The sequence below is a fragment of the Triticum urartu genome, chromosome 6A (assembly GCF_056163025.1).
Source record: "Triticum urartu cultivar PI428250 chromosome 6A, HENAU_Tu73, whole genome shotgun sequence".
Taxonomy (NCBI): Eukaryota; Viridiplantae; Streptophyta; class Magnoliopsida; order Poales; family Poaceae; genus Triticum; species Triticum urartu.
In genome coordinates this window covers 552,448,224-552,520,312 of record NC_141878.1, presented here as the reverse complement: position 1 = coordinate 552,520,312, position 72,089 = coordinate 552,448,224, and the positions used below count along the sequence as shown (strand labels likewise).

The 72,089-nt window shown below is 44.6% G+C and overlaps 2 protein-coding genes across 2 annotated transcripts; one reads left to right on the top strand and one right to left on the bottom strand.

Annotated features, from left to right (window-relative positions):
- The first annotated feature begins 32,970 nt into the window (after positions 1-32,970).
- On the top strand, positions 32,971-36,237 carry LOC125514926 (uncharacterized). Its single transcript, XM_048680300.2, has 2 exons — positions 32,971-33,420; positions 35,394-36,237. Exons 1-2 carry the CDS (start codon positions 33,149-33,151, stop codon positions 35,872-35,874), a joined length of 753 nt encoding a protein of 250 aa, XP_048536257.2. The 5' UTR covers positions 32,971-33,148; the 3' UTR covers positions 35,875-36,237.
- Positions 36,238-40,229: 3,992 nt separating this feature from the next.
- On the bottom strand, positions 40,230-41,752 carry LOC125512702 (xyloglucan endotransglucosylase/hydrolase protein 24-like). The gene is made up of 2 exons (XM_048677800.2): positions 41,059-41,752; positions 40,230-40,937 (listed from the first exon to the last, which is right to left on the bottom strand). Exons 1-2 carry the CDS (start codon positions 41,359-41,361, stop codon positions 40,353-40,355), a joined length of 888 nt encoding a protein of 295 aa, XP_048533757.2. The 5' UTR covers positions 41,362-41,752; the 3' UTR covers positions 40,230-40,352.
- Between the last annotated feature and the right edge of the window lie 30,337 nt (positions 41,753-72,089).

Sequence of the window (72,089 nt, the reverse complement as noted above, 5' to 3'; positions counted from 1 at the left end):
GAAAAAATACCCATCACAAACATATATTCAAAAATATTTAAAAACATTTATGTAGAATAAGGAGCTATATCTTCTCACGATATAATCATGTAGAATAGGAGGAAAAAATGTCGCTCATATATTTAAAAACAGCACCAGAGTATTTTTTTACATAGCGATAAAAAATATAGCTCCATATTCTACATTTTTTATACACCCTCCTATTCTACATAGAATAGTGATTTCTTTGGAAAGGAATGCCTCGTGGCTCTTTATTGCAGAAAGTTGATGGTTACATCGTTCATTACAAGTGGCATAATAAACATCGGTGGATCACCATCCCTCCCAAAAAACAGTAGAAGTTGAAGCATAAGTATGCCTATCAAGACTATGGGCCACCTTATTTGATCCCAAAGAACTGTTAACAGATCATCGATAGCCAGAGTCGATCGATTGTCAGAACTTTGTATAAAACTTCATCATGCCATCAATGAACTAAATGAAAGCAATACTCGAGGGAAGCATAATAAGAACATCATTTTGTATTGGAGGGGCACCAAAAGGGGACGAAAGGTTTCTCCCCTTGGACGACCAAGAGGAGGAGAACTCCCCCTCCAATTCGGCCTTCTGATACGTCCATTTTGCATCATGCTTTTATATCAATATTTATTGCATTATGGGTTGTTACTTCACATTATGTCACAATACTTATGGCTATTCTCTCTTATTTTATGAGGTTTACATAAGGAGGGAGAATGCCGGCAGCTGGAATTCTGGGCTGGAAAAGGAGCAAATATTAGGGACATATTCTGCACAACTCCAAAAGTCCTGAAACTCCACAGAATACCTTATAATAAATAATGAAAAATCCTCGCCAAAGATGAAGACCAGGGGGGCCACACCCTGTCCACGAGGGTGGGGGCACGCCCCCTACCTCGTGGGCTCCCTGGTGGCTCTTCGATGACCATCTTCTGCTATATGAAGACTTTCGTCGAGAAAAAAACCAGAAGCAACCTTTCGGGATGAAACTCCGCCGCCACGAGGCGGAACCAATCTAGGGCTCCGGCAGAGCTGTTCTACCGGGGAAACTTCTCTCCCGGAGGGGAAAATCATCGCCATCGTCATCACCAACACTCCTCTCATCGGGAGAGGGCAATCTCCATCAACATCTTCATCAGCACCATCTCATCTCAAAACCCTAGTTCATCTCTTGTATCCAATTCTTGTCTCCAAGTCCAGGATTGGTGCTAGTAGGTTGCTAGTAGTGTTAATTACTCCTTGTAATTGATGCTAGTTGGTCTAATTGGTGGAAGATCATATGTTCAGATCCTTTATGCATATTATTACTCCTCTGATTATGAACATGAATATGCTTTGTGAGTAGTTACGTTTGTTCCTGAGGACAAGGGAGAAGTCTTGCTATTAGTAGTCATGTGAATTTGGTATTCGTTCGATATTTTGATGAGATGTATGTTGTCTAGCCTCTAGTGGTGTTATGTGAACGTCGACTACATAACACTTCACCATTATTTGGGCCTAGAGGAAGGCATTGGGAAGTAATAAGTAGATGATGGGTTGCTAGAGTGACAGAAGCTTAAACCCTAGTTTATGCGTTGCTTCGTAAGGGGCTGATTTGGATCCATATGTTTCATGCTATGGTTAGGTTTACCTTAATATTTTTGTTGTAGTTGCGGATGCTTGCAATAGAGGTTAATCATAAGTGGGATGCTTGTTCAAGTAAGAACAACACCCAAGCACCGGTCCACCCACATGTCAAATTATTAAAGTACCAAACGCGAAACATATGAACGTGATGAAAACTAGCTTGACGATATTCGCATGTGTCCTCGGAAGCGCTTTTCCTTATATAAGAGTTTGTCCAGGCTTGTCCTTTGCTACAAAAAGGATTGGGCCACCTTGCTGCACTTTATTTACTTTTGTTACTTGTTGCTCGTTACAAATTATCTTATCACAAAACTATCTGTTACCACTTATTTCAATATTTGCAGAGAATACCTTGCTGAAAATCGCTTATCATTTTCTTCTGCTCCTCATTGGGTTCGACACTCTTACTTATCGAAAGGACTACGATAGATCCCCTATACTTGTGGGTCATCAAGACTCTTTTCTGGCGCCATTGCTGGGGAGTGAAGTGCCTTTGGTAGGTGGAATTTGGTAAGGAAAAATTATATAGTGTGCTGAAATTTACTGTCACTTGTTACTATGAAAAGTAATCCTCTGAGGGGCTTGTTCGGGGTATCTTCACCCCGACAAGTAGAGCAAAGAGTTGCTCCTCAACCTACTGAACCTATTGAAAATGAAATTCCTTATGAGTATCCTTAGGGTATGATAGAAAAACTGCTAGCTAATCCTTTTACAGGAGATGGAACAAAGCATCCTGATGAACACCTAATATATGTGGATGAAGTTTGCGGATTATTTAAGCTTGCAGGTATACCCGATGATGTTGCTAAGAAGAAGGTCTTCCCTTTTATCTTTGAAGGGAGACGCATTGACATGGTATAGGCTATGTGATGATACGAGATCATGGAACTATAGAAGATTGAAATTGGAATTTCATCAAAAGTATTACCCTATGCATATTGTTCATCGTGACCGCAATTATATATATAATTTTTCGCCTCGCGAAGGATAAAGCATCGCTCAAGCTTGGGGGAGGCTTAAATCAATGTTATATTCATGCCCCAATCATGAGCTCCCAAGAGAAACAATTCTTCAAAAAAATTATGCTCGGCTTTTTGAAAAAAAATCGCACCATGCTCGATACTTCTTGTGCTGGCTCTTTTATGATGAAGACTATTGGATTTAGATGGGATCTGTTGGATAGAATTAAACGCAACTCTGAAGATTGGGATCTCGACGAAGATAAGGAGTCAGGTATGACACCTAAGTTTGATTGTGTTAAATCTTTTATGGATACCGATATTTTCCATAAGTTTAGCACTAAATATGGACTTGATTCTAAGATAGTAGCTTCTTTCTGTGAATCTTTTGCTACTTATGTTGATCTCCCTAAGAAGAAGTGGTTTAAATATCATCCTCCCATAGAAGTAAAAATAGCTGCACCTATTAAAGTTTAAGAAAAGACGGTCACTTATAATGACCCTATTGTTCCTACTTGTTATGTTGAGAAACCACCTTTCCCTGTTAGGATAAAGGATCATGCTAAAGCTTCAACTGTGGTTCATAAAAGCAATATTAAAACATATACACCTCCTGAGCAAGTTAAAGTTGAACCTAATATTGCTATTGTTAAAGATCTCTTGTCTGATAATATAGATGGGCATGTTATTTACTTCTGTAATGAAACTGCTAGAATTGCTAAACCCCATGATACAGATAAACCTAGACCTGTGGTAGGCATGCCTGTTATTTCTGTTAAAATAGGAGATCATTGTTATCATGGCTTATGTGATATGGGTGCTAGTTCTAGTGCAATACCTATTGACTTATACAAAGAAATTATGCATGACATTGCACCTGTTGAGTTAGAAGAAATTGATGTCACTATTAAACTTGCTAATAGAGATACTATTTCACCAATGGGAATTTGTTACGGCATATCTCTCTCAAGGTAGTTTTGGTGATTGATGACAACATGTTTGCGGACTAATCTTGTGCTTTGAATAATTCACAGATTCTCCCCTGGCACGAGACGCTTTCTTCCCCTCGGAGTGTATTTCAAGATGGTGTCGCTCTTTCGTTTCTTTCTCGGTGGACTAGTTGCGTAGAGGGCACCGTACTATCAAGAGGGGGTCCGCTGGGGTATTGCATGGGTGGAATCATCACGTACACATCAGCTTCTCATCCTCCGAGCATCTCCATTCCATTGAAGAGATCTCTCCTCTCTTCCTTGTCCTGTCTGGATCCAAGCGGTAGTACCGCACAACCCAGCGGTAGTACCGCTGAGGAGCCAAGCGGTAGTACCGCCCGTGGCTCCACAGCAGTTGTACCGCTGGGGGCCTGGCACCTCCGCCTTGTCCTCAGCATCTTTGAGAGATTCTCTCTCTCTCTCGCCCCAGCGGTAGTACCGCACTGCCAGCGGTAGTACGGCCGAAGGGTCACAAGCGGCAGTACCGCTCCACAGCGGTAGTACCGCCCATGACCCCGCTGTCGTAGTACCGCTGGGCAGTCTGGCTCCTACCGCCTCGATTCGAGAGGTCTTTTTCCCGTGTCGGGTTTTGCGGCACTAGTTGCGGTTGTAGAGGCGGTAGTACCGTACCAGGAGCGGTAGTACCGCCCCTACCACCGCGGTAGTACCGCGTTTGGGGCCTTTCCCTACTAGTCTCCTCAGCGCGGCAGTACCGCTAGCTGGCGTGGCAGTACCGCTGTCCTGGCGGTAGTACCGCCCTCTCTCAGCGGTAGTACCACCCTGTGCTGGGCTGGTTGGTGGGGGGCAACGGTTGGATTGTTGCCCCCACTATAAAAGGGAGTCCCCTTCTTCTCTTTCACCTACCTCTTCCACCCCCAAGCTCCATTTATTGCTCAAGCTCCATTAAATGCTCCAAGCTCCATTTTCGCCCGATCTATCTCTCTAGCCAATCAAACTTGTTGATTTTCTCGGGAGTGGTTGAGAAGGCATCGATCTACACTTCCACCAAGGGATTTTCGATTCCCCCACTCATCCCTAGCGGATCTTGTTACTCTTGGGTGTTTGAGCACCCTAGACGGTTGAGGTCACCATGGAGCCATAGTCCATTGTGGTGAAGCTTTGTGGTCTTGTTGGGAGCCTCCGATTAAGTTGTGGAGATTGCCCCAACCTTGTTTGTAAAGGTTCGGTCGCCGCCTTCAAGGGCACCAATAATGGAATCACGGCATCTCGCATTGTGTGAGGGCGTGAGGAGGATACGGTGGCCCTAGTGGCTTCTTGAGGAGCATTGTGCTTCCGCACCGCTCTAACGGAGACGTACTTCCCCTCAAAAGGAAGGAACTTTGGTAACACATCCTCGTCTTCACCGGATCCACTCTTGGTTATCTCTTACCTTTACTTATGCAAGCTCTTTAGTGTTTCTTCCTTGCTTGCTTGTATGCTTGTTGTTATTGCATCATATAGGTTGATCACCTAGTTGCACATCTAGACAACCTACTTTGATGCAAAGTTTAATTTGGTAAAGAAAAGTAAAAATTGGTAGTTGCCTATTCACCCCCCCCCCCCTCTAGTCAACCATATCGATCCTTTCAATTGGTATCAGAGCCTCGTCTCTTTATTAAGGACTTTACCGTCCAAAGAGTATGGTTGATACCGTAGACGGTGTGGAGGAACACTCCGGTGTGAATCCGATCTCGTCTACGGGAGATGGGGGAACCTCGGTCTCTCGTGACGAGTTCAATGTGGCCTTGGAGACATTGAAAACCTCCATGACGACCGAAGTTGAAAGCATGTTTACTAAATTTCTTGAGGGGCTTAAACTATCCACCGCACCATTGAAAGTGGGTGACCCCGCCAACAAGGTGACGGATGCTATCCCCGACAAGGGGGAAGCTAGTAGTGAAAAGGCTCCTTCTTCTAGTGGTAAGAATGGCACCGACATCTTTGCCCATGTGGAACCACCACTTGTTTATGGTGGACCGGTTCCTTCCACTCATTTGAATCATGTCGGTCCTCCCCCTAAGATTGTGAAAAATGAGGATTTTGATTCTTGGGTTTACCGCTTTAAATGTCATTTAAATCATGTGAACACTAACCTTTGGAGAATCATTGAAGAAGGTTTCTATCCACATGATCCAAGCAACTTCACTCCTCGAGAAGCCATGGACAATCAATTGAATGAGAATGCTCTCTTCATTATTCAAGATGCAATTCCACCCGAAGACCTACCTCATCTTCGTCCCTTCGCCTTGGCCAAAGATGCATGGCATTGTGTTGTCTCTCTCTACTAGGGAAGCGCAAGTATTCAACGCTCCAACTATGAAGTGGTACAAGATGAGGCCGATGAGTTTGCAATGAAAGAAGATGAAGAACCTCGTGAGCTTTATCGGAGAGTAACCAAACTCGCGGTCTCACTACGAGATCACGGGAGCAAGGACACGGATGACAATTGGATCAAGCGCAAATTCCTCAAGGCAATGATGCCCTATCACAAGGCCATGTCCTCGGTCATTCGTCAAAGACCAGACTTCCATACTTTAACCTCAAGCGAAGTGTTGGATGAGTTCGTGGCCATGAACATTTTGGACAAGACCGCCAACAATGCGGTGCTCCGGTCTCAACGGGCAAAGAAGCCTAACCTTGCATTGAAGGCCAAGCTCACCATTGAAGATGAAGAAGAGGAAGAAGAGGAGAGCAACCCCGAAGATACGAAGTATGCATATCATGAACACATGGCACTTGCTTCAAGGCAATTTTGGAGCAAGAAAAACTCGAGGCCAAACTTTAGCAAAAACAACTCGAGTGGCACGAGGGGCAAGCAATGTGTAAGGACGTGCTACAATTGCGGCAACGTGAGTCATTTTGTTGCGGAATGCCCGTATGAGAAGAGGGAAGACAATGGTGGCAAGCTCATCCAAAAGGACAAGGCCAAGTCGTTCCCCAACAAGAACAACTTCACCAAGAAGACTCCTCCCAAGGCATTGGTTGTACAAGAAGAGTACAATGAGGATGATGAAGATGATGAGTCAGTTGCCATGGCCTCCGTTGCCATTGCGACGACTTCACGGGTGTCTCTCTTCGACTCACCCAATGAGAGCATCACCGCCAAGTGCCTCATGGCTAAATCCACCAACAAGGTAACCCCCAGTATCAAAACTACCATCATTAATCATCCTTCTCCAACGGATAGCATTAATGAACTTGAGGGAGCTAATGTGGAGGCTAACGAGTTTGAGGCCTTTATGGGCAAACTCAAGGGAAAATCCAAGAAGCACTTTGTTGCTCTCTTGGAACAACTTGGTGAAGCCAATGACATGATCGAGGCTCACGAAGACACCATCTCTAAGATGGAAGGGCATAGTCGTGACTATGCCGATGAGATTTCGGATCTTTCCAATGCTCTTGAGGAAGAGCGTGGTCTTCGTTTGGCTCTTGAGGAGTCACACAACGTTGATCATGCTAAGTTAAAGAAAGATTATGATCATGTCCTCATTGTTTCTTGTGTGCTAAATTCCGAGAAGGCCAAACTCGGGGTTGATCTTGCTAGACTCAAAGAGGAGTTTGATATACTTGACAAGGCCCACAAGGCCTTGAAGGGTATTCATGCTAGTCTCAAGGAGTCTCATGATCAACTCCAAGTGAAGCTAACTAAGGAGAAAGCAACTTTTCCTCATATGGTTTTAATTGATAATGCAAATGCTACTAACCCGTGTTGTGAGCATATACATCTTGTTGAGGAAAATGCTAAGTTGAAGGAGCAACTTGAGAGAGGTCTTGCGACTTGCATACAAGGCAAGAAGAACCTCAATGATCTCTTGATCAACCAAAAGGGAGGTGTGGCCAAGGAAGGGGTTGGGTACGTGCCCGACTCCAAGAACAAGAAGAAGAATGACAAGACCAAACGACCTCCTCCCCTCATGCAAACCTTTGTGAGGGAGGGAGAGAGTGCCCCCGAGGAGAAGAAGAAGAACAATGTCAAGAAGGTCAATGTCACCCCTCTCAACAAAGCCGGCGATTTTAACCCTTCTTATGTGTTATGTCATGCTAGTGATGGGCATGTTTATGCCAAATTTGTTGGTTCTCTTCATGAGTACATTGAATGTTCTATTTGGGTTCCTAAGACCCTTGTTACTAACATCAAAGGACCCATTACAAAATGGGTACCTAAAACCAAGCATTGATCTCTTGTAGGTGTTTGCTTCCGGTGGTGGATCATGGTTGCTCGATAGCGGAGATACATATCATATGACCGGAAGCAAGGACTTGGTGGTGGACGTGCACAAAGTTCCATCTATGCCCACCAATGTCGAGTGGGGTGACGCCTCATCTTCTAAGGTATTGGGCCTTGGCAAGGTGGTCATCTCTCATGATCTCACGATCGAGAAGGTCATGCTTGTTGAGTCCCTTGCATACAATTTACTTTCCATTCGTCAACTTGCAATCATGGGCTTTGCCACGTTCTTTGATATTGATACCGTGGCCCTCTTGTGGAGCAAGACTCTTAAAGTAGCTTTTGTTGGGCATGTCGAGAACGGTCTATATGTGATTAACTTTTCGGAGCGACCCACTAAGACCGCGACATGCCTAATGGCTAAAGTTGATGTGGGATGGCTTTGGCATCGCCGTTTAGCCCATGTCAATATGAGATCTTTGCAAAGTCTCCTCAAGGGGGACCATGTCCATGGACTAACGAATGTTAGTTTTGCTAAAGATCGTTCTTGCAGTGCATGTATCGAAGGAAAGCTACATGAGAAGGCTCACCCTCCCACGACTATCATTTATTCAAAGAGGCCCTTGGAGCTCCTTCACATGGATCTCTTTGGGCCCCCATCCTTCGATAGTCTTGGAGGTAGGAAGTATTGCTTGGTGATTGTGGATGACTACTCAAGGTACACGTGGGTGTATTTCTTCAAGAGGAAGAGCGAGACCCAACAAACCGTCATTGACTTTGCAAATGAAGCACAACGTCAACACAATGCAAAGATCTTGACAATAAGAAGTGACAACGGCACCGAGTTCAAGAACTACACCTTGGATGAATTTCTTAGTGATGAGGGAATCAAGCATCAATATTCCGCACCATACACCCCTCAACAAAACGGTGTTGCGGAGAGGAAGAATCGGACGTTGATGGATGCGGCAAGGACCATGATGGCGGAGTTCAAGTCTCCGTACAACTTTTGGGCCGAAGCCATCAACACCGCGTGTCATGCATCCAATAGGCTCTACCTCAGCAAGGGCTTGAACAAGACTCCATACGAGATACTCACCGGTAACAAGCCCAACCTCAAGTACTTCCGGGTATTCGGGTGTAAGTGTTTCATTCTCAAGAAAGGTGTTCGGTTGTCTAAATTTGAGGCTAGAGCTTATGAGGGCATATTTGTTGGCTATGCTACAAACTCTGATGCTTACCGTGTCCTCAATAAATCCATGGGACTTATTGAGCAGACGTGTAACGTGGAGTTTGATGAGAATAACGGCTCCCAAGTGGAGCAAAGTGGCACTTGTAGGTGATGAAATTCCTCCCCAAGCCATAAGAAGAATGGGTGTTGGCTTTATCCTACCCATTGAGGAACCCCTTGTGGCCGAAGGAGAAGGACAAAGCTCCACTCAAGTGGAACCATCACCAACCCAAGGCCCACACGCTTCCGAAGAACAACATGAAGGCCCTCATCCTCAAGAACATGACCAAGGGCAAGATCACGCTCAAGACGGTGTTGACACATCAAGTGATGCCCAAGGTCAAGTTCTCTCCTCCGAGCAAGTTCAAGAACAAGAACAAGTCCAAGACGACGCTCAAGATGATCAAGTGACCACTCCTCGTCTCACCCCCGAGGAGGAATTAGAGTGTCGTGCCGCCAAGGTTGCTTCCAAGCTCTCCACCAAGGATCATCTCATGACGAATGTGCTTGGAAGCTTAAGAAAGGGGGTAAGCACTCGTAGACAATTAGCAAATTATTGTGAGCATCACGCGTTTGTCTCTTGTGTGGAACCCCACAAGGTCTATGAAGAGCTAGAAGATCCGGGTTGGCTCAATGCCATGCATGAAGAACTCAACAACTTCGAGCGCAACAAAGTGTGGAGATTGGTGCCAAGACCAACCGGGAATCACAATGTCATAGGAACCAAGTGGATATTTAAGAACAAGCAAGATGCCCATGGGATTATCATTCGCAACAAGGCTCGTTTGGTAGCACAAGGCTACTCCCAAGTCGAGGGTATCGACTACGGTGAAACCTTTGCTCCCGTTGCTTGTCTTGAATCCATTCTCATGTTGATTGCATATGCTTCTCATCATAACTTTAAGTTACAACAAATGGATGTGAAGAGTACTTTTCTTAATGGTCCTATTAATGAATTGGTTTACGTCAAGCAACCCCTCGGGTTCGAGGATCCCTACTTTCCCGATCATGTGTATCAACTCGATAAGGCGCTCTATGGCCTTAAACAAGCCCACGTGTGTGGTATGACCACCTTACCGAGTTGTTACAAGACCGTGGTTTTGAAGTTGGGCTAATCGACCCCACTCTTTTTACTAAGAAGGTCAAAGGGGAGTTATTTGTGTGCCAATTATATGTTGATGATATTATCTTTGGTTCTCCTAACAAAGCTTTCAATGAAGAATTTGCCGCTCTCATGACCTCAAAGTTCGAGATGTCCTCCATGGGAGAGTTGAAGTTCTTTCTAGGGTTCGAAGTGAAGCAAAGAAGAGAAGGAACCTTCATCAATCAATCCAAATACACTCAAGACATGCTCAAGAGATTCAAGCTAAGTGACGTCAAGCCGGCTTCCACTCCAATGCCCACTAAGTGCCAACTTGACTTAGATCCCAATGGTAAAGTGGTGGATCAAAAGGTATATCGTTCCATGATTGGATCCTTGCTTTACCTTTGTGCATCTAGACCGGACATCATGTTGAGTGTGGGAATTTGTGCACGGTTTCAAGCCGCACCCAAGGAAAGTCACTATGTGGCGGTCAAACGAATCTTTTGATATTTGGCTCATACCCCAAACTTTGGCTTATGGTACCCAAGAGGATCAAACTTCAAGCTTGTAGGGTACTCGGATTCCGATTGGGCGGGAGACAAAGTGGATAGGAAGTCCACTTCCGGAGGGTGCCAATTCCTTGGTTTCTCTTTGGTAAGTTGGTCTTCCAAAAAGCAAAGTTGTGTGTCTCTGTCGTCCACTGAGGCGGAGTATGTTGCCGCCGGTAGTTGTTGTGCACAACTCCTATGGATGAGGAAAACTTTAAAGGATTACGGTGTCACTTGTGACAAAGTGCCTCTTTGGTGTGACAATGAAAGTGCCATCAAGATCTCTCTCAACCCGGTGCAACACTTCAAGATGAAGCATATTGAGATTCGGTATCACTTCATCCGAGATCACATTAGGCGAGGAGAGATCGAGCTCAACTATGTCAACACTCATGACAACCTTGCAGATATTTTCATGAAGCCCTTGGATGAAGCAAGATTTCGCGAGTTAAGGCATGAGCTAAATATCATTGATTCGAGCAATGTGGCATGAACCCTTGCACACCCCACCATGCTCATTTTGTTGTCTAGTTTAGGTGTAGGCATGGACATAGGGGGAGTGTTGTTCTCTCAATGAACTCTCCCTCCCCCCATTATGCATAAATTGATCAAGTCTTTCACTTTAGCCATTGTTGATGGTACTTGTGCTTCAAAGACGAGTTTTGTTCATGGGCCCAAGGTTAAAATCTTCGTGGCGCCATACCTTTTGACTCAAACATAGGTGGCCTCGGCCACCGCCCTCTTTTGAAGAGGTGTGCCTTGGTCGTTTGCTGGTGTGCTCTTTCTCTTGCCGTTTTTGTCGTTTCGCCAAGCAAAAGCCGTGTTTGTTTAGTTGCCGTGGTGTGCTGGGCGGTACTACCGCTGGTGGTGCGTGGTACTACCGCTCGTAAGCGGTACTACCGCCCCCCAGCACGGTACTACCGCTGAGGGACGAGACCAGGGGGTTAAGTTGGGGCAGGGGGAGGTTTCTTCTCCCCCATACCCATTCACTTCGCCCCCTCTTTTCTCTTCCTCTCTCCAGCCTCCACTCGCCGCGGGAGGGCTCCAGCGGATCTCCGTGTCCGGGGCGTCCCTCTCCATTTCCTTTGGTGGAGTCGATCCCCACCTCGTTCTCTTGCCATGGATGCCGGTATTGCCCCCGTTCCTTCTTTCCTTTTGTCTCGTTTTCAGATCTTGTTTCTTAGGGGCAATGGTGGTTGCATCTCTAGATTTTTGGCTAAATCTAGGCTTGAGTTGGTTGGAGAAGGCAACTAGACTATCTCGATTAGAGTTTGGTAGGAATATTTTTGAATTTGGTAGGCCGGTAGTGCCGGATCTGACCACGGTAGTAGGAAACCGTTGTTTCACCGCCTCGTGCTATAGGAAACTGCTGTTTCTCTGCCTCGAGCAGTACTACCGCTCTCATTGGAGCGGTACTACTGCTTGACCTCGAGCGGTACTACCGCTCCCTTTGGGGCGATACTACCGCTTGGGGCGGTACTACCGCGGGCATGTCATGGTACTACCGCTGCATGCTAAATTCCATCATTTTCCTGCCTTTCCTTGATCTTTTTTTGTTGTGTTTGTTGGCTTATGCTCGTTCTTTCTAGTTATTTTGCGTGTTCTTGTGTTTGGCTCCAGGTGATGACCATTCCGAGCAGCAAGGTCGCCGTATCAACCCCGGGCGTGCTACATCAAAACGCTACCGCACCTCAGAGCCAGCCGGTGGTTCCTCGAGCACCCAACCGCCTCCAGCAAGTGCATCTGCAAGTGTTCCTCCACCTCCTCAGCAATCAAAGCGATCCGCCAACAAGCCCAAAGGGAAGACTGTGACTGAGATGACCAACAAGGAGTTTTGGGAGAAGCATCGCCGCAACCCCTATTCGGTGGACCAAGAACCCACTTTGGCCAACCGCCCGTTCTGGAAACGTTTTCAGTTTGCCATCTACTTTGATGTGATCAAGGCCAAGAAGAATATTTTTGTTGACGTTCGCTCTATTGACACTGATGCTATGGAGAAGGACCCGGAGTACTTTGGTGAAGCCCTTCAGATGTGCACTCAGCTGAACATTCTTAGGATCATGCAATTCAACAAGGATTTCAATGCGGATTTAGTGGCTCAATTCTATGCCACTGTCCATCTTGGGACGGATGTCGAGAGGACTCTGACATGGATGACCAATGGCAAGCTGCTTTCTGTCAAGTGGAAGGCTTTCATGGAGTTACTTGATGTGGTGGATCACGGGCTTGAGACTCCTGTCGGTTTCTGCCCTCACCGCAATGCTATGTCCACCCACAAGCAAGCCCTTTGGCCCTACTGCACTGTGAAAGTTCACCCAGTAATTGAGAAGAAGACCTATGAGCTGTCTCCGTATCTGGACATTCTTCATCGCATCTTCCGTGAGACTCTCTTCCCTCGGATCGGGAATCTAGATATGGTCCACTCTTACCTCGTGGACATGCTCCTTTTCTGTCAGCATGAGAAGGAAGCAAGCACTGGAGAGAGCCTGGATATCTCTCATGTCATGTGGTCTGAACTTCCCTCTGCCGTGTCTGAGCGCAAGTGCCCTATATATGGTCCATTCATCATGAGGCTCATTGAGAGGGCCTGGGCACAGACTTATCCCAGAGTGTTGCTAGAAACTGGAGACTTGGTTTCTCATGAGATCAAGCGTCTAAGGAAGAAGGACAATTGGACAGCGCCTCACATAGGGGTCCATCTGCTACTGCTGCCACAGGGGGTCCGTCTGTTGCTGCTGCCATGGGGGATCCGTCTGCTGTTGCTACTGCCATGGGGACCGAGGGTGGGGCTGCTACTGATGATCGTGAGGAGGATTTTGGCCCCTCTAGTACAGAACCGTCGTGGGCACAAAAGCTTAAGCGCAAGATGAAGAAGCTTTTCTGCATGGAGTCTCATGGTCAGTACATGACTCATGTGGCGGAGAAGCATGCCAGGACGCGCCACAAGGAGCTCATGCGTCAGTTGGGAGCAATAGTTGCCAATGGGTCTGAGGGTCAGATCACTGAAGAGGAGGACTGGATTCATCAGAATTGCCATTGGACCGACTCCGATGCCGAGCAGTTTTCGACCCACGATGAAGATGCAGAGATGTGATGTTCGAGATCTTCTTCTTCCCATCACCTGGAGTCGTAGCGTCACTCTTTCCCCTTTTTGGTGTCTCGCTGCCAAAGGGGGAGAGAGTGTAGGGATTTGTGTTTGTTTGCCGAGTTTTGAGTCGTCTTGTGGTTTCTTGTGTGTTCTCTCGGTGTTTTTATTTGGTTTGGTTTGGTGTGAGACCTAAGTTCTAGACATATGGTGTGAGACATATGCTCCCTATCGCTACCTTATTACTTATGTCTATTCAGAGTACTGTAGTTTATTATGAGATGCATGCTTGTCCTGTTTATTCTCTTCTCCCGTATATCTTGTGCTTAGTATTGTTGGACTATAAAATATAGGGGGAGTGTTGATCCGAATGTGTGTGTCGTGTCCTCTCTTGGTGCACACATTCTGGGGGAGCCCGTCTATATTTTGTAGTTCTTAGTTTTCTTCGTTTTATTTCTTTTCCTTGCGCAAATCCCTAGTTGTCATCAATCCACCAAAAAGGGGGAGATTGTTACGGCATATCTCTCTCAAGGTAGTTTTGGTGATTGATGACAACATGTTTGCGGACTAATCTTGTGCTTTGAATAATTCACAGATTCTCCCCTAGCACGAGACGCTTTCTTCCCCTCGGAGTGTATTGCAAGACGGTGTAGCTCTTTCGTTTCTTTCGCGGTGGACTAATTGCGTAGAGGGCACCGTACTATCAAGAGGGGGTCCGCTTGGGTATTGCATGGGTGGAATCATCACGTACACATCAGCTTCTCACCCTCCGAGCATCTCCATTCCATTGAAGAGATCTCTCCTCTCTTCCTTGTCCTGTTTGGGTCCAAGCGGTAGTACCGCGCAACCCAGCGGTAGTACCGCTGAGGAGCCAAGCGGTAGTACCGCCCGTGGCTCCACAGCAGTAGTACCGCTGGGGGCCTGGCACCTCCGCCTTGTCCTCAACATCTTTGAGAGATTCTCTCTCTCTCTCTCTCGCCCCAGCGGTAGTACCGCACTGCCAGCGGTAGTACGACCAAAGGGTCACAAGAGGCAGTACCGCTCCACAGCGGTAGTACCGCTCCACAGCGGTAGTACCGCCCGTGACCCCGTTGTCGTAGTACCGCTGGGCAGTCTGGCTCCTACCGCCTCGATTCGAGAGGTCTTTTATCGTGTCGGGTTTTGCGGCACTAGTTGCGGTTGTAGAGGCGGTAGTACGTACCAGGAGCGGTAGTACCGCCCCTACCACCGCGATAGTACCGCGTTTGGGGCCTTTCCCTACTAGTCTCCTCAGCGCGGCAGTACCGCTAGCTGGCACGGCAGTACCGCTGTCCTGGCGGTACTACCGCCCTGTGCGGGGCTGGTTGGTGGGGGGCAACGGTTGGATTGTTGCCCCCACTATAAAAGGGAGTCCCCTTCTTCTCTTTCACCTACCTCTTCCACCCCCAAGCTCCATTTATTTCTCAAGCTCCATTAAATGCTCCAAGCTCCATTTTCGCTCGATCTATCTCTCTAGCCAATCAAACTTGTTGATTTGCTCGGGAGTGGTTGAGAAGGCATCGATCTACACTTCCACCAAGGGATTTTCGATTCCCCCACTCATCCCTAGCGGATCTTGTTACTCTCGGGTGTTTGAGCACCCTAGACGGTTGAGGTCACCACGGAGCCATAGTCCATTGTGGTGAAGCTTCGTGGTCTTGTTGGGAGCCTCTGATTAAGTTGTGGAGATTGCCCCAACCTTGTTTGTAAAGGTTCGGTCGCCGCCTTCAAGGGCACCAATAGTGGAATCACGGCATCTCGCATTGTGTGAGGGCATGAGGAGAATACGGTGGCCCTAGTGGCTTCTTGGGGAGCATTGTGCCTCCACACCGCTCTAACAGAGACATACTTCCCCTCAAAAGGAAGGAACTTCGGTAACACATCCTCGTCTTCACCGGATCCACTCTTGGTTATCTCTTACCTTTACTTGTGCAAGCTCTTTAGTGTTTCTTCCCTTGCTTGCTTGTATGCTTGTTGTTATTGCATCATATAGGTTGATCACCTAGTTGCACATCTAGACAACCTACTTTGATGCAAAGTTTAATTTGGTAAAGAAAAGTAAAAATTGGTAGTTGCCTATTCACCCCCCCCCCTCTAGTCAACCATATCGATCCTTCCAGAATTGTTAGAGATGTTGAAGTCTTGTGTGGGAAAACTAAATATCCTGCTGATTTTCTTGTTCTTAGTTCCCCACAAGATAGCTTTTGTCCCATTATATTTGGTAGACCCTTCTTGAATACTGTTAATGCTACCATAGATTGCACAAGGGATGTTGTTACTGTCGGCTTAGATGATATGACTCATGAGTTTAATTTCTCTAAATTTAGTAAACAACACTGTGAAGAAGAATTGCCTAGTAAGGATGAAATTATTGGTCTTGCTTCTATTGCTGTACCTCCTAGTGATCCTTTAGAACAATATTTGCTAGACCATGAGAATGATATGTTTATGAATGAAAGAAGGGAAATGGATGAAGTATTCTTTAAACAGGAACCTATTCTGAAACACAATTTGCCTATTGAAATCCTAGGGGACCCCCCTCCACCTAAGGGTGATCCCGTGTTTGAGCTTAAACCGTTGCCTGATAATCTTAAATATGCTTATCTTGATGAAAAGAAGATATATCTTGTTATTATTAGTGCTAACCTTTCAGAGCATGAAGAAGAAAGATTATTGAAAACTCTGAAGAAGCACCGTGCTACTATTGGATATACTCTTGATGATCTTAAGGGCATTAGTCCCACTCTATGTCAACATAAAATAAATTTGGAAGCAGATGCCAAACCAGTTTGTGATCCTCAACGACGTCTGAATCCTAAAATGAAAGAAGTGGTAAGAAAAGAAATACTAAAGCTTCTGGAGGCAGGTATAATTTATCCCGTTGCTGATAGTCAGTGGGTAAGTCCTGTTCATTGTGTCCCTAAGAAGGGAGGTATTACTGTTGTTCCTAATGATAAAGATGAATTGATTCCACGGAGAATTATTACAGGTTATAGGATGGTAATTGATTTCCGCAAATTAAATAAGGCTACTAAGAAAGATCATTACCCCTTACCTTTTATCGATCAAATGCTAGAAAGATTATGCAAACATACACATTACTGCTTTCTAGATGGTTATTCTGGTTTCTCTCAAATACCTGTGTCGGCTAAAGATCAAGCAAAGACTACTTTTACATGCCCTTTTGGTACTTTTGCTTATAGACGTATGCCTTTTGGTTTATGTAATGCACCTGCTACCTTTCAAAGATGCATGATGGCTATATTCTCTGACTTTTGTGAAAATATTTGTGAGGTTTCCATGGACGAATTTTCCGTCTATGGATCTTCTTTTGATGATTGCTTGCGCAATCTTGATCGACTTTTGCAGAGATGTGAAGAAACTAATCTTGTCTTGAATTGGGAAAAGTGCCACTTCATGGTTAATGAAGGTGTTGTCTTGGGGCATAAAGTTTCTGAAAGAGGTATTGAAGTTGATAAAGCCAAGGTTGATGCTATTGAAAAGATGTCGTGTCCCAAGGACATCAAAGGTATAAGAAGTTTCCTTGGTCACACCGGATTTTATAGGAGGTTCATTAAGGACTTCTCAAAAATTTCTCGGCCTCTGACTAATTTATTACAAAAATATATACCATTTGTCTTTGATGATGATTGTGTAGAAGCATTTGAAATACTTAAGAAAGCATTAGTCTCTGCACCTATTGTTCAGCCACCTGATTGGAATTTACCCTTTGAAATTATGTGTGATGCTAGCGATTATGCTGTAGGTGCTGTTCTAGGGCAAAGAGTTGATAAGAAATTAAATGTTATCCATTATGCTAGTAAGACTCTAGACAATGCTCAAAGAAATTATGCTACAACTGAAAAAGAACTTTTAGCAGTTGTATTTGCTTGTGCTAAGTTCAGACCTTATATTGTTGATTCTAAAGTAACTATCCACACTGATCGTGCTGCTATTAAATATCTTATGGAGAAGAAAGATGCTAAACCTAGACTTATTAGATGGGTTCTCTTGCTACAAGAATTTGATTTGCATATTGTTGATAGAAGAGGAGCTGAGAACCCCGTTGCAGACAACTTATCTAGGTTAGAGAATGTTCTTGATGACCCACTACCTATTGATGATAGCTTTCCTGATGAACAATTAAATGTCATAAGTACTTCTCGTAGTACTCCTTGGTATGCTGATTATGCTAATTACATTGTTGCTAAATTCATACCACCTAGCTTCACATACCAACAAAAGAAAAAGTTCTTCTATGATTTGAGACATTACTTTTGGGATGACCCACATCTTTATAAAGAAGGAGTAGATGGTGTTATTAGACGTTGTGTACCTGAGCATGAACAGGAATGGATCCTAAGCAAGTGCCACTCCAAAACTTATGGAGGACACCACGCGGGAGATAGAACTGCACATAAGGTATTGCAATCCAGTTTTTATTGGCCTACTCTCTTCAAGGATGCCCGTAAGTTTGTCCTATCTTATGATGAATGTCAAAGAATTGGTAATATTAGTAGACGTCAAGAAATGCCTATGAATTATTCACTTGTTATTGAACCGTTTGATGTTTGGGGCTTTGATTATATGGGACCTTTTCCTACCTCTAATGGATATACACATATTTTAGTTGTTGTTGATTACATTACTAAGTGGGTAGAAGCTATTCCAACTAGTAGTGCTGATCATAACACTTCTATTAAAATGCTTAAAGAAGTTATTTTTCCGAGGTTTGGAGTCCCTAGATATTTAATGACTGATGGTGGTTCACATTTTATTCATGGTGCTTTCCGTAAAATGCTTACTAAATATGACGTCAATCATAGAATTGCATCTCCGTATCACCCACAGTCTAGTGGTCAAGTAGAATTGAGTAATAGAGAACTCAAATTAATTTTGCAAAAGACTGTCAATAGGTCTAGAAAGAATTGGTCCAAGAAACTTGATGATGCATTATGGGCCTATAGAACTGCATATAAAAATCCTATGGGTATGTCTCCGTATAAAATGGTATATGGAAAAGCATGTCACTTACCTCTCGAACTAGAACATAAGGCATATTGGGCTATTAAAGAGCTCAACTATGATTTCAAACCTGTCGGTGATAAGAGGTTATTTGATATTAGCTCACTTGATGAATGGAGAACCCAAGCTTATGAAAATGCCAAGTTGTTTAAAGAAAAGGTTAAAAGATGGCATGACAAAAGGATACAAAAGCGTGAGTTTAATGTAGGTGATTATGTATTGCTATACAACTCTCGTTTCAGATTTTTTGCAGGAAAACTTCTCTCTAAATGGGAAGGCCCCTATGTTATCGAGGAGGTCTATCGTTCCGGTGCCATAAAAATCAACAACTTCGAAGGCACAAATCCGAAGGTGGTAAACGGTCAAAGAATCAAACATTATATCTCAAGTAATCCCATAAATGTTGAAACCAGTATTATTGAAACCGTAACCCCGGAGGAATACATAAGGGACACTTTCCAGAACGTTTCAGACTCCGAAAAGGAGTAGGTATGTGGTACGGTAAGTAAACCGATTCCAAAACAGTTTTTAAGGCAATATTTCTCTGTTTTGGGATATTTAGAAAAATAGACAATTAAGTAGCAGTCCGGGAAGGACACGAGGGCCCCACGAGGGTGGAGGGCGCGCCCTACCCCCCTGGGCGCGCCCCTACCTCGTGAGCACCTCGTGTGCCTTCCGGACTCCGTTTTCTTGCACGATACGTATTTTGGTCGGTAAAAATTCACTGTATATTCTCCCGAAGGTTTGGACTCCCGCATCACGCAATTATCCTCTATTTTTGTTTCGAGCTGTCCCACTGCAGATTAGATCAACATGTCTTCCCAGGATTCGGAAGGAGAAAGCTATGTGGATGATTACTTAGCTAATCCTAAGGTCTATGGAGATGTGGAGCACGATGGTTGGACCACGGAGGAATAAGAGGACTATGAACCCAATGGGAAGGAGGAGACGAGCTCAGATGAAGATGAAGCCCCATTACCTCAACCTGGGGATATTCATGTGGAGTTCAAAAGGTCAAGTCTCCCTGATAGGGTAAAGAAACCAAAATTTGAGTTTATCCCTTTTCGTCTCTTGCAGGAAAATAAGCAGGACCTATGCAAAAAGATATTAACCCTGGAGTGGGAGATTGATGATCTGAGGGATCAAAATGCCGTCCTCAAGCATAAATTAAGGGAGAAGTCTATGCCATCAACTAAGTCAACAACACCTCCACCTTCTTCACCAACCAAGGAGATATAATCACATGGGTATGGGCACTCCCCTTGGCAACAACCAAGCTTGGGGGAGGTACCCCGGTATCGTATCACAATCACAACTCCTATCTTTACCGTTTTCCTTAGTTCGATCCTATTAGTAGTATTTTGATCTAGTAGAATAAAGTTTATGGCATGATCTAGTTTTGAGTTCTGCCTTATGATCTCTCTATGTAATCGAGTCCGTGAGCTATATAATAAAGATTAGTGTTGATTCAAGGGCTTAATTTTCTTGCTATGATCTTGGGTGAATAAAAGAAAAGAGAAAAAGAATAAGAAGAAACAAGAGATCATATTGATCTTATTGATAGTAATGACTTCACATAGAAAGAGTGTGACGATTAAAAGTTGTTGGGAGTTGGTAGACATAGCTTTGGTCATCGTTGCAATTAATAGGAAGTAATAAGGAAAGCGAGGTTTCACATATAAATATACTATTATTGACATCTTTTATGATTGGGAGCACTCATCAAAATATGACATGCTAAAGAGTTGATGTTGGACAAGGAAGACAACGTAATGGGTTATGTTTTCTTATATCTGAGATAAAGTATGTTGTCATGGATCATCCAACATGTTGAGCTTGCCTTTCCCCCTCATGCTAGCCAAATTCTCAGCACCAAGTAGAGATACTACTTGTGCTTCCAAATACCCTTAAACTAGTTTTGCCACGAGAGTCCACCATATCTACCTATGGATTGAGTAAGATCCTTCAAGTAAGTTGTCATCGGTGCAAAGCAATAAAAATTTCTCTAAATATGTATGATTAGTGTGGGAGAAATAAGCTTTATACGATCTTGTGATGTGGAAGTAATAAAAGCGACGGACTGCATAATAAAGGCTCATATCACAAGGGGCAATATAAAGTGACGTTCTTTCGCATTAAGATTTTGTGCATCCAACCATAAAAGCGCATGGCAACCTCTGCTTCCCTCTGCGAAGGGCCTATCTTTTATTATTATCTTCTACCTTATGCAAGTGTCATGGTGATCTTCACCTCTCCCTTTTTCATTTTATCCTTTGGCAAGACTAGCATGTTGGAAAGAACCTGATATATATATATATATCTAATTGGATGTAGGGGGGCATGAGTTATTATTGTTGACATTACCCTCGAGGTAAAAGGTTGTGGGGCGAAACTATAAGCCTCTATCTTTCTCTGTGTCCGATTAAAACTCCGTAACCACAAGTATTGTGTGAGTGTTAGCAATTATGAAGGACTACATGATAGTTGAGTATGTGGACTTGCTTTTTAGCTCTAACATAGACTCTTTCTGATGTTATGATAAATTGCAATTGCTTCAATGACTGAGGTTATAGTTTGTTGGTTCTCAATAAGGTTTCTGATTCATACTTTTGCATTGTGAATAGATCATCACTTGAACATAAGTAATCATATGACAATATCAATATATGTTGCGGTTATGAGAATAATCATGATGCCTTCATGTCCGTATTTTATTTTTATCGACGCCTCTACCTCTAAACATGGGGACATATTTATTGTTATCGGCTTTCGCTTGAGGACAAGCGAAGTCTAAGCTTGGGGGAGTTGATACGTCCATTTTGCATCATGCTTTTATGTCGATATTTATTGCATTATGGGCTGTTATTTCATATTATGTCACAATACTTATGGCTATTCTCTCTTATTTTATAAGGTTTACATAAGGAGGGAGAATGCCGACAGCTGGAATTCTGGGCTGGAAAAGGAGCAAATATTAGAGACCTATTCTGCACAACTCCAGAAGTCCTGAAACTCCACAGAATACCTTATAATAAGTAATGAAAAATCCTCGCCAAAGATGAAGACCAGGGGGACCCACACCCTGTCCACGAGGGTGGGGGCTCCCCCTACCTCGTGGGCCCCCTGGTGGCTCTCCGATGACCATCTTCTGCTATATGAAGACTTTCGTCGAGAAAAAAACCCAGAAGCAACCTTTCGGGACGAAACTCCGCCGCCACGAGGCGGAACCAATCTAGGGCTCCGGCAGAGCTGTTCTGCCGAGGAAACTTCTCTCCCGGAGGGGGAAATCATCACCATCGTCATCACCAACGCTCCTCTCATCGGGAGAGGGCAATCTCCATCAACATCTTCATCGCCACCATCTCATCTCAAAACCCTAGTTCATCTCTTGTATCCAATTCTTGTCTCCAAGTCCAGGATTAGTGCTAGTAGGTTGCTAGTAGTGTTAATTACTCCTTGTAATTGATGCTAGTTGGTTTAATTGGTGGAAGATCATATGTTCAGATCCTTTATGCATATTATTACCCCTCTGATTATGAACATGAATATGCTTTGTGAGTAGTTACGTTTGTTCCTGAGGACAAGGGAGAAGTCTTGCTATTAGTAGTCATGTGAATTTGGTATTCGTTCGATATTTTGATGAGATGTATGTTGTCTAGCCTCTAGTGGTGTTATGTGAACGTCGACTACATAACACTTCACCATTATTTGGGCCTAGAGGAAGGCATTGGGAAGTAATAAGTAGATGATGGGTTGCTAGAGTGACAGAAGCTTAAACCCTAGTTTATGCGTTGCTTCGTAAGGGGCTGATTTGGATCCATATGTTTCATGCTATGGTTAGGTTTACCTTAATACTTTTGTTGTAGTTGCGGATGCTTGCAATAGAGGTTAATCATAAGTGGGATGCTTGTTCAAGTAAGAACAACACCCAAGCACCGGTCCACCCACATGTCAAATTATCAAAGTACCGAACACGAATCATATGAACGTGATGAAAACTAGCTTGACGGTATTCCCATGTGTCCTCGGGAGCGCTTTTCCTTATATAAGAGTTTGTCCAGGCTTGTCCTTTGCTAAAAAAAGGATTGGGCCACCTTGCTGCACTTTATTTACTTTTGTTACTTGTTGCTCGTTACAAATTATCTTATCACAAAACTATCTATTACCACTTATTTCAGTACTTGCAGAGAATACCTTGCTGAAAACCGCTTATCATTTTCTTCTGCTCCTCGTTGGGTTCGACACTCTTACTTATTGAAAGGACTACGATAGATCCCCTATACTTGTGGGTCATCACCTTCCTCTCCCCTTTCCATGGGGAGAAAGGAGGCGCCACCACTACTATTGGGCCCTTGTGGCCCAATTCTGTTTTGACCACTTGGCCTTCTTAAGACCCGTTGATATTAAACAAACTACAAAAACCTCATAACAATTACTAGAGCATTTTATTATTAATTTAACATCACCTTCCACCTATATATTATTTATTGAAAATGCCCGGTATTGCCCAATAAACTCTGAAACCCTTCCCGTGACCTCGGAACGCTTTCGGTTCCTCTCGAAACTATTCCAAATACTGGTCAAACTTGTTCGCAAATATATTCTCATTATTCTCGTCCTACTAACACTCAGCAGATCGTGATTACCTGAAGTTTGTGACCCTGTAGGTTCGGTAAAGCATACACATGAACAAAACCCCTTTCGTTCAATAACCGATAGTCGAACCGTGGACGTCCATATTGATCCCTATGAGTACACGAATGACATTCGAGTGAACCTTTGGTTATCATGTATTATTCCCTTTGATTCCTGATACTTTACAAAACCCGAGGTGAGATGTATCGGTATCCTTTTGAGTCATTCTTATGCTCACTGTACCGGTCTCCTCGTTATCGATTTCCTTTTTCTTTCTCGTTAATATGTTCCGGCATCCCCGTGACCTAGTCACCTATGTCTGGCCAGACAATGATGGATGCCGTTACACAGAGAGGGTCCTAAGAATATCTCTCCATCACGGAGGAGCAATGTAGCGACCCGACCCAAATAGATCAAGTCGATGTGCTTAAGTGCCGTCCCTGGATAGGTATGCTGACACACACAGTACTCGAGGAATTATAACAGAGTGCAATCACATGTAAAAAGTAATGTAAATACTATTACCTCAATCCATATAGCGGAAGTAACAACAAAGTTGTGGATTCCCAACAACACCAACGGCAAAGTTGAGTGTAGACATCGTAACCCTATGGTATCACTTACTCGTCGTAAAATTCCTGCAACATGAGACATTGCAGCCATGTAGGTCAGTACATTGAATGTACTAGCAACTTCACACCATAGAATAATAATGAAAATGTCTATCTCTATATGCATATTTGGCTGGTGAAGGCTCTAAGTTTAATTTTGCATAAAGCTAATTTTTCCATACAACAAAGGAATAAATTTTATTTACTACTAAGTTAAATTACTCATATTGAGAAGGTTCCTCCAACTCAATCCCAAAATCACCAAATATAAATAATAACCCAATTCAATAATTAAATAGAGTGATGAGATCAACCAATAATTCACTTCCAGATACTCAACGTTGTCCATAACCGGGGACACGGCTAATCATGATTAGTTTTACAGTCTGCAGAGGTTTGCGCACTTTTCCCCTCAAGACTCGATCTCCTCCGTTGAATTCCTCGCACTGCCTGATGTTTGAGAACCGGATGATCAAGACATAGTCTTTTCGAAGAGGTCCCCTTAACCGATAGATAGGTCGGTACACCTACAATTTCCCTACATCTGCTAGCCTATCATGGAAAGATTTCCCACAACTTACTCAACTATGCCAGATCCCATAATGGCTTGTGGCTGCACACGGAAGTTTCTAGGCATGAAACATCGTATGATCCCTTTGAGCCTGGGTGGCATTCCATAGGGTAATCACACGAGTACTCCGGAATCACCTTGGGCAAGCACTGGTTTCTCCAGGTGCCCAGGCAAGCCACTGGTTTCTTCAGGGTACCACAACCATTCCACCCAGATGTGTGTTAATGTTGTCACCTTAAAGTTACCCTTAATTATTGTTTCTCTCATAACTTGCATGAATGTCACATATCAATCCCCGTCTACGAGCATGGCTAAGCAATATATGACATAACCAAAAAATCCCAGGGTGTTTCAAGGTCCATAGGTTCCTACCTCATGAACTACATAGCATAACCACATGTTCCCAATCCTACTCATGCAATCTTTGAGGGTGAAACTAATGCAAGTAAAACTGGGTATAGGAAGAGTATGATCAAAGTGTGAACTTGCCTTGTAATGTTGATGAAGATTCTTCGCACTCATAATTTCTAGTAGTTCTACTCGTCACACTGATCAATCTATCGTAAGCAAAGTATTATAACCACACATAAGCAATCACTCACATATCCAGAAGAAAAGGCAAAGAAACATTGTAAAATAAAAAATAAAAAAATCCAAAGAACCAAATCAAATTATTTTGCAAGAGAAGATCCTAATTTTGTTGATAAAGTGTGGTGATGCTCAAGATGATAGATTACGTTTAGGGATTCAATTGCAAAATGAATCAATCAAAAATGCGCTACAGTTTACAAGATATGATCAAATGAAGTTTCGAATAGTTTGAAAGGTTCAAAATTTGAAACTAATGATGCTATTGGATATAGGAAGTCAATATGAATGTGTAGGAAGAATTACTAGATTGGAAATAACAGATCAAAAGATACAAATAATTCAACATAGGATTGAATCTGCTTATAATGTGGTGTGATAACTCTTTGTGGACTAGTAGAATAATCTGAATATAATCAAAATTATGTGTTGAAAAGATAACACTAATTGTATGAACGGACAGATTTCTTCGATACGAATGCAACGCAATTGGATTCATCGCAAACGGAGTTATGGATAAAAAGATATGATCAAAAGAAGTTTGAATATGAATCTGAACAAATATTCGAAATTTAAAAATTGCAAAAAGTTTATTTTATAGATTCACTAGATAGATGGAATCAAGACGAAAATGTAGGCATTGGTTTTATCTAATTTGGATGAACGAGTCAAAAATTATGGCTATTTGAAAAAAATCGGGACCAAGGTGTTTTACGGAAGAAAAATAGTTACGACTAAAAGAATTTTACGTCTAATGTATAAATACAGAGACTAATTGGTAATCTAATTATTCTATTATGCTAGTCTAGAAATAATAAGCTACGTGAGTATAAGAAAACTACAAAGAAAGATACCTTTATAAGGTGGAGAAAAGACGACTTCAGAGAGAGGAGACGACTTCCAAAATTCACGCCGGAGAGGAGAAATATATTTTTCTTTAGTGAATCTAGTCAAACCAAAATATTAATTTAACCTGAATCGAATGATTTTTGAAGACTCTATGGATCTATTTGTAAGTGGAAAAGAGGTTTAGGAGTCAAAGGCTAGGCAATGTGAAATAAATATATACATTTTTTTAAACACACAGATGAAATTGAAAAAGATCATGTGCATGGGCTAAGAGTTCGGCCCGGCCGCACGCGTACACTGCACTGCAGTTTTTTTATATTTCCTTTCCTGAAATTTTATTTTTTGGAAATAAAAAAATAAAATAAAATTGTAAACCTTAAAGAAAATAAAAAGAAAAACAATACGGCCGGCCTGTCTACTATGCTGCGCATGTGGGCAACAAATAATTATGAGCAGCATGTACAGTTTTTTAAATAGAAACAGATCGGAAAACTGAATAACGAAAATAAAATAAAACTTTATATAGGCACATTATATATCAAAACTTTCAGAAAAAGATTTCCTAAAACATGAACATATTTTCAGCGGCAAATAACTTCCACAAAAACTTAAGTAAAGCAAATAGTACTATTGGTTCATTTAAAAACCAAATAAAAAATATTTTAAAATACCAAAATGATTTCAAACTCATTTCTCTCTATGTTTCTAATGTAGGGAATTATTTTACCCTATTTTCCATTTGTTTTATTTCTAGAAAAAGGTAATTTTAATAAAACCAAATAACTCCAAATTGAAAGTGGGTTTTCAAAATAACTTCAAAGGGACTTTCAATTTGATTCTTTGAAACTTTCAACTCTCTTTCTTAGCATTTGAAGAAGTCATTTTATCTTCTCTCATGGCACTCATTGAGTTGCATAAAGTTTCCGAATTTGTAATATTTCCAAATGGAATTCAAATCTTTTCAAAACCCATTTCATTTATTTAAATGGAAGAAGTCATATCATCTTCACTCTAGGCTTTTGTGACGAAATGAATTTTAATTCATGGAGATCATAAATGCAAGGTGAAAGTTTGGGAAAGTCATTTCATTCCCTCTCATTCAACTGTCAAAAAGTTTCAAATTTCACTCAATTTCACACAAACAACCACACCATAATCAAACAAACAATCAGAACTATTTATTTAATATAACATTTCAAAATTTAGAAATTTGGGATGTTACAAGCAAATCCCTCTCTTGAATTATTTAGTCCCTTATCAAACTTTTTGATGAACCTGTAAGTTGTTGTTATGATCACCGTGTTATAGATGAAATTTGAGCAACCCCAAAGTGCACCGTGGTAAGAAGTGGCTACAAACTCTCATGGTCTAAGAAATTAAATCACACGTCAACTCTCCATGTTATATCAATTGACTTGTGACAGTTGCATCTCAAAGTATAACAAAAAAGTTTGGGTCGATTCAATATGATTGTTTTTCCAACGTCATATTCTCAATGTTGTTTTATGACTATCATTACACATAACGATATCCTAAGATCCAGAAAACATGACCATCAACAACACATAAGCTAGTCTTCCACTGAATCGCATATTCCAGGATCATATTTTATCATTTATCATTCAACATGTGCATATGAGTTTTTCACTGAATCGCATATTCTAGAATCACAACAGTTATAACATAGAATATAAACTCTTAATTATAAACATGGAAATATAATAATACAATATTTCTGCCTTCAAGGCATATTTCCAACAATCTCGTCCCCATGGCATCGGGCTTCGAGTCGGAGGTCAATGGCTCACAACTCGTTCGAGGCAGTGGTGCGGGGTGCCCGCCGTGCGTGGCAGAGAAGGCAGGAGGCCCGGGCGGCCCTCATGACCGAAGTTGTAGACGTGCAATCACACGCTGGCATGGCAAAGGAGAAGAACGCATGCCCCCGCTAGGGAGCAAAACTGGGCAGTCCGTGCCATGGCCGAACAGCTCCCACAGGAGATGGAGAACAGTGACGGGACGGATGATATATTTTACTCTTCGATCGGGTACTTGCGCGACAAAGAAGGCAATTTGTAATGGCAAGGGTGAAAGGATCGATATGATTGACTAGAGGGGGTGAATAGGCAACTAACAATTTTTAATTTTTCTTTACCAAATTAAACTTTGTATCAAAGTAGGTTTTCTAGATGTGCAACTAGGTGAGCAACCTATATTATGCAACAACAACAAGCACACAAGCAAGCAAGAGAAGTAACACTAATAAGTTTGCACAAGTAAAGGTACGAGATAACCAAGAGTGGAGCCGGTGAAGACGAGGATGTGTTACCGAAATTCCTTCCTTTTGAGGGGAAGTACGTCTCCGTTGGAGCGATGTGGAGGCACTATGCTCCCCAAGAAGCCATTAGGGCCACCGTATTCTCCTCATGCCCTTACACAATGCGAGATGCCGCGATTCCAGTATTGGTGCCCTTGGAGGCGGCGACCGAATCTTTACAAACAAGGTTGGGGCAATCTCCACAACTTAATCGGAGGCTCCCAACAACATCATGAAGCTTCACCACAATGGACTATGGCTCCGTGGTGACCTCAACCGTCTAGGGTGCTCAAACACCCAAGAGTAACAGGATCCTAGGGATTGGTGGGGGAATCAAATTTCTTTTGGTGGAAGTGTAGATCGGGGTCTTCTCAACCAATCCCGAGCAAATCAACAAGTTTGATTGGCTAGGGAGAGAGATCGGGCGAAAATGGAGCTTGGAGCATTAATGAAGCTTTTGGGGGGAAGAGGTAAGTCAACGAAGAAGAAGAGGACCCCTTTTTATAGAAGGGGATCCCATCCAACCGTTACCCTCAAAACAGTCCTACAGAGGGCGGTACTACCGCAGGTGGCAGCGGTATTACCGCTCCCCCTTGCGGTACTACCGCCCAACCTGGGAGGGCTTGAAGAGAGAGCAGGAATCGTGCCCAGCGCGGTACTGCCGCGGTGGTAGGGCGGTACTACTGCCCTCGAGCGGTATTGCCGCTTCTACTACCGCTGCAAAGTGCCGCTCAACCCGACACGAGATGCGACCCCCTCGAATCGACGCGGTAGTAGCCCAGTACCACAGCGGTACTGCGGCTGAGAACCACAAGCGGTACTACCGCTGGGTACCGCGGTACTACCGCTCGGACACAAAACAACACAATTGCAAGGGAACGAGCTCTCCAGTTGAAGCGAAAGGCTCAGAGGGTGAGAGAAGGATGTGTACGTGTTGATTCTACCCAAACCTTACCAAAGCGGACCCCCTCTTTATAGAACGGTGACTCCTACGAAACTAGTCCATCAAACAAGAAACGAAAGAGCTACACCGTTTTGAAAAACACTCCGAGGGGAAAGAAATCGTCTCGTGTCAAAGGATGAATCTCTGGAAGGCTCAAAGCACACGGTTAGTCCGCAAACATGTTGTCATCAATCATAAAAACTACATCGAGAGAGATATGCCTTAACAAAGGACAGTGGCAGTTGTGGATGATCTTTCTCCATAGTTGACGTGTGAGCCATTACGAAGGACCGGGTGGACGGCTGGGTGGCTGAAATGCGGGCCCCTTCCACGTGCTTAGATTAAATGGGTCGGGCGGAGGGGATTGGCCGGCTGACACACGGGCCCAAGAATAGACAACGAGAGGACCCGTCTGGATGTAAATTAGGCCCAAATCCAGATTGCGGCGTGATTGGGTCGTGCTTTTCGGGCTAGCAGATCGGACACCGACGGAGGAATTGGGTCTCACACCCACACGGGCCGGTTATGGGCGTAGGTCTCCATCGATCGATTGGTTGTTCGTCGGGTCGGGTTCCCCATGGTTTTCTTGTCGAACCGGCCGGAGCCGTGTGCGTCATGCATGCCACTGACCACGTACCTAGGTACGATTGATCAATAACGGTACAAGCTTTAATTTTTTTTCCCAAGTGATGCGATCGCCTACGTACGTGCGCATCCCTGGTGGTACACGATCCATGGATTTTGATTACCAGATACCACTGCGTACATCGGATCGATATTCTATTCTTTTTTGCGAGAAAACTTCTGACAATGAGGATACTGTACCATCTAATGCGTCTGCCAGTGTTTTCAAGTCCAAGCATCTGAAACATCTTCTTCCTGTCCGGCGACGCACGAGCTGGACAAAGTTGCGACCTCTCCAGAGGTCACGTAGTAGACAATGGAGAAGATGAAGATCATGTGTGCTCTTCCCTGTTTTATCTTAGCACGTTGCTGATCCTTTTGCACATTTTGTGCATCGTTTTGTGTTGTTATATGATCAATGCTGTCGTCGACTCATCGTGGTCGTCTGAAGCAACCGAGACAATTATACATCTTCATTGAAGAGGTGGTCTTGAGACAAGCCCGTACGGTCGCCAAGGAAGATGAGCGCGATGAGGTTTTCTGATGCTACACAGTGTGGTGGCGATCAAGGCTATGGTGTGGGTGACAAGCAACTGACGGCGGTTGGCATGTGTTCTACAATGGCGTTGTATCTTCATGGCAATCCATGTCCCCACGAGCTTGGGCAAGAGGGGATAGAGTTCCCCTCTCCCACGATGCAACATGGCGGTGACTATGTGAGTAGGGTTATGCAAGCTCTGACTCTGTTCTGCGGCGTGGGTGTCATATCCTACATCACGCTGCATCCCTTTTCTTGCTGCATTAGCTTAACCGCACGACTTCTTTGGCGATCTCAACAGCTTACGTCCTACACTATGGTCAGTGTCGAAGGCGACAATGATTTCTGAGATTTGCTTCGCGAGGTTAAGCGTTTGTGATTGTCGTCATGCGCGAAGCCAGGTCGATGCCCTTCGTTGTTTCGTCTCCGAGCAGCTGTGCCCACCGTTTGTTGCGTTTATTTGTGTCACGTGTGCTTGCTATTGTTTCTACATACGTCGTTGTTTCCTATAAATAAAAGTACATCGTCATGCATAACACAAAGCCAAACATTTAGTGCCTGTTCGGAAACTCTCCCATTTCTTAAACTCCGCTCCACTCGAGAGTTGGTTTCAAGCCACTCCCTGCTTTTGTGCTGGCGCTCCCTCCGCTCCGGGAGCTACAGTGAGGGAGTGGAGAGAATCCGAACAGAGCCTTAGTGCACACCGTATACGTAATGTGCATATATGCAACATGACATTATTGCATTGCTGTCCCCCTTCCAAGATAATGGGCGCTCAATAAATGTGAAGCAGCGAGCAGCTACACTACACCATCCATTTTGGCAAAATCCTAGCTGCATTAGAAAAGATGGGGCCGTGTCCAGTTGTCTTTGAACCAACTCCTCCTCTTTTAGAAAGCATGCACCGCTTTTCCTTCACATTTTCAGGTGGTTCGTACTGATCTATTATATCGTTCTAATCAATACACTACTCAAAAGATTACTTGCACGGTTTGTTCACACGACATGGATTGCTTATTCATGTGGAATGGATGCATGTATTTCGATGCAATTTTAACTCATGCAGGGGGTCTTTTTGTACAAAAAAATGGACACGGTACCATCTTCTTCAATCAATAAAATTGAACACCCCCTCACATCTCAGTTGTGACGGCAGCTAAATAGCACCCCTCTTATGGGAAATGCCCTTTGGTTCCTCGGTATACATACATCTAAAATGAGAAAATAAAAAAAATGTTTAGAAGTTTTTTCTAAAATAAACGTGACTTTTTTTTACATTACTCTTTCTGTCTCATAATATAAGATGCTTTTTGACACTACATAGTGTTAAAAAACTTCTTACATTACAAGGCAGAGGGAGTAGTATATATCTTTTCAGCAATGAAAAATCAAGATTGACTTTTGCGCTATTTTGGCCGTAATTTTTTATTTTTCTAAAAAGGAGTCAATGGTTCTTTTTTCTTTTTGTGGATTTTTTTACAAGTACAATGGAATGTCAAGTTTATTTCAAAATATTATTTAATTAATTGATTTAATTACTATTTTTTCTATATGGGGTGTATATACACCCATGGACCAAACGTTCTTGGCCCCTTCTTATAGATTTTTCTAACCAGGTTTCTTAGTTCATGCCTTACTACAATGCACTTACTCCGTCCAAAAATACTTGTCAAAAAAATGGATAAAAGTAGACATGTGGCATCGCCGATCAATTCGTTGGTGGAGGCCCGAGCATGGTCGATGTAATAATATTTAATTTGGGGGTAGAGGAGACGTGATATGAACAAATATTGACGTTGCGACAAAGAAGAAGAATGCTTTGGTCGATAGTATATAAGAACATGTCTAGAGGCTGTCAAGGCGAGGCTTGACGGTTGCACATATATGCAGGCATGCCAATCTCCAAACAATATGGACAACAATGGCACACCTCTCCAGATCTTATACCTTCTATATCAAATTGAGTAGCCAAACTAAAGGTTGTCATAACCACCTCTTTTGGGTACATCGTCGCAAAAAGGATTCAGATCCTCATCTTCACCCACTACAAATGCTATGAGAAGTGAACCAAGCGGAGTTCATCTGGTCAGGTTCTTTGTGATGGAACCAACCCATCAGGGCTTTTTGGCGACGTGCGTTCAGCAGGGGGAGGCCCTACTTTTGTGATGGAAGCAAAATAGAATGTATTATTACAATCTTGCCCCTAGTTTTTTCATAAACAAATATTATATATGTCTTGCATTTTCTCTCTCGCGCGGCTAATTTTAAGTCGATTAAGATTTCTCTATCTCTCTCGCAGCTAATTTTAAGTCGACTAAGGTTTTCTCTCCTCATGGCAGCTAAGTCTAAGTCGACCGAGATTTCAATTCAGCATTATTTGTGTGGGGGGGTCTGCAAGCTCATGTAGAAACCTTATTCCAAAACAAAATAAAAACTCATGTGGAAACAAAAAAATATAGAAAAAGAAGCAAAGAAGGAAAAGCCTCTTTTGGGTGCTGAATAAATACCCCCAACCCCCTCCACCCCATAAAAAAAGAGGAACCAGCCCCCCTCTCCCCCGGTCCTCACTACAGTACCTTTTTCGGTGGGCGTGCAGCCTCCTGCAGCGTGCGGCGTGCGCGTGCGAGCGAGAGAGAGAGAGAGAAAAAAAAGGGGGCGCCTTCCGTTGCATGTGAGCGGAGCGGCGGAAGAGCGGAGCAGAGCAGCGGAGCGCGGCGCGGGGCCATGTCGATCGCGCTGAAGAGCGGGCCCGGGCTGGCCGGCGGCGGCGGGGGCGCCCGGTTCGGCCGCGCCGCGCGCTGCGGCGCCTACGCCTCGCCGCCGGCCTCGGGCGGGCGCGGCGGCTCGTCGGGGGGGCGGGACAGCGACAGCCCGGCCGCGGCGGCGCAGTGGGAGTGGGACGGCGAGGAGGTCGAGGGCGGCGACGGCGAGGTGCAGAGCAACTACAAGGGGCCCTTCGACACCATGGACGCGCTCAACGAGGCCCTGCCCTTCAGGTGAGCGCCCCCCTCCCCCGCTTCCCCGCTTCCACCCTCCCCCTCCCCCAGCCTCGCCACGGAGCGCGGATCTTGGGCCTCGGTCGGCGCCGGGCGTTTCTCGGCGGCCCCGCCGGGCGATTCGGGGGTAATGTGGGCGGACGCGGCCGTTCTTGGTCCCGCCCCGCGTGTTCCCCGTGCGGAAATGCTGCAGGTTTCCTCGGCCGTCCGGACCGACGCGACGGTTCTTGATCGGTTTTATTAGCCGGGGAATGCGCGTTAGGTTCTCATTAGTTCCCCATCTCTTCTTGGGTGGGCGGTCTTGAAGTGATTTCAGCGAGGTAATTTAGTTCCCGATCCTCGGGCCCGTGCTTCTGTTAGCGAATTTGGGGATTTCCTTGTCGGTCTTGGGGTGAACAGGTGGATAATCTGAGCTCGTTTAGCGTTCTGGGTGGTTCTTGGTGGTGGTGCCTTGGCCCTTTGCAGCCAATGTGGTTGGGAGAGATTAGGCTCTGACATTGTAGGTGGTGTTCATTACGACCAACGGCGCCACACCGTTTGTGCTCTTCGGTCCTTGAACTAGTACATAGTTTCACCGGCATTGATGCCTTTAATTGAACTACTAATTTGTGAATGCTGAGTTTCCTTTGACTTGTCAAGTTGGGACAGTTTGAGATGCAAAGGTTTCAGTGAATAGACTGGATGTTTTGTGTGTAGTAGTGGTTTGGTGCTTATTGCTTTGGATACCTTTTGTGTATGCTTTGGTGATACTTGTCTTAGGAGTGCTGACACTGCTTTTATCTAATTATAAGTTCTTGGTGTCTTCCTTTTAATCTTAGAATGGCACAGTCATATGTGTTTGTCCAAACTCCACAGAAAGATTGAATCTCCAGTTCTTCATGGTCCATGGCTGTTCATTGTGTATTTAATTGGCTGTAGCATATAAGTGGCAGTACTGCTGAAGTTGAATAGTGTTACCAGGTTCTGTGTGGTAGGCTGGACTGGTTAGTGACACTGCCTAGTGTTATGTTCTGTCCCATTAGTAGTTTGCTGGAAAGCTGTGGTAATTATGCTTATGTGACGTGACATCATACACATCGTGCTCTTGCGGAATTACGATTGTTTTGTGTCGTCAAAATGGATGCTCCCTTTAGTAATGAAATTTGTTCTGTTAGTAAGACAATCCTGTCCATGCATTCAACTTGCCAAAAGTAATGCACCATCCATTCTGCATGTTTATTCATAAAACCACTACGTCAATTAGATGAAAAGGTCAATAATATTGGTTTTCGGAAACCCCGCAGCATTAGTTATTGATACTTACAAATGGTAGACACAGCTCTCTGATACAGTGATGTCGGTGGTTGCTATACTTTCAATTAACCATCTGAATATGAATCATTCCTCTGTTTGTGTATACATAAACCTGAATGCAGTCATTTATCTTACCAGGATGTTTATCATATTTTTACTCTTAAATTTATGAGAGCAAAAAATGGGTGCGCTAACTTTTCACATGTAATCTAGGGACCAGCCTTAGTTTCTCTTTAATTTTCTACAGTACTATGATCTTGGTACGCTTTTTTACTAGTTTAATGGTACTTGTTGGCTCTTGCCATCAGCAAATGTGCGTAGATGCTGTAGGATCAAGGTGGTGATCAAGTCATGTGCAAACAGGGCGCAATTCGATGTATCTTAACACAGTAACGCGATCATTAAACATATAGCACGATCTTCTTTCACATGCTTTTGTCAGGTAGCTCATTGTATATGTTAAATATTTGTGGAACTGTGTCATTAAAATACTCAGTGATTTGTCTATGTAGTTGATCTGGCAACTTAATTTTGTCTTTTTGTTACCCGTGAGCAGCCTGGAGATTGTTCTTGTCTATAAATTCTTGCACTTATCAGATAATATCTTAGTCGAGAGACTTTATGCTTCATGATATTTACAGATCTTCCACTTTGCTGAGCAATCTTCTTCTGTATGGCAGGAAAGGGGTATCCAAGTTCTACAATGGCAAGTCCGGATCTTTCGCAAAGCCTCCAGTTGCTGTGATCCCATCTCCCCCACCGGTGAAGGGCCTTCCGAAGCCAGAAACCCCATCCCCCAGGAAGCGCAAAGGTCTTCTCCCGTTCAGTTTCAAGTGGGGCAAAGCACAGAGCACAGAGGTGTACCCTGAAGATGATGTAGCGGACAGCCCCACGACTTGCAGGAGGATGACATTGTCTCCGGCCGCCACAAGCAGCTCAGGTAGCAACAGCGGCAGCGATGATGAAGCTCAGAAGCTGCCTTCCCGGCGCTCGCACAGGAAGCCTGGCAACGCCATGGGTGCCTATGCTTCCCCACCTGCTCCTCGTCCACCGAAGCTGCTGTTCCCGGCCCACACGAGATCGCAGTCGATGCTTGAGCTGCAGGACGTGTCGGAGTCGACCGCCATGGTCTCCCCCAGGGACAAGCGCCGGAAGAACTAGCGAAGGCACCGGGCCACCTGGGCGTCGCTCTGTCAGTCCTCCTCCAGCCACTGGCGTCCATTTTAGACTGCGGAATCCAGTGGGCGACGAATGGTGCCCTGATGCTCGCGGTGCGCGGGCGATGATGCTTTTTGGCGAGGTCAAATGGACCCGAATGTTGATAGAGATCTGGAAGCGTTCTCTTTCCTTTTTTCTATAGCTGTTGCTGGACACATACAAATGAACATCTGAGAAACTGGTGCCGAGTAGCAGTCCTCAGCGGGCTCTCATGTATTGCTTGCTGTCTTGAGCTGTAAATGCTGGATTTGTGCTCTTGTGGACTGACTATTACTAATTCAATCATGTTGCCCTCACTCGCTGTTACCCTCTCCGTCCTTGAATCTATATGTGTGGCACTGTCGTTTTTCGTTTTCGTTGCTGGCCTCTGCTGCATACAAACTTTGTTTGAGCTGGCGGAAATGCCGAAAAGAAGACGACATGAAGTTGAGAAGATGAAGCTGAATCAAGGGCAAAGGACTGGCTGAAATGGTTTCACAGGACTGGCTGGAACTGAATTTTCAGTTCAGGCTCATCAATTCCATTTGGCCCAGGCAGGCTCTACAGAAACCTCAGGTGCTTCCTATTTGGGCTAAACAGTGTGCTCCGCTAACGTCATTTTCAAAAGAAAATTCCTTGGTTGATCAACAACATTCCACTGCTCCTTGGTTGTCGCTGGCATTAGCTCGGTAAGAGCTTGATTTCTTCAGCATTGGCATGAACAGTTGGATCTGCTTTGAATAGTTTCTCAGATTTGGACATTGATATGCCCTGCATTTCTAGTGTTGGTACCCAGAATTGTGTTTATAAGTGGTGGTACATTTTAGCTTTATGGAAGTTATTTGGCCTTCAGAAACCAGGTTGTGCGTAAACTGTCGGCAGATCATGGAAGCTTGTTATTTGCAGCTTGCCATTAGTTGCAGTTGAACGATGAGTTTATACAGAAATAAAGTTGTTTGTCCGAACGGTATTTGCTTCTCAGGGAGGATGCTGGTTGGTGTCAAATGGATCTGATAATTTTGGAAGTTTAGTGGTACCTGTGTGCAGTTAGGTAGAAGTACCCTTCATTAGGTAATAATTCCTTTTGGGAAATATTGTGGCATATTGTGTATGTCTAGTATTGGATTTATATGTTCTTCATATCAAATCACATCAAAAGTAACTTAATAAGTGCATATTATCTTTGGTATATTGATCCCTTTTAAGTTAAACGTACAAAACCATGTTCACAACAAGCAATACTCATATTTACACCAGGATCATTCATTTGTTTTCACTTAGCATCCAGCTCAAGAGGGGTCAGTTAAATTGTTGATCGTCTGCGTTACTTGCTTTAACTACTTCAAGACCAACGCAGAAGGCCAAACTTTTGTGGCACTTGTGTAATTCTCATTTCTATAGATACTAGTTTAATGCCCGTGCGTTGCCACGGGAAGCAAAGCCGTGAATGTCAAAGTGTCAAACGGTTTTTTTTCTCATATAGCATCGCTCTATTTCTACTCAAATGCTTGGTTCACGGTTGTCATGCTTCATTCAATGATTTTAACCCGTTCTGTAGTATTTGTAGAAGCTTTGCCTGATATAAAATAATTTGAATTTCCTTTGCACATGTTAATACAACTGAATTAAAGGGCAAAGAAGGTAACTTCCTCGAGAATCCATCAATTAGACATCACTGGATGTAACTTCACTGAGAATGTATCCTTTGTGCATATTAATATTTTGAATGTAACTTCACTGAGAATGCATCTAATAAACCATCACTTCCTTACCATAAACCAACCAAATCATAGAAATAAACATGGAATAGTTGCCATAAACAAGCACCAACTTGATAAACAACGATGTGAAGAGCACAACTTTACCACCAGAATCAACCATGAATTATGCTTGATCCATGCCCGGAGGTCTTGACCAGCAGCGACTTAGCGCAGAAGGAGGCAGCCTCACCTTAGTGTTGCTAGGCTGCGTCATCGCCCAACCAGTCATGATATTGTCTAGATCGTCCATTTCATGAATCATTAGTTCAAGGGGAAAAAATTAAGAACTAACATCCAACGACTAATAAGACACAGAAGGGCCAGCCACCAATTGGACTTTGCATCATCAGATATAAGCTGATAGCTCCCCATCTTCTTCTTCAAAACTCAGTTTTAGTACTAATAAAAAATATATTGATCTAAAATGTATTCATGGCTCTACTTGAAGAAAAGAATATACAGATGTTTCCAACTCAAATAGAGCATGTGATTTGTTTAGGGAAAAGGCAGGGGTACACATCTTCTATGTTATTGGAATATTCTAACATATTCCTAACTATATGATATGTTTTTGAAGGGAAAATTAATTAAAAAGACATTTCGTTCTCCTGCTATGCACAACAGATTTCCAACCTAGTAGAGAGAAGTATGTGGAGTACATAACTTTTGAGAGAACTTAAATATTATTTAAGCTGCAATATACATGAAGAACCCATCTTCTTCTTCAAAACTCAGTTTTAGTACTAATAAAAAATATATTGATCAAAAATGTATTCCTGGCTCTACTTGAAGAAAAGAATATACAGATGTTTCCAACTCAAATAGAGCATGTGATTTGTTTAGGGAAAAGGCAGGGGTACACATCTTCTATGTTATTGGAATATTCTAACATATTCCTAACTATATGATATGTTTTTGAAGGGAAAATTAATTAAAAAGACATTTCGTTCTCCTGCTATGCACAACAGATTTCCAACCTAGTAGAGAGAAGTATGTGAAGTACATAACTTTTGAGAGAACTTAAATATTATTTAAGCTGCAATATACATGAAGAATGGAAATTTGGGGCATACTACACAGAGGAAGAGGCATATACTTTATCAAAACCATGTAGTATGTATATACTTTTGTCCTAAAAGGAGTGTGATTTAGGTTTTCATGTACCAAACCAATCTGCGTGACATTCAGTAAAATCTGCAAACACCATGAAAAATGAAAAATCATACTCGTCAAGACGCAGCTCGCCTGCAGCCATCATGGTCCTAATATTCCAGAATTAAGATTACCTTTGAGGTTTCTTCCCTTGCGCAGCTAATTCCCTCCCTATAGGGCATTGTTGTGATATAAATATAGATGTATATACAACCCTAACTTGATCTAAATAAACAAACAAAGTTGATGGAAACTTTAGGATAAAAGCATACATCACATGGATGAGAGGACAAGGACTCAGAGCTAGACATGTTGGATGTACTATGTTCTGCTAGCTCCATAAATACAGATGGGATTTCCTATCGTGATGGCTATCTTTTGAAAGTAATGTAATCTGGTAAGTAAGCTAAATTATTACCTGGACGCCAAAACATACGACGTCATCGCTACCTCCAAATATGATGCAATTATTCAATATCCATCCGTCCAATTAAAAATATATTCAGTTCGAGGCATCAAATGAAGTCTTCCTGAAATCATTTAAACTGCAGAGCACAGGTAACGATGGTCTCTAACTGCCACCACTCTGGCTTCATCCTCCCTCGATTGAAGAAATGACCTGGAAAGAAAACAACACACTGGTTTCACATCGCTTGCGAAAACACAGCAGGGTACTCGAGGACAGTACACATAACTGCAGACTAACCCATAGGAAGGAAAAATTAGACTCAAGAACGGAACATCCTCCCTCGATCAGCTGAACGAAGGTATCCTCATTGCTGAGGCGGGCGATGAACTGAGAGCACACACTAAACAATCAGAATTGCACAGACATTGCAAAAGGCAGCAACTATAATCAGGAGTCGAAGTGGGAGCCGTCGGCCGGCATCGCGTGGACGGAGGTGCGGCTTGGGTGAGGAGGAGGAGGAGGGAACCGGGGAGGATACGTCGCAACCACGACCGCGCACACCTACTGATCACCGGTGGGAGACATGGATTGGCCACGCGAGGCATGCCGCGGCGAATTGAGAATAGTGGTCGAATCTGGGCGGGAGCGGAGGGCTGGTTGGGTTCAGGTGACGGCGGCCGGCGAGACGATGTGTCGTCCATGGCACGCGGAGGCGACGGGAAGAGTGAGGAGATTTCTCTCGGGAGGGAGGGGAATGGCGACGAGGTCGTCTGGGGAGATTGGAACGTGGGACGTGCGTTAGTGGGGTCGTGGCTATTTCTGTTTTCCCTTTTATTTCGCCGGCTCCTATTTCTCTCGATGTTTTTCCTTACGTGAACCGGCTGTTTGTTTTGCGGTTAGATCGTGCGATGGGAATTTTATTGCGGGGGTGTATGTACGAGGGAGGATGGTCGAACCATCACGACGAGGGCAGATTCTCCTTTAATAGTAGAGAAATATATTCTGCAATGAAACTTCTAAAGATTAACAAAAAGTCCAGCTAGTTCTCAATCTAGACCAGAACAAACAAGCAAAGTAATGTACAGAGCCAGAGACATAAACCTACAAGAGAAATCATGCAACTACTCCACGACGCATTCCTTGGGGAGCCCCGACCACCTGTACCGCTGGACGTCCTTGCAGTAGTCGTAGATCATGTGCGCGTCGCGCGTCCGCCGCAGCGCCGCCGCGTCGAGGCCCCGGTCGAACCACGTCGACCCCGGCGGCTCGTCGCCGCACCACGCCACCCCCGGCGGCGGCCGGCACCAGGACACGCGGAGGTTGCGGTAGTGGGCGAAGAATGGCGCCTCCGACCAGTCCGTCTTGACGCGCCCCCCCTGCGTCGCCCAGTCGTCGGCGTTCCAGAGGCTCCCGTGCAGCCGCATCTTCTGCCACGTCGGGAACGGCACCCCGTGCTCCTCCTTGTTCCTGAAGCTCCGGATCGGCACGCCGTCCACCAGGATCGTGATGCGCTTGGGGTTCCAGTCGATGGAGTAGGTGTGGAAGCCGGCGGCGGGGTCGAACCAGAGGCGGAACTGCTCCTCGCGGTTGCCCACGCCGTTGGCGAAGATGTTGGTGTGGAGCGTGTAGGGCTCGCCGGTGACGTTGCCCAGGAACTCCAGGTCCACCTCGTCGTGGTAATCCCACGGCACGTCCTCCGGCATCAGCTGCACGCGCCGATCACATTCTTAATATTTCGCCGCCAATGGATAAACGCGGGGCACGGTGACCGCGCCCTGACATGGCGTATTGGCGTGGCGGCGGACGGAGATCGATCGACGGACTTACGTAGAGCGTGGTGACCGTGCCGGCGGAGTTGTCGGGGACGAGCATGAGGTCGACGTCGAAGCGGGCGTAGAGGTACGCCTCCTTGGAGTGGAACCCCGAGCCGTGGGTCTGGTCGAGGCAGAGCGCGAGGATCTCGTCGTCGCCGGCGTCGTCCATGTAGAAGAAGCTGTGGTCGTCGCCCCACACGATCTCGATGTCGTCGTACATGTACGCCATGGCCATCTGATCCACGACCACCACCACCAACATGGCCACCAACACCATGGAATGCCAACAAGAAGAAGACGGCAACGACGACGCCATGGCTGGCTAACTAATTGACACGATCTCTCCCTTCCTTCCTTCTTCTTCTACCTCCTCCCGTGCCCTCCATACGATCAAGATTTGAGTTTATAACGCGCATGCGGAAGATGTAGAGATGATGAAACGGGGAAGGGGTCGATTAATTGGAGGAACGTGCCATGTTCTTGAGAATGTTTCTGCCAGGGGCATGGCATGTTAGGATCCATGGAATGTTAGGCTGGCTCGCTCAATTTGCAATATTTGGGGCTTGTTATTGGATGATAACACGGCCTCGTGCATACTTACCAGGGAGCTTCATTATTTCCATGGCCTCCCGCTGGCCTCGCTACCTACCTGACCTACCTTCATGCCACCTGCGTAACCTACCTTCCAATGCGCCATGCTGCCCATGCACAGATGCACGAGCGGGGGGGTTGCCTGGTCAACTAAAAATGCGCTCTTATTTTTCTTTCCATCACCCAGCACGACGCAACGTTCAGTCAAAATCAAACGGCAGTGTAGCAGTGTTGACCCGACCAGGCCCGATCGAACGGCAAGCAATGGCGCGAAATCGAGGGACGCTCGGGAGGGAGGGTCGCCCAGCCACCTTATAGGTTAGGATACGGTGTGCCACTCGATCGCGCTAGGCAGGCTGACTGTGTCGTCGCATCACCAGACAGAGGGAGGTGCTGCAGAAGACATTGTCATTGACATCAACATCGAGCAGGGGGGCGGATCGGCCGGCTCCAGCGCCAGCGCCTCTCTCAGACAGTACCATGCTCATCCTCCATGAAGATGACAAGGACGGCCAGCTGCTGGACAAGCAAAAGAAGTGGATAAAAGATATGCATGGGTGACTTATGTTGTCGGCGTCGACGCTGGCGTACCAACCAGTGATGACTCTCCCGGGCGGATTCTGGCAGGATGACAATGACTCGCCACATGGGCACGACACAGGCAGGGCCGGCCCTAACATTACGAAGGTACTAGTGCGATTGAGGCACAATGGACGTTAACAGAGTAACATATATACTGTTAACAATATATATCGTATATCATAAAAAATACAAAGGCATAAACATAAAATAATAATAATTTTAGTTGGCAAATAAAGTCTCAATATCGTCGGTATGTAATTATATGATGCAAATAATGATTATAATGTACTCAACTATAACTATTGAATACATACAATGTGGTGAAGTGCCGCCGGGGGGGGGGGGGGGGCATATGCCCCCATCCATGTTGGTTTTTTGTTCTATAAATCATTGTTTTAATTTAAGATGGGCCCTAGGCCGCCGCACTTTTTGCCATGGCCTAGGCCGGTCTTGGACGCAAGAGACCCGGTGATGGGCTACAAGTACCTAGATAGTTATGCCTTCCTCACCTCATTATTCATCATGGGGCTGGTATGCAGCGAAAGGTTTTATGGGACACATGCCAAGATGACAGTGCTGATACTAACCACCCTCGTCGACTTCGCCTGTCTCGTTTGCACCTTCATTTACGGCAGCAACGCGCATTACCCAAGCAGCGCTTTCTTAAACCTCCTTGGCCCAGTCATCATCTACGTCTTTGTCTTCCTTACAGTCTACATAGGAATGTATGTACATCTATATATGCATCAATTAATTTAACTTTGAACATGTTAGTTTCTATATGATATGTAAGCAGGGGGATGGGTTTTTTATTGTTAGAATTATTGAAGTTTCTAGTATGTGCTTTCAAAAAGAATCTTTACTGCGACTTTCTAAATTTGAAACTTTTGAAATTTCATGCTTTCACGTTTTAACTTTCAAAAATTAACTTTTAGAATTTCAAACTTTCAACTTTTTGAAAGAAAATCTGAACTTTCAAGCTTTCAAGATCCACAAAAGGAAAGAACAAAAAAAATGAGATGAAAAAGGAAAAGAATGTCGTTGGTAGGGCCCCTCCGCACTGCGTGCAGTGCCTCCCTGCGCAAAAATGTGATGCCCCCCGCTTGGTGGGCTCTCCGCATTGCCAACGCTCGCGTGGAGAATGTTCGATCGAGGCTGCAACTTGAGGAGAGGGAGGGAATTTGCCTTTTCAATTCATATATTGCACTAGATAGACTGTGATAGAGGGTAAATTGGATGTGCATGGAGTCATTCCCTTTGGAACCCGTTGTGCTACATCTATTATTAAAAATAAATACATCACACATATGATGAATTAGGCCCGCAAAAGATCTACTCCCTCTGTAAAGAAATATAAGAGCGTTTAGAACATTACTTTAGTATTCTAAACACTCTTATATTTCTTTACAGAGGGAGTATTAACCACTACTTCGAATGTTGCGGGTGCTTTGCCTATCGGCGCCCTAGCTGCGGGCCATCCTAGTTATGGGCACTACCCAAGATGATTTTATGGTGGCTTCCTTCGGGGTATTTCCAAGTCAATTTTCTCATTTTCCTCTATTTTATTCTTTTCTAAAAATATAATATTTTTTTGAAAATAGCCAACATAATTGTAAGGAATGTGTGAACACTTTTAGAAATCGCATGAACATTTTTTTAAAGTCACATTAATCCTTTTTTAAAAAAATGTGAACACATGTTGAAATTATATGAAGATTTTTAAAAATGTGCGATTATTTTTAAGATTACACGAACATTAAAAAAAGGCATGAAAAAAAATGTTCAGGTATTTTTTAAATCTCCAAGCCTTTAACCTAAGTTCGGGTACTTTTTTTAAGCTGGTGTGATTTAAAAAATGGTCATGTGTTTTTTAAAAATCATATATTTTTTATAAAAAAACATGTGTTTTTTAAAAAGGATTATGCAAATTATGTAAACTTAATAGGAACTAAAAAAAGAAAAAACAAAGCAAAACGTGATAAGAAAATACAAACAAATAAGTTAGACACAATGAGGATTAGATATGGATTACTACCTCTACCAATTGTAATATGTGTCAAATTTTGACCATAAATTTAACTTATGAAATGTTTATGCATTTCACAAAAAATTATATCATTAAAAACTATGTTCAAATACGAATACAACAATATAACTTTTGTTGACATGCACTAACATTTTATTAGTTAAATCTTTGATCAAAATTTGGCATAAATTATAATGGGGACTGATAAACCAAGACGAAGGTAGTACCACATAAGGGTTCCGAGGAATCACTCACATGAGCATGTCAGCCTGCCCCATTTCGAGGCTACGGCCGGTTTGCATTTGAGTTTTCTACCATATCGTTCTGAAAGTGCATTTAATGCCCCCTTAGAGATTTTGGAGTATTGAAGACAAATAGCTTAAGGAACTAATGTGTTTGTAAGTGTACACATGAGATATAGTCTCTGAAAGAAATGTATTTCTCAAGTGAGGAACTATATAGGAGTATAGATATAGATATTGAAACCCACGTGGAATGCGAGAAACCCACTCCGCCACACACGTCCGTTCAGGAGCAGGACGCCGGCCAAACTCCTCCTTCCACCATTTTGTCCACTCTTTCGGCGGCATCCGACGAGCAGGAAGAGCAGTTCTCCGGCATAAAAGCCGTTTGGGTGGCCCGCTGAGCCCGGTAGTTACGAGCGAGGCTGCTCGCTGCTCCACCTACCTCGCCTAGCCCGTCGAAGGCAGTTGCCGCACTAAACCAGTGCGTGGTTCCGCAGCTGGCCGCTCCAATACAGCTCGAGGAAGAGTGCCGACTTGCTCCACGCCGACTTGTCGGGGAGCACGGCGGCACGGGTATCGTCGCTGCACTCGACGTCACCGCGTCATACAGCGCCTCCCGTGCAGGCAGAGAAAGAAGCCGTCACGGATGTCGACGAGGTGACGCGGCTACGCGGATGTCGACGAGGTACGGCCAACACGTCCCCGCCCGTCACCATCATCAAGGAGAAGTAGAACACGGGAGACCGCCGCCGATTGTATCCCATGAAGGCCACCGCCGAGGCGACGCCGACGAATACAGCCGGTGTCTTGCATGATTCTTCTTCAGCCGGTTGCTCGAGGAGAACAAAGAGATCAGGCGGCGACCATTTAGATTAGGTATATTAATTCTACTAGGCTGGTTGTAATGGGAGTATCATAAGTAGTAGTATCATGCATGCCAACTAGTTGGCAAATTTGATGAGGTGGCCTAGAATTAAATGAAGAAAGAGAGGGTTGAGTATCATATTATGATACCGTATGGAATTAAGTTACTTCCACTGTGATTAGTCTTAGGCTGGTTGTAATGGGGAGTATCATATACTAGTATCATGCATGTGATACTAGTGTATGATACTACATCATATTATGATACCGTATGGAATTAAGTTACTTCCACTGTGATTAGTCTTAGGCTGGTTGTAATGGGGAGTATCATATACTAGTATCATGCATGTGATACTAGTGTATGATACTACATCCGCAATGCATGATATCATATGTTGCTATCATATAAGACTACATTTATTGCCATGCGTGAGACAAAGTAGCACATCATTTTATATGATACGGTATCATGATAAGATACTCAAGCCTCTCTTTCCTCATTTAATACTATGACACCTCATTAAAATTGCTTAGTTGGTATGTATGATACTACCTATGATACTCCCATTACGAGGCCTTGTTCGGTTCAACCTCCCCCCAAGGGGTTTGGAGAGGAATGGAGGGGAATTTGGCCTGTACATGATTTAATTCCCCACAATCTCTGTTAATCCCCGTTAAAACCCCTTGAACCGCACATGTCATTGTTATCACATAGTCATAATGCAATTGTTATGCATTTTAATGTAAGCCCCCGTTAATCTAGTGCCAGTGTTGATTTGATGTGATGGCACTTCTTAGATAATGGCACCTTTTCATATTGTCACTGTAATGACATTGATAACATATGAGATGCTGGCTGCTGTTAACCATATGCCGCTGCAAAAAAATGGCACTGCTTAAATAACCCTGTTACATATTTGTGCAAACAGAGTTGTCTATCTCCATATGGTGTCTATTTGTGCAAACAGAAGCACAAACCTCAATTTTAGTGGAACCTGCTGTCAGCTGACCTCACAGTGCTCCAGGTATTCCTACATTCTTAACTACTCAATTTTAGTAGGTAGAATGACCAACGCAAGATGAAATAAGCTTATTGGTACATTAACTGATGAGGAGCCATAATTAAGCTGGAGGCGTCTCTTATTTTCTTTCAAATGGGCAATAAGCTGGAGAGCTGGAGAGTGTCTCTAATGGGCTGCCTCTAGTGTTAAGGCCCTCTAGTACGAAACACGGGCAACCGACTGGGCCGATACAAAAGCCTATCCATCTTAAAGCTCATTTTTTTTGTTTTTTTGCGAGGAGAAGGCCATATTTCTTGAAGAGGGGCGGTCCTAGAAAAAACCCTCCTTCCTCCTCGCTTCCACTTATACTGCAGCTCGCTAGACTCTCCCGCTTCCGTCGCCCCCCAATTCCCCCCGCTTCCCATCTTCATCACTCGTACAGAAAACCCCCACTCACCTTCTTTGCACTCGTACAGAAAAAGCCTGCTCCTCTTCTTCCACTCCTACAGAAAACCCTAGCCCTTCTTCTTCCCCACTCGCACTGCCACTAGGCTCGTCTCTGGCTACTCTGCTCAAACCCGTGAGCTCGGCGCGACGCCCGCAAGGAAAATGGAGTTGGTTGGCCCCAGCGCCAAGAAGATGAGGCTCCCGCCAGCGGCGACGCTAGTTGTAGATCCCGCACCCGACAGCGCGGGGAGAAGCGGCGAGCCCGCCCCCCACCCAGATCTGAGGAACATGTAGAATCTCCGATGGACCGCACCAGTGATCTCCCGGATGACATCCTTGGGGAGATCATCTCGCTTCTCCCCACCAAGGGTTGCTGCCGCACACAAGTCCTCTCAACTGGTGGCGCCCTCTATGGCGCACCGTGCCCCTCAATCTCGATTGTCGTCAGATATCTGTTCTTCCTGAATTTGATCTCCTTAGAGCCATCGTCTCCTCTTACCAGCAGGGCCCCGTTCAACGCCTCTGCATCTCGACATGCTACCTTCTATCCATACCCTGCACGGTGGAGGCTTGGCTGACATCCCCTGAATTCGAGAAACTCCAGCAGTTTGAGTTCTACCATTACCACGAAATTTTCATACCACGAACCGAACACCAAGAATTTATGCCCACACCACCGTTGTCCATTGATACGTCTCCGTCGTATCTACTTTTCCAAACACTTTTGCCCTTGTTTTGGACTCTATCTTGTATGATTTGAATGGAACTAACCCGGACTGACGCTGTTTTCAGCAGAATTACCACGGTGTTGTTTTATGTGCAGAAAACAAATATTCTCGGAATGACCTGAAACTCCACGGGAGGTCTTAGAAAAAACAATAAAAAATCCTCACCAAATATGAAGACCAGGGGGCCCACACCCTTTCCACGAGGGTGGAGGGCGCGCCCCCTACCTCGTGGGCCCCCTGTTGACCCTCCGACGCCAACTCCAACTCTATATATTTGCTTTCGGAAAAAAATCAGAGAGAAGAAATCATCGCGTTTTACGATACGGAGCCGACGCCAAGCCCTAAAACCTCTCGGGTGGGCTGATCTGGAGTCCGTTCGGGGCTCCGGAGAGGGGGATTCGTCGCCGTCATCATCATCAACCATCCTCCATCACCAATTTCATGATGCTCACCGCTGTGCGTGAGTAATTCCATCATAGGCTTGCTGGACGGTGATGGGTTGGATGAGATTCACCATGTAATCGAGTTAGTTTTGTTAGGGTTTGATCCCTAGTATCCACTATGTTCTGAGATTGATGTTGCTATGACTTTGCTATGCTTAATGCTTGTCACTAGGGCCCGAGTGCCATGATTTCAGATCTGAACCTATTATGTTTTCATGAATATATGTGAGTTCTAGATCCTATCTTGCAAGTCTATAGTCACCCACTATGTGTTATGATCCGGCAACCCCGAAATGACAATAATCGGGACCACTCCCGGTGATGACCATAGTTTGAGGAGTTCATGTATTCACTATGTGCTAATGCTTTGTTCCGGTTCTCTATTAAAAGGAGGCCTTAATATCCCTTAGTTTCCAATAGGACCCCGCTGCCACGGGAGGGTAGGACAAAAGATGTCATGCAAGTTCTTTTCCATAAGCACGTATGACTATATATGGAATACATGCCTACATTACATTGATGAATCGGAGCTAGTTCTGTGTCACCCTATGTTATGACTGTTACATGATGAACCGCATCCGGCATAATTATCCATCACTGATCCGGTGCCTGCAAGTTTTCCATATACTGGTTTACGCTTATTTATTTTTCTGCTGCTACTGTTACAATCACTACAAAATACCAAAAACATTACTTCTGTTGTCTTTACTTTTGTTGCCGTTACCACCACTATCATATTACTTTGCTACTAAACACTTTGCTGCAGATACTAAGTTTCCAGGTGTGGTTGAATTGACAACTCAGCTGCTAATACTTGAGAATATTCTTTGGCTCCCCTTGGGTCGAATCAATAAATTTGGGTTAAATACTCTACCCTCGAAAACTGTTGCGATCCCCTATACTTGTGGGTTATCAAGACCTTTTTCTGGCGCCGTTGCCGGGGAGCATAGCTCTATTCTTTGAGTCACTTGGGATTTATATCTGCTGGACACTATGAAGAACTTGAGAGATCCAAAAACCAAGATCTATCCCTCAACTACGAGGGGAGGTAAGGAACTGCCATCTAGCTCTACACTTGATTCACCTTCTGTTATGAGTAAGTTAGCGACACCTACACCTGCTTCTGCTATTCGTTCTGATATGTCGCATATTATTGATGATGCCACTTCTACTATGCATGATACTTATGATGAAACTGCTTCTATGCCTGATACTACTGTGCCCCTTAGTGAATTTCTTGAAGAACAAATTGCTAGGGCTAGAGAAAGAGAAATTGATGAAACTGAATACGATGATGATAGTGATGATGAAAATATGCCCGTTATTCCTGAAGGTTATCTTTTTGATAAAGATGCTTCTTTAGCTATTTTAGCTTGCAGAGATAGATATGAGCTTAAAAGGTTATTAATTAAATGGAACAAAGAATCACTTAGAGATAAAATGAAACCTGATCCTTCTTTTGATACTTCACCTATCTGTGTTCCTGATAAGGATTATGAATTCTCTATTGATCCAGATATAATTACTTTGGTTGAATCTGATCCATTTTATGGCTATGAATCTAAAACTATTGTGGCACATCTTACTAAGTTAAATGATATAGCTGCCCTGTTCACTAATAATGAGAGATCACGTTACCTCTATTTTCTCAAAATATTTCCGTTCTCATTAAAGGGTGATGCTAAGATATGGTTTAATTCTCTTGATCCTGGTTGTGTGCATTGTCCCCAGGATATGATTTATTACTTCTCTGCTAAATATTTCACTGCTCATAAGAAACAAGCTGCTTTGAGGGAAATATACAATTTCGTGCAAATTAAAGAAGAGAGTCTCCCACAAGCTTGGGGGAGGCTTCTCAAGTTACTTAATGCTTTGCCTGATCATCCTCTTAAGAAACCTGAAATACTTGATATCTTTTATAATGGACTAACCGATGCTTCCAGAGATTACCTGGATAGTTGTGCTGGTTCTCTTTTCAGGGAAAGAACACCGGATGAAGCTGAAATTCTATTGAATAATATGTTGACAAATGAAAATAATTGGGCACCTCCTGAGCTAGCTCCCGCTCCAATTAATGATCCTATTCCTAAACCAACTCCGAAGAAGAGAGGTGTTCTATTTCTCAGTCCCGAAGATATGCAAGAGGCAAAGAAATCTATGAAAGAAAAAGGTATTAAAGCTAAAGACGTTAAGAATTTACCTCCTATTGAAGAAATACATGGTCTTAATTCACCACCTGTTGAAGAAACATATGATCTCAATTATTTATTTACTGAAGAACCTCCTGATCCTGATATCCCGACACAGGTAGTAAAGGTAAATTCTCTATAGATATGATAAAGCTGAAGTTCCTCTTACTAAAATTGCTAGTCAGTGCTTGGATGGGTTTGATAACTTTATGTTTAAGCAAGACGACTTCAATGCTTATTTTGGTAGACAATTAAAAGAAAATGCTTATATGATTAGACGCTTGGGTGATTATATGGCTAATATTAGAGCTGAACTTAAACTTGTTAGCAAACATGCTTCTATGGTTACCACTCAAGTAGAACAAGTACTTAAAGCTCAAAAAGAATTGCTCCATGAAATGAATAGTAAGAAAAATGATTATGTTGTTAGAGTGGCTACTAGAACTGGTAGAATGACTCAGGAACCTTTGTATCCTGAAGGCCACCCTAAGAGAATCGAGTAAGATTCTCAAAGAAATAATATTGATGTTCCTAGTTCTTCTAAAAAGAAGAAAAAGAAAAATGATAGAACTGTGCAAACTTCTAGTGAACCTATTGCTGAGCCACCTGATAATCCAAATGATATCTCTATGTCTGATGCTGAAACACAATCTGGTAATGAACATGAACCTAATGAAAATGTTAATGATGATGTTCATATTAATGCTCAACCTAGTAATGATAATGATGTAGAAATTGAACCTGTTGTTGATCTTGATAACCCACAATCAAAGAATCAACGTTATGATAAAAGAGACTTTGTTGCTAGGAAACATGGGAAAGAAAGAGAACCTTGGGTTCAGAAACCCATGCCTTTTCCTCCGAAACCATCCAAGAAGAAGGATGATGAGGATTTTGAGCGCTTTGCTGAAATGATTAGGCCTATCTTTTTACGTATGCGATTGACTGATGTGCTCAAAACAAATCCTTATGCTAAATATATGAAGGATATCATTACTAATAAAAGAAAGATACCAGAAGCTGAAATTTCCACCATGCTTGCTAATTATACTTTTAAGGGTGGAATATCAAAGAAACTTGGAGATCCCGGAGTACCTACTATACCTTGCTCCATTAAAAGAAATTATATTAAAACTGCTTTATGTGATCTTGGAGCCGGTGTTAGTGTTATGCCTCTCTCTTTATATCGTAGACTTGACTTGAATAAGTTGACACCTACTGAAATATCTTTGCAAATGGCTGATAAATCAACTGCTATACCTGTCGGTATTTGTGAGGACGTGCCTGTTGTGGTTGCAAACGTTACTATTTTAACGGACTTTGTTATTCTTGATATTCCTGAGGATGATAGTATGTCTATTATTCTTGGAAGACCTTTTCTTAATACTGTAGGGGCTGTTATTGATTGCAACAAAGGCAAAATGTCACTTTTCATGTTAATGGTAATGAGCATACGGTACACTTTCCGAGGAAACAACCTCAAGTTCATAGTATCAACTCCATTGGAAAAATTCCATCGATTATAATTGGAGGTTTTGAATTTCCTCTTCCTACGGTCAAAAAGAAATATGATATACTTATTATAGGGGATGTGCATATCCCCGTTGAGGTAACTTAGTGTTATTCGAAATTTCTCCAGGTTTCATGATTATCAGAATGAGTTTGTTAACAAGAGCTGATCAACCTTGTTAGTGGATTCTTTTTGATGAGCATGAGATGGATGAAACTAGAAGCACAAACTTCTGTACCTCTTTATATTTTCTGTAATTTAGTAGAAATAAAGTAAAAATAGTATTTCTCTGTCTGTTTCCTGGCTTATCCGTGTAATATAAAAATATCCCGAAAATAAAAGTCCTCAGAATGCCATGCCAATTTAATATGATTTTTTCGAGAATATTTGAGGATTTACTGTGCAAAAATTACCACAGGAGGAGCTGCCACCTGGCCACGAGGGTGGTGGGCGCCCCCCCATAGGGCGCGCCCCTTGCCTCGTGGGCCCATGGTGGCCCTCCTCCACTTATCTCAGCACCCATCTTCTTCCTCTGTCTCATACAAACCCGAAAAACCAACTCAAGCGCGAGTTCCAGCCACTTTTGCTATGATTTTCGATCTCCTTGCTCAAAGCACTTCTCGCAAAATTGCTTGGGGAGATTGTTCCTTGGTATGTGACTCCTCCATTGGTCCAATTAGTTTTTGTTCTAGTGCTTTATTCTTTGCAAATTTGTGCTGCATAGGTGACCATGTTCTTGAGCTTGCATGTCAAATTTATATGGTTCCAAGTAGTTCTAATGCTTGATATAGGCTCTAGGCACTTGTAGGAATAGTTACTATCAATATTATTGAAGTTGGTTCACTTTTGTTTGAAGTTACTAAAAATTTCAGAATTTTTTCAGAGAAAAACAATATGTTTAGGAAGATGTTCCAAGGTGGTCCCTCTAAGAAGCAAGGACCCAGGATTGCTATGCGCGATGCTGACGAGGATCCACCAAGAGACGCTCCGGTACGGCCTTGCGAGTGGCCGTCAGAAAATTTTATGGACCGTGCGGGACTTAAAGAAGAATTCAAAGCATATTTGCACAATGCCGGTCTTGAGGAATTTCAGGCCAACAAATGCCCCCAGTATCATGATCTCACAAGTTCATTTGTGAGGAGGTTTGAGTATTCATCTTCGCGTAATTCTCCTTCAGTCATGTTTGATCTTTATGATAAATCTTATAGAATGGACTTAGAGGATTTCACTCTTGCGTGCAAACTTCCATCATGGGGCAGTATTAGGGATCCCCCTAAATCTGAATTTAGAAACTTTCTTGCTAGTATAACTGTGGGGGAATCCAGAGACATAACGCAGGCTACCATAGGGAGCATTCACTTTCCTGCTATACATTATTTTGCTCTCTTTACTGGTAGATGCATAAATGCTAAGGATGAAGCATGTCACTTGTGTGTCCCTGATCTTAGCATTCTTAGGAGTGCTGTGTTAGGAGACCAATCTTATCATATGGGAGCCATTGTAGCTCGTAGGTTGCATCATAATAGACATAATGGAGATTTCTTTGGAGGAATTTACGCAACCCGCTTAGCTCATTTTCTCGAAATAGACATTCATGAGGGTGATATGGAGTTGCCTCCTGCATATTTAGATTATAACTCTATGGCTTCGCATCAGTTTGTCGAGAGGCCTGAATCGCCTCTCTTATATCGCTTAATTTTTGATAAACGACGTGTTTTCCGTATTACTCTCCCTGCTCCTGCCTTCTTTGATTCACAGACAAAAGGAAGATATGTTATTACCAGAGAGGAGGCAGAAGAGTACGAGAGGATAGCGGAGGCAGCTCGACTCCACGCTACAGCTCAGCAGGCGATAACCGCTGCATAACAGTATGATCCTAACTATTCCTCCTCATCACAGTACGACCCCAACAACTATTATTATGGATATCCGCCAGGCCAGCCGTGGCCATAGACCAACTTAGGCCAAAAGCCTAAGCTTGGGGGAGTATGTATTTCTCACCGACATTACATTTATGTTCACACACACTCATTGCTAGATGTCGGTGCTCATACTTTTTCACTGTAATATCCATGCTAGTTTAGTTTCTTTTTTCTGTTTTCTTCTTGTGTGTTTGTTAAACCTTAAGAAAAACAAAAAAATTTAGTAGTAGTTTATTTATCTGCTGTAGTAGTAATAATTAAAAAGAAAACCCAAAAATATTTCCCGTTCTTCTTTTGCTTGTTGGTAGCTTTCCCGTGTAAATAGTTTTCTTTTCTTTTCTTTTCTTTGGGGGTCAGTAGGAGAAGACCATAATTAAATTGTTGAAGTGACTCTTATATGCATTATTGTTGATTTAACCAAGAGCCCATATTGCCTTGTCTTCCCCTGTTTATTGAATGCTCGCAGATTCCAGCTTAGTCCAATGCACGTGCACTCTTATTATTATTCACACCGTCCGGTCGTGCAAGTGAAAGGCAATTATGATGATATATGATGGACTAACTGAGATGAGAAAAGCTGGTATGAACTCGACCTCTTTTGTTTTTGTAAATATGATGAGTCCCGCGTTCTTGATTCAGCTTATTATGAATAAACATGTTTGCAATGACAATTAGAGATCATAGTTGCTTGTGCCATGCTTGATTAGCTATGAGTTATAATGATTTACCTTGTGTGCCAACATGCTATTAAGATGGTTATGATGTGGTATGATGGGGTGGTATCCTCCTTTGAATGATTTAAGTGACTTGACTTGGCACATGTTCATGCATGTAGTTGAAACAAATCAACATAGCCTTCACGATATTTATGTTCATGGTGGATTATATCCTACTCATGCTTGCATCCAATGTTTATTAATTGTAATGCATGTCCATGGCTGTTGTCGCTCTCTAGTTGGTCGCTTCCCAGTCTTTTGCTAGCCTTCACCTGTACTAAGTGGGAATACTGCTTGTGCATCCAATCCCTTAGACCCCAAAGTTATTCCAGATGAGTCCACTATACCTTCCTATATGCGGTATTTACCTACCGTTCCAAGTAAATTTGTATGTGCCAAACTCTAAACCTTCAAATAAACATTCTGTTTTGTATGCTCGAATAGCTCATGTATCAACAAAGGCTGTCCTTATCTTCCGTGTTAGGCGGGTTATTCTCAAGAGGAGTGGACTCCGCTCCTCACTCACGAGAAAATGGCTGGTCACCGGGATGCCCAGTCCCATACTTTATGCAAACTAAATCAAAATTAATTGCAAACAAAACTCCCCCTGGGACCTGATGTATGTTGGAGGCACTCGTTGTTTCGAGCAAGCCATGGATTGATGCTTGTTGGTGGAGGGGGAGTATAAACTTTACCATTCTGTTTGGGAACCGCCTATAATGTCTTTAGCATGGAAGATATCGCCATCTCTTAGTTGTTACGTTGACAATGAAAGTATACCGCTCAAAATACATTTTATCTCTATTTCAAAACCGAGCTATGGCACCTCTACAAATCCCTGCTTCCCTCTCCGAAGGGCCTATCCATTTAATTTTATGCTGAGTCATCACCCTCTTATTAAAAAGCACTAGCTGGAGAGCACAGCCGTCATTTGCATTCATCACTATTAATCTATGTTGGGTATGACTATGATTGGATCTCTTTTACCATGAAATACAATGTCTAGTCAGTCCTTGATCTTTAAAGGTGCTATGCATTTATATTTTGCGGTCTCAGAAAGGGCTAGCGAGATACCATCTTGTTATATCATATTATGATTGTTTTGAGAAAGTGTTGTCATCCGAGATTTATTATTATGACTTGCTAGTTGATTATGCTATTGATACGAGTAATTGTGAGACCTGAGGATTATTGCAAATGTGGTTAGTTATGATCTATGCTGAAAACTTGAATGCTGTCTTGACATAGTTACAACAACAAGAGCAAACAGAGTTTGTAAAAGTTTTTCTTTCTTTCAGTCTGTCAACTGAATTGCTTGAGGACAAGCAAGGGTTTAAACTTGGGGGAGTTGATACGTCTCCGTCGTATCTACTTTTCCAAACACTTTTGCCCTTGTTTTGGACTCTATCTTGTATGATTTGAATGGAACTAACCCGGACTGACGCTGTTTTCAGCAGAATTACCATGGTGTTGTTTTATGTGCAGAAAACAAATATTTTCGGTATGACCTGAAACTCCATGGGAGGTCTTAGAAAAAACAATAAAAAATCCTCGCCAAATATGAAGACCAGGGGGCCCACACCCTTTCCACGAGGGTGGGGGGCGCGCCCCCTACCTCGTGGGCCCCCTGTTGACCCTCCGACGCCAACTCCAACTCTATATATTTGCTTTCGGAGAGAAAAAAATCAGAGAGAAGAAATCATCGCGTTTTACGATACGGAGCCGCCGCCAAGCCCTAAAACCTCTCGGGAGGGCTGATCTGGAGTCCGTTCGGGGCTCCGGAGAGGGGGATTCATCGCCGTCGTCATCATCAACCATCCTCCATCACCAATTTCATGATGCTCACCGCCGTGCGTGAGTAATTCCATCGTAGGCTTGCTGGACAGTGATGGGTTGGATGAGATTCACCATGTAATCGAGTTAGTTTTGTTAGGGTTTGATCCCTAGTATCCACTATGTTCTGAGATTGATGTTGCTATGACTTTGCTATGCTTAATGCTTGTCACTAGGGCCCGAGTGCCATGATTTCAGATCTGAACCTATTATGTTTTCATGAATATATGTGAGTTCTAGATCCTATCTTGCAAGTCTATAGTCACCTACTATGTGCTATGATCCGGCAACCCCGAAGTGACAATAATCGGGACCACTCCCAGTGATGACCATAGTTTGAGGAGTTCATGTATTCACTATGTGCTAATGCTTTGTTCCGGTTCTCTATTAAAAGGATCCTTAATATCCCTTAGTTTCCAATAGGACCCCGCTGCCACGGGAGGGTAGGACAAAAGATGTCATGCAAGTTCTTTTCCATAAGCACGTATGACTATATACGGAATACATGCCTACATTATCCATCTCATGGTTTTCCTCCTCTCTCCACACCGCCACCTTCACCCGGTGTCATCTACCAGATGATCTGGTACAAATGCTTTGACTCCCACTGCTAAAAAACCTTTCACTTGTGGTGGTTTATCTGTCGGAGGCCTCACTGCACAACATCATTCACTCCAGTTGCCCTGCCCTGGAGCTCTTGTTGATTGTTTTGGGAGTAGAAATCCCTATCAGTTCTCTCCAAATAAAGTCGCCTCACCTTAAAAGCATTGGAATTTGTTTTGGAGGACAACAGCTCATCATCGAAGACGCCCCTTGTAACGCCCTCAGACCGATGTGCCAGGTGTCCTCCGGGTATTCACTGTTGTTGCCTTGTCATTGCTTGCGTGTCATGCATGTCATATCATGTCATCATGTGCATTTCATATGCATACATGTTCGTCTCATGCATCTGAGCATTTTCCCCGTTGTCCATTTTGCAATCCGGCGCTCCTATGTCACCCGGTGTCCCTTTCTACCTCTTTTCGTGTGCGGGTGTTAGACGTTTTCGGATTGGACCGAGACTTGTCATGCGGCCTTGGTTTACTACCGGTAGACCGCTTGTCAAGTTTCGTGCCATTTGGACTTTGTTTGATACTCCAACGGTTAACCGAGGGATCGAAAAGGCCCCGTGTGTGTTGCAGCCCAACACACCTCCAAAGTGGCCCCAAAACCCACCTAAACCCCCTCCATCATCTCGGTCGTTCGATCACGATCGCGTGGCCGAAAACCGCACCTCATTTGGACTCTCCTAGCTCCCTCTACCTATAAATATGTGGCTCTCCCCGAAAAATCCCGCAGTCAAAACCCTAGCCCCGCTCCTCTCGCGCCGCCGGACATGTCCATCCAGTCGCTGGACATGTCCACCCCGCCGCCACGTCGCTCCGGCCAATCCGGAGGCAACACGTCACCGCCGCCACCGCCCTCATCCAATCGGGGTGCGCCACCTTAGCCGGCCGCCTCCCTCTCCATCGCGCGGCCCGCGCGGGCCCGGTCGCCGCCGCCCGCAGGCGTGTGCCCGCACCCGCTGCCTCGCCTCTCGCTGGCGCGCTCCTCCGCCGCCGCGCCATTGCATGCTCCGCCGCCCAGCGCCACTTCGCCCCGCCGCCCGAGCTGCTGCTCTCGCCGGCGCGCCGCTCGCCGACGCCGGGACCACCGCGCCTCGCCGCCTCGGTTGCCGTGCACGCCGCCGGCCGCCGGATCCGGCCATCTACACCGCCATCCTCCGCCTTGCCTCGACCGGCGCCGCCCCAAGCACCAACTCCGGCGAGCTCCCCGGCGTTCCTCGTTCCGCATGCCGGCCGATCCGGATCCCAGATCTAAAAATCTCTCCTCGGGTTGACTTTTTCTCCCCGAACCCTAATTTTTATGCAATCTTCATCATGCCATAACTCTGCATCCTTAGCTTCGATTCGTGCGTGTAGCATATCAAAATGTTCGTCTCGACGAGTACATCATTTCATCTCATTGCATCATTTTCATTTGAGATCATCTTGATGTCCGAAATGTCGTTGGAAGAGGGCTATGTGAGGAAAGTTGCGGATCTGTTTCAGCAAATGGCCTTTTGTCATTTTTGCCATGATTAATGTGTGCATGCTATGATCCTGAGCTCTACATGTGTTTTGTTATATGCCATGCCATCTTTACATAGGTGCTTGCCATGTATTTTTTTGATCTTTGTGGTGAATAGCACAAGCATGTAAAGTAGCGTAATCGTTGATGCTGATTTCAGGGACTTAGAATTTCACTAAGTCCTTGTCCTGATTTTGTTGTTATGCCATATGTTCATGTTGTTTTCTAGTGATCCGTGCCTCTTTTGAGGATGATCAGTAAGGATGTTTTGTTAATATTGTGGTGCTCTATCCATCCATGTCTTTGTTTGCAATTATGGAGCACCCTAGCTTGAGTCAATCGAGCTCTACTTTTGCTATAAAATGTTCCTGGCAGATTGTTAACATGTTTAGCAATTTTGCCGAGGTTGTTGCTATTGATCCGTGCATGCTATGTTGATGTTCTTGCCATGTCTAGCTTCTATGCCATGTCTATTTGATGGATGTATGCTTAGTTTGTCATGCAATGCCTCGTAGTGAGTGCATCGAGCTCGTAAACATGCCTACTTGTTAAGCTGTTTTGCATGCTCCAGTTTTTCACTAAGTCTGGATCTGTTTGTGTTTTTGCTATGTTCACATGCTTGCAATTGTATTCTCTGATCCCTTTTGGCTCAAGGTCACTAAGGGACTTTTATTATATGCTTAGAGTAGCTTCATGCCATGCCATGCCTTGCTTTGCCATGATATGTTCCTGTAGCATGTAGTTTTCATGCTCTAAAGATTGCTTCCTGCTAATAAATTCCTACTTGCTGTTAATTTCACTAAGTCTGTAACCAGTAATCTTTTGCACTTTTGCCATGCTTGTTTGAACCTGTTAATGGATGAATTAGCCGTAGCTCAGTGTTCATATTTTGTCAAGCATCGTGAGTGGATCCCTGCCATGTATTTTGTTGCCATGTTTGAGTGCTGTAGCATACTTATCTTGTTGCAATTAGTTGGTCACTCGCTGATTATCGCAGACCGGTGCCATATTTGTTTTGCTTGCCATTTCCAAACCGTGCATCCGATTCCGGTGATCTTTATATCGATTTCAACCGAAATCACCTCCCCTTTCTAGTGGCACTCTTGGATTTCCAAGTTGAGGCCAGGTTCAATCATTCCTTTCCAAATCATGCATATGCATCACATACCGCATCCCGCATATCATGCCATGTTCATGTGTTGGTTGTTTACTATGTTGTGTGCTTCTTTCCGGTGTTGCTTCTTCGGGTTGGTTCCGATTACGTCGCGTTTGTGAGGACCCGTTCGTCTACGTCCGCTTGTCTTCTTCATGGACTCGTTCTTCTTACTTGGGGGATTTCAGGCAAGATGACCATACCCTCGAAATCACTTCTATCTTTGCTTGCTAGATGCTCGCTCTTTTGCTATGCCTATGCTGCGATACCTACCACTTGCTTATCATGCCTCCCATATTGTTAAGCCAAGCCTCTAACCCACCTTGTCCTAGCAAACCGTTGTTTGGCTATGTTACCGCTTTGCTCAGCCCCTCTTATAGCGTTGTTAGTTGCAGGTGAAGATTAGAGTTGTTCCTTGTTGGAACATGGATACTTTGTTGGGATATCACAATATCTCTTATTTAATTAATGCATCTATATACTTGGTAAAGGGTGGAAGGCTCGACCTTATGCCTGGTGTTTTGTTCCACTCTTGCCGCCCTAGTTTCCGTCATATCGGTGTTATGTTCCCGGATTTTGCGTTCCTGACACGGTTGGGTTATAATGGGAACCCCTTGACAGTTCGCCTTGAATAAAACTCCTCCAGCAAGGCCCAACCTTGGTTTTACCATTCGCCACCTAGCCTCTTTTTCCCTTGGGTTAGGCCAGCCCAAGGGTCATCTTTATTTTAACCCCCCTCGGGCCAGTGCTTGTCGAAGTATTGGTCCGAACTAAGTAGACTGCGGGGCCACCCCGGGGAAACTTGAGGGCTGGTTTTACTCGTAGGATGTCTCATCCGGTGTTTCCCTGAGAACGAGATATGTGTAGCTCCTATCGGGATGTCGGTGCATCGGGCGGTCTTGCTGGACTTGTTTTACCATTGTCGAGGATGTCTTGTAACCGGGATGCGGAGTCCGATCGGATTGTCTTGGGAGAAGGAATATCCTTCGTTGACCATGAGAGCTTGTGATGTGCTAAGTTGGAACACCCCTGCAGGGATTTGAACTTTTGAAAGCTGTGCCCGCGGTTATGGGCAGATGGGAATTTGTTAATGTCCGGTTGTAGAAGACTTGAACTTAACTTAATTAAAATGCACCAACCACATGTGTAACCGTGATGGTCTCCTCTCGGCGAAGTCCGGGAAGTGAACACGGTGTTGGAGTAATGTTTGACGTAGGTTGTTCTAGGATCACTTCTTGATCATAGTTGTTCGACCGTACTTTTGCCTTCTCTTCTCGCTCTCTTTTGCGAACAGGTTAGCCACCATATATACTAGTCGCTTTCTGCAGCTCCACATCATACCTTTACCTTACCCATAAGCTTAAATAGTCTTGATCGCGAGGGTGTGAGATTGCTGAGTCCCCATGACTCACAGATACTTCCAAAACTAGTTTGCAGGTGCCGATGAAACCGTACAGGTGACGCAACCAAGCTCAAGGAGGAGCTCGTTGAAGATCGTGTTCGTTATGTTGTTCCATTTCCAGTTGATCAGTAGTGGAGCCCAGTCGGGACGATCAGGGATCCGTGTAGCATTTGGGGTAGTCTTCTTTTATTTTGGTTCCGTAGTCGGACCTTGAGTGTATCTGGATGATGTATTGCTTTATTCATGTAATTGTGTGAAGTGGTGATTGTAAGCCAACTATGTATCTCTTTCCCTTATGTATTACATGGGTTGTGTGAAGATTACCTCACTTGCGACATTGCTTTCAATGCGGTTATGCCTCTAAGTCGTGCTTCGACACGTGGGAGATATAGCCGCATCGAGGGCGTTACAAGTTGGTATCAGAGCCTTCCCCGACTTTAGGAGCCTCCTGCTTGATCGAATCGTTGGCGTTGTTGAGTCTAGAAAAAATGTTTTGAGTCATTTAGGATTATTTATATCGGAGAGTAGGGTTCTTTTTACTCCTCAGTCCCTTCGTCGCTCTGGTGAGGCATCCTGACGTAGAGTTTTGACTCTTCTCTTCTCAAATTTCACTAATTTTTTTTAGGATCACGCGGGTATCTTGGAATCGTTCCAATGGTTTTGTGACGAGAACATGTTCTTGGTGCCTCCTGTCATTTAGGGGTTGTGGCAGTGTCCCAGGGAGTTGAGCTCCGAGGTGTTGTCGTCACAATTTTATCATTGCAGTTCTGGAATACCTGAGTTTAGTTTCGCCGATATCGAAAATCTCTTTTATGCAGTTGTTGGTGAGATAACCTCGACGTCACCCAGTATTGGGGCGGGAGTTCGGGAGTATTGCCATAACTCGTATAACGGATGCTTTTCGAAGGTTGAGGTAAACGATTTCCGAAGGTTTCTCGGTTATGTGTTGAAGGATGGATACAGCTGGATGTAGGATTTGTTAGTTTTGGGTGAGATATTATGCTTCCCCTGTATCCCCAACACCTGATTGCATAACCGAAAAGTTTCGGGAGTTTATAAGTGGGAATTCAAGTAGCTCTTAGGATATCTTTCGACAGATGTATGATATGAAATTGGGGTTCGACGTCTAGTCGTCCGCCTATTCACGGTTGGTTTTACAGTGGTCTCATTGTGTCTTAAAGAGTCCTTGGCTATGCCGACTCGGGGATGCTTCGTATGTCATGTGCACTGCCTTGTACATGATGGTGCTGTACGATCGAGCCCGTGTAGGCCCCACCATGAAAACTTCGGACGAAATCTCTATCATATGTTTTTTTCCGGCTTATTCTGCAAGCCAATCCTTTGTTTTGTTTTGAGTTGTGGTATTCGAGTTGCTTTGATGTCAAGTGTTGATTCCATACCTTCCTCAAATGGTGTTCTCATACTCCGATGTGAATACCAATCCTTCTTGATCATCAAGATTGTCTTGTCAATCCTTTTCACCGGCGTGTTTCTCTTCAAATGGATCCGATCAATTCAACATTCGCAAGATCAATTATTAGTTCTCCTGAACGGTGTTGGTTTCATCCATCTCCAAGTTGTCTTGGTTTTTCCCACCCTTGTAACGCCCCGAGACCGATGTGCCAGGTGTCCTCCGGGTATTCGCTGGTGTTGCCTTGTCATTGCTTGCACGTCATGCATGTCATATCATGTCATCATGTGCATTTCATTTGCATACATGTTCGTCTCAGGCATCCGAACATTTTCCCCGTTGTCAGTTTTTCAATCCGGCGCTCCTATATCACCCGGTGTCCCTTTCTACCTCTTTTCGTGTGCGGGTGTTAAACGTTTTTGGTTTGGACCGAGACTTGTCATGCGGCCTTGGTTTACTACCGGTAGACCGCCTGTCAAGTTTCGTGCCATTTGGACTTTGTTTGATACTCCAACGGTTAACCGAGGGACCGAAAAGGCCTCGTGTGTGTTGCAGCCCAACACCCCTCCAAAGTGGCCCAACAACCCACCTAAACCCCCTCCATCATCTCGGTCGTTCGATCACGGCCGTGTGGCCGAAAACCGCACCTCATTTGGACTCTCCTAGCTCCCTCTACCTATAAATATGTGGCTCTCCCCGAAAAATCCCGCAGTCAAAACCCTAGCCCCGCTCCTCTCGCGCCGCCGGACATGTCCATCTAGTCGTTGGACATGTCCACCCCACCGCCACGTCGCTCCGGCCAATCCAGAGGCGACACGTCACCGCCGCCACCGCCCTCGTCCAATCGGGGTGCGCCACCTTAGCCGGCCACCTCCCTATCCATCGCGCGGCCCGCGGGGCCCAGATCCGGCCCGCGCGGGCCCGGTCGCCGCCGCCCGCAGGCGTGTGCCCGCATCCGCCGCCTCGCCTCTCGCCGGCTCGCTCCTCCGCCGCCGCGCCATTGCATGCTCCGCCGCCCAGCGCCACTTCGCCCCGCCGCCCGAGCTGCTGCTCTCGCTGGCGCGCCGCTCGCCGACGCTGGTACCACCGCGCCTCGCCGCCTCGGTTGCCGTGCACGCCGCCAGCTGCCGGATCCGGCCATCTACACCGCCATCCTCCGCCTTGCCTCGACCGGTCCGCCCCAAGCACCAACTCCGACGAGCTCCCCGGCGTTCCTCGTTCCGCGTGCCGGCCGATCCGGATCCCAAATCTGAAAATCTCTCCTCGGGTTGACTTTTCTCTCCGAACCCTAATTTTTATGCAATCTTCATCATGCCATAACTCTGCGTCCGTAGCTCCGATTCGTGCGTGTAGCATATCAAAATGTTCGTCTCGACGAGTACATCATTTCATCTCATTGCATCATTTTCATTTGAGCTCATCTTGATGTCTGAAATGTCGTTAGAAGAGGGCTATGTCAGGAAAGTTGTAGATCTGTTTCAGCAAATGGCCTTTTGTCATTTTTGCCATGATTAATGTGTGCATGCTATGATCCTGAGCTCTACATGTGTTTTGTTATATGCCATGCCATCTTTACAGAGGTGCTTGCCATGTATTTTTGTGATCTTTGTGGTGAATAGCACAAGCATGCAAAGTAGCGTAATCATTGATGCTGATTTTAGGGACTTAGAATTTCACTAAGTCCTTGTCCTGATTTTGTTGTTATGCCATATGTTCATGTTGTTTCCTAGTGATCCGTGCCTCTTTTGAGGATGATCAGTAAGGATGTTTTGTTAATATTGTGGTGCTCTATCCATCCATGTCTTTGTTTGCAATTATGGAGCACCCTAGCTTGAGTCAATCGAGCTCTACTTTTGCTATAAAATGTTCCTGGCAGATTGTTAACATGTTTAGCAATTTTGCCGAGGTTGTTGCTATTGATCCGTGCATGCTATGTTGATGTTCTTGCCATGTCTAGCTTCTATGCCATGTCCATTTGATGGATGTATGCTTAGTTTGTCATGCAATGCCTCGTAGTGAGTGCATCGAGCTCATAAACATGCCTACTTGTTAAGCTGTTTTGCATGCTCCAATTTTTCACTAAGTCTGGATCTGTTTGTGTTTTTGCTATGTTCACATGCTTGCAATTGTATTCTCTGATCCCTTTTGGCTCAAGGTCACTAAGGGACTTTTATTATATGCTTAGAGTAGCTTCATGCCATGCCATGCCTTGCTTTGCCATGATATGTTCCTGTAGCATGTAGTTTTCATGCTCTAAAGATTGCTTCCTGCTAATAAATTCCTACTTGCTGTTAATTTCACTAAGTCTGTAACCAGTAATCTTTTGCACTTTTGCCATGCTTGTTTGAACCTGTTAATGGATGAATTAGCCGTAGCTCAGTGTTCATATTTTGTCAAGCATCGTGAGTGGATCCCTGCCATGTATTTTGTTGCCATGTTTGAGTGCTGTAGCATACTTATCTTGTTGCATTTAGTTGGTCACTCGCTGATTATCGCAGACCGGTGCCATATTTGTTTTGCTTGCCATTTCCAAACCGTGCATCCGATTCCGGTGATCTTTATATCGATTTCAACCGAAATAACCTCCCCTTTCCAGTGGCACTCTTGGATTTCCAAGTTGAGGCTAGGTTCAATCATTCCTTTCCAAATCATGCATATGCATCACATACCGCATCCCGCATATCATGACATGTTCATGTGTTGGTTGTTTACTATGTTGTGTGCTTCTTTCCGGTGTTGCTTCTTCGGGTTGGTTCCGATTACGTCGCTTTTGTGAGGACCCGTTCGTCTACGTCCGCTTGTCTTCTTCATGGACTTGTTCTTCTTCCTTGCGGGATTTCAGGCAAGATGACCATACCCTCGAAATCACTTCTATCTTTGCTTGCTAGATGCTCGCTCTTTTGCTATGCCTATGCTGCGATACCTACCACTTGCTTATCATGCCTCCCATATTGTTAAGCCAAGCCTCTAACCCACCTTGTCCTACCAAACCGTTGTTTGGCTATGTTACCGCTTTGCTCAGCCCCTCTTATAGCGTTGTTAGTTGCAGGTGAAGATTGGAGTTGTTCCTTGTTGGAACATGGATACTTTGTTGGGATATCACAATATCTCTTATTTAATTAATGCATCTATATACTTGGTAAAGGGTGGAAGGCTCGACATTATTCCTTGTGTTTTGTTCCACTCTTGCCGCTCTAGTTTCCGTCATATCGGTGTTATGTTCCCAGATTTTGCGTTCCTTACACGGTTGGGTTATAATGGGAACCCCTTGATAGTTCGCCTTGAATAAAACTCCTCCAGCAAGGCCCAACCTTGGTTTTACCATTCGCCACCTAGCCTCTTTTTCCCTTGGGTTAGGCCAGCCCAAGGGTCATCTTTATTTTAACCCCCCCGGGCCAGTGCTTGTCGAAGTGTTGGTCCGAACTAAGTAGACTGCGGGGCCACCTCGGGGAAACTTGAGGGCTAGTTTTACTCGTAGGATGTCTCATCCGGTGTTGCCCTGAGAACGAGATATGTGCAGCTCTTATCAGGATGTCGGCGCATCGGGCGGTCTTGCTGGACTTGTTTTACCATTGTCGAGGATGTCTTGTAACCGGGTTGCGGAGTCCGATCGGATTGTCTTGGGAGAAGGAATATCCTTCGTTGACCGTGAGAGCTTGTGATGAGCTAAGTTGGAACACCCATGCAGGGATTTGAACTTTCGAAAGCTGTGCTCGCGGTTATGGGCAGATGGGAATTTGTTAATGTCCGGTTGTAGAAGACTTGAACTTAACTTAATTAAAATGCACCAACCGCGTGTGTAACCGTGATGATCTCCTCTCGGCGGAATCCAGGAAGTGAACACAGTGTTGGAGTAATGTTTGATGTAGGTTGTTCTAGGATCACTTCTTGATCATAGTTGTTCGACCGTGCTTTTGCCTTCTCTTCTCGCTCTCCTTTGCGAACAGGTTAGCCACCATATATGCTAGTCGCTTGCTGCAGCTCCACATCATACATTTACCTTACCCATAAGCTTAAATAGTCTTGATCGCGAGGGTGTGAGATTGCTGAGTCCCCGTGACTCACAGATACTTCCAAAACCAGTTTGCAGGTGCCGATGAAACCGTGCAGGTGACGCAACCAAGCTCAAGGAGGAGCTCTTTGAAGATCGTGTTCGTTATGTTGTTCTGTTTCCAGTTGATCAGTAGTGGAGCCCAGTCGGGACGATCGGGGATCTGTGTAGCATTTGGGGTAGTCTTCTTTTATTTGGGTTCCGTAGTCGGACCTTGAGTGTATCTGGATGATGTATTGCTTTATTCATGTAATTGTGTGAAGTGGCGATTGTAAGCCAACTATGTATCTCTTTCCCTTATGTATTACATGGGTTGTGTGAAGATTACCTCACTTGCGACATTGCTTTCAATGCGGTTATGCCTCTAAGTCGTGCTTCGACACGTGGGAGATATAGCCGTATCGAGGGCGTTACACCCCTTCACTTCAAGGTTGCTCCTTGATAATTGTTATAAACCTTCGCAAATAATTGTCGTGTCTGCGCCCAAACTGGAGACCTTGGGTGTAATTAGTGATCTGTTTAATGATCACAGGGAATTGGTGTTTGGCTCCTCACTTTTTCAGGTACTGTATATTATCATCTACACATTTGTAATCATAAGCTGCATTTTTCATTTGTGCGCATAAGTTTTATATCATCTTGGAGTACACTTTTGGTACTAATATTATGTTATATGCTCAATGAAGAGTTCATCCATGGGTAGCCTATCAATGCTGCTGGATTCCGTCAAGATCTTATATATTAGAATGTTGTTGATCTGAACATAATTATTGGCTTGCTACGATGCTTTCAATCTCTAGAGAATTTATATATAAAGGTGATGATTTCATGCACATTGAAAGCCCGTATATATTGTACTAGAATTAACCATTCAGCTGTCGCTCTTTCGACATACTCTTTTTTCAGACCTTAACTGTTTTCAACCTTCATGTCTACTTAGGCACTGCTAGCACATGGAGAAAAACGTATAATCAATCGGTGGTGTAATAAGCACCAAGACTTTCTGAGTTCTCATGACATTCGTTTGAGGACAATAATGATGGAAGCATATGCATCCAACCAGGTAAACAGAAGCTTTGTCATATTCTTCCTGTTGAATGCGAGGTTACTATCTTCCATGAGGCTTAAGTTTTACAACAAGAGGTTTCTCACAGACGGACATATTGAAAAGCAAAAAAAGAAGTTTCAAGTGGACAAATGGGCTTCTAAACGTGCTCGGCTACTATTTACAACAAATTGTAGTCATCCTCCAATGATTTTTTCCCACAGGATGTTGATTTTATGGATCAGACCGATCCATTTGTTTGTGACTGTGAAAAAGAGTGGTTGGGTTAGATGTTATAGCCATGTTCAATCTGGGGTTTGTCTGATTTTGATGAACAATTAATCCTTGGGCTTTTTGTACCGCTTGTAAGCTTGATACATGTTGTTTCCCTCGTACTCCCCTCCGCCTGCCACTACACTGCCACATCTTCCACGGCTCCTGTTCGTTCCCATCCGAGGCCTCGTCGTCGTTCTCTACCTTGGTTCGCTCGCTGTGCCCGCCGTCGTCTGGCGTTGTCAACATGGTCAACAACCGAGAGGAATCAGGAGATGACTGTATGTGAAGGGGCTGACAGTAGGGACCCACTAGGGTCATTGCATTACGCAAGCAGGTGCCTCGTTATTACAAGCCAAAAAAAATACTTCCTCCTAATTGTTTGACAACTAGGTCCCACGCCATTGTCAATGTAGTCAATAAACGAGAAAATTACACAACGAGCGGATAACACCAGGGACCCAACAGCTCGCCCAGTTGTTTTTTAGTTTTAGAGACGGAGCTCAACTGTGTGCTGTGTGGGTGCTGTGGCCCGTCTATCCCATACTTACACTTTTATTTAAGCACATGACGAGGCTAGTTGATATATTTTTTTCTTTATGAAAATGGCTAGCCTAATTCTTTTTTTGGAGAATACCCAACCGAGGCCTACTTGCTTTTCTTAGCCCCGCTGGACTGCAAATATTTCAAGACAAGGAGGGATGTAAGTAGTAAGAAATTGGCTTCCCCAGAAAATAGGCTATAAGTTGTAAGAAATGGGCTGTAAATTTTTAAATCAAAGCCAATCGGCAATTACATCCAAATATCACTTTTTCTTGATTTCTCTACTCTTATAAAAAGCAGAGTTGGTGATGATGGTGTGCCTGCCATCCTGCAATATAGGCCGTCCGATCTATATCTAACGGATAGGAAGGAAACTATGACAATTTACCCGCACTCCTCTCCACATTTGTAGATACGACCTTCCCTCGTTCATCCTTTTCTCCCAAAAGATAAACTACTCATACAAATTCATCTTGATGTTCCGTGCAACGCACCTTGCTAGTCAACATTTTAAATTTCATCATCTTTTTGCGAAGAACTATTTTGAATTTTATATTGATATATTTTTTTAAAAATTATTTTTAACGTGACTCGAAATTTCGCGATTAAAAGATTCGGACCCCACAGAAATATAGAAAATTTTGTTGAATTTTTGAGCAGTGCCCAGAATATGGTTTGTAATGCTAATAACAAGAATATGAGCTTCAAAATATCCTTAAGAATTAGCAAATAAGCTGTAAATTATTGAAAATAATGGCTAATGGGCTGTATGCTGTTTTCCATAGATTTGGAGGCTGAATTCTGGACCTACTAGGTTGACGATGACGCTGTCCTAATAAAAAATTTGACGCGTACGCAAGGATTTGTCAACTTAGTCAACACAGAGCAGTGACTGTTGGATGTCCATCCAACGGCTATCGTGCTTCTTCAATTTCTGATCTTCCTGCTCGAGCCGCCCAAACCAGCGCCGGCGGGACTGCCCGCTCCCTCCTTCAGTGGCTGATTGTACTGCCGCCAGGCCATCCCTCTACCTACCCGCACATTCTGTTATTTTCCGGCGACGTCAGCCTCATCCCGCAGCTGACTAGTCAGCGCTCGTACTCCCCTCAGTGAGGGCATCCGCTGTTGTGGCTTCGCTAGCTCCGGTTCGTTCCCTTCCTGGGCCTCGCCCTCGTCCATCGCGTTTGTGCTCTCGGCGCGGCGTGGTCAACATGGTCAACAAACAACAACCATGGAAAGAGCGATGTAAGTGGAGAGGCTGACATTAGGGATCCACACAAGCAAGTGCCTCCTTATTACGCGCAAAATAATGATTTCTCCACCTGACAGCTGGGACCCACCGAAAGGGCCTCTGTATTTCGCGAAACAAACGTTCCTCCCGCTGATAGCTCGGACCCACCAGCTATATCCTCGCACGCAAGGAAGTGCCTCCTTATTACGCATAAAAAAATGAATACTCCCCACCTTAGTGGGAGGCTGACTTGTGGGCCTACTAAGTTGACGCGGATGGGGGGCTTTGTCAACTTAGTCAATATGAACGATTCTAGCTCCAGTGACCGTACGATGCCCATCCAACGGCCGTAGTGCTTCTTCAACCTCTGGTCTTCTTGCTCCAGCCGCCCAAACCAGCGCTGGTCGTGCCGCCTGCTCCTGCCTCCCATGGCCGACTATGCTGCTGCGGAGGCCTCACCGCCCCTACTACTTCCACCGCTGTCCAGGTCATCCCTCTACTCACCCACACCCCCTGTTATTCTGCGGCGACGACAGCCTCACATCGCAGTCGAACCAGTCAACCCTCGTACTCCTCTCCACGTGGACATCCACTGCCGCGTCTTGCCCGGCTCCGCGTCGTCCCCTTCCTAGGCCTCGCCGTCGTCCACCGCCTTGGTGCTCTTGGCGCGGCGTGGTCAATGTGGTCAAGAAACAGACTTCCATCGAAAGAGTACTGTACATGGAGAGGCTGACAGCTGGGTCCACGGCCGCAACAAGGAAGTGCCTCCTTATTACGCGCAAAATAATGATTCCTCCAGCTGACAGCAGTGACCCACCGGACGGGCCACTGTATTTCGCAAAAAAAAGTTTCCCCATGACTACTGGACCCACCAGCTACATCTTCGCACGCAAGGAAGTGCCTCCTTATCCTCCCTGACAGTTGGGACCCACCTAGTCGAAGCGTACATAGCATTGTTATTCTGGTCGCGAACGTGTACGTACATACTGGTTGATCGATTTGTCTGCAGGCTACAGCGATGAACCGTGGCCGAGTAAGGAAGAACACATGTCGTAGTAGAGACGCAGACGTAGCATGTACACGCATGTACAACCAGGGTGCAAGAAAGTAAATACGGCCACGTACATACATATAGGCGGGGTCTCGAACGCCTACTCGCGCATACGTACGGTCAGGGCTCGTGTACATAAAGAGGCAGTGACGGTGTCCTGTTCATCGGCAGCCAACTGGCTGGATCGGAACGGAGAAACTGCCCGTCGTGTTCATCGGGAGGCAACGGAATACGTCGTGTTCATCGGAAGCCAACCGGCTTGAACGGAATAGCCGAAACGAGGCCTTGTGTACCGCGGAACGGAGGAAACGACCTTGTGTTCGACCGCCTACGGTCGAAACAAGATCCTGTTCACCGAGAGGGGTGTGGCGCACCGCAAAACGGAGGAAACAGACTTCTCTTCAACCTCCTATGGTCGAACGCGGTCCTGTTGATCGGGAGGGGTGTGGCGTACCGCAAAACGGACTTCTCTTTGACCTCCTACGGTCGAAACGGGGGTCCTGTTCATCGGGAGGGTGTGGCGTACCACGGGCTACTGTTCATCCACGTCTACTGCCTCCACGGGCTACTGTTCATCCACCGTCGACCTCCTCCAGCCTCCACCTGCGGCTGTTCATCCATGGCGTCTCCCTCCTGCCTCCACCGGCTATTGTTCATCCACGAGCTCCTGTTCATCCAGCCTCCACCGCTCCTCCACGGGCTACTATTTAACCAACCCTCTCCACGGGGTCCTGTTTAACCACCCCTCCACGGGCTACTGTTCATCCACCCCTCCACCGGCTATTGTTCAACCATCCCTCCACGGGGTCCTATTCATCCAGCCCTCCACGGGGTCCTGTTCATCCACCCTCAACCGGCTCGATCGAACGGGGTCCTGTTCATCCACCCCCAACTGGCTCAATCGATCGGGGTCCTGCTCATCCAGCGGCAACGACCTATACTACCACAGGGTCCTGTTCATCCAACCCCCACCGAGAACTGTTATCCAACCCCCCAACAATGCTCACTGTTCATCAAGAGGCAGCAGATTCGACTGGCTTCAGTTAGCAGTAGTAGCGAAGGAATCGCTCGATCAGGTTCATTTAATAGCCAGGATCGATCGATCACTCGGGTTCAGTAACGCGTAGCCTGCAGTGCAATCACTCGGGTTTAGTAGGCGAACGCCTCGCTCGGGTTCAGTTAGAACCCAACGCCTCGCACCCACGCGTGTACGTGTACGAGAGAAACGCGCATCGCTCGGCCCCGACCACCCACCATAACCGGGAACTCCCTGATATTTTCCTCGCCCTCGCTTCTACCACAGTTTTTTCCGTCATGGACGGCCCAAAGAATGTCATGCAGCTGCGTCTCTGGCCCGCCTAGGACGAAAAGCCCATTTTTGTCATGATTTTTTGTCATAGAAGTAGGATCCCACCACATCTATGATGATACCGGATTTTGTCACAATTATCATTATAAAAGTGTCATAAGCATGACAGAAAAAAATTTCGTTCGGTCCAAAATGTCACGGATGTGTCTTTTTTTGTGTAGTGTTGTCTGCCCCCTTGCATTAGACGCGGTGAAATATCATGCATGCCATAATAACTACATTATTCACTACAAGGAGCATAAGGATCTACAGAAATACCCGCATTGCGGCATATCCTGATACAAGGGGCAATTCGTAGAGGATGATGGT

Bases quoted from the DNA above. Each gene is read 5' to 3' on its own strand.
- LOC125514926 (XM_048680300.2), top strand. From the start codon at position 33,149: ATGTCGATCGCGCTGAAGAGCGGGCCCGGGCTGGCCGGCGGCGGCGGG. The intron at 33,421-35,393 runs GTGAGCGCCCCC...TCTGTATGGCAG, and splicing joins AACGAGGCCCTGCCCTTCAG to GAAAGGGGTATCCAAGTTCT.
- LOC125512702 (XM_048677800.2), bottom strand. From the start codon at position 41,361: ATGGCGTCGTCGTTGCCGTCTTCTTCTTGTTGGCATTCCATGGTGTTG. The intron at 40,938-41,058 runs GTAAGTCCGTCG...CGGCGCGTGCAG, and splicing joins GCACGGTCACCACGCTCTAC to CTGATGCCGGAGGACGTGCC.